The 72,089-nt window shown below is 43.1% G+C and overlaps 1 protein-coding gene across 3 annotated transcripts; it reads right to left on the reverse strand.

Moving 5' to 3' along the window:
- Positions 1 to 2,864: 2,864 nt before the first annotated feature.
- LOC123492042 (V-set and transmembrane domain-containing protein 2-like protein) lies at positions 2,865 to 35,955 on the reverse strand. 3 transcript variants are annotated; one of them, XM_045223754.1, is made up of 4 exons: positions 35,633 to 35,955; positions 7,075 to 7,241; positions 5,290 to 5,331; positions 2,865 to 3,534 (listed from the first exon to the last, which is right to left on the reverse strand). In XM_045223754.1, the coding sequence occupies exons 1-4, from the start codon at positions 35,748 to 35,750 to the stop codon at positions 3,220 to 3,222; spliced, it is 642 nt and encodes a 213-aa protein (XP_045079689.1). In that variant the 5' UTR covers positions 35,751 to 35,955; the 3' UTR covers positions 2,865 to 3,219. The 3 variants fall into 3 exon arrangements, with proteins under 3 accessions (XP_045079689.1, XP_045079691.1, XP_045079690.1); XM_045223756.1 differs by lacking the exon at positions 35,633 to 35,955 and adding an exon at positions 26,953 to 27,039; XM_045223755.1 differs by lacking the exon at positions 35,633 to 35,955 and adding an exon at positions 7,388 to 7,677.
- Positions 35,956 to 72,089: the final 36,134 nt, after the last annotated feature.

A 72,089-nucleotide genomic window follows, 5' to 3' on the forward strand; every position in this document is an offset into this window, starting at 1 on the left:
GCTGCTGGTGCACTCTGGGAAGTGTAGTTCTTTGACTCACTCCTGAGATTCAGCTCAACACCAACCATCTGAAAAGACTTGAACTGCCTCACATCCATGCGTGAAATACCTCACATACATAAGCAAAGGCAATATGGTTCACCTTTATCTAAGAGCTTTTACTGTAACTTCACAGTGGATCATTTCAGCAGTACCTCATACCATAACCTTTTCTAAGTTAGGAAGACAGAGTGTTGACTGCATGGTTCATGGTGCAACCTTGTGTTACTGTGGTCCGTGAATGTAACATCACTCCACTTAAAACCGCACAAGACTCGTTATTGAGAAAGTATTTTTCAAAGGGATAAGAAGTCTCAGATATGTGTAATGGTTGGTTAGGGTCCTGTTTTTTTTTTATGGTCGATATGGTCAGCAGGTGATAGGATGTGTAACACGGACCTCTATTGTTTAAACTAGGAAGTGCAATTAAGCAGGCTGAGGAGCACTGGTAATTGTAATTCATTGTTAGAACTGTGTGTGGCAGTAGAGCACCGCACCCCGATCAGTGTTTACAAATAGAGGGTAAGAAGAGAGAATAGTGAAAAAGGGGGACGTGTAACATTTCGTATTCCTTTGTTGTGTTCCCAAACCAACATATACCAACTGAAGGGACCAAATAAAAAAATGACAATTTTGGGGAAATTTAAAGAAGAAAAATATGACAGGAATTGTTCCATATATTTCCTAATATATTTCACAACGGCAGCATAACCTTGAGGATGTTGCATTCCACATCCCAGCTCTCCATTTAAATGTTCAGAGAGTATATAATGGTCACCTTACCTTCCAATGATATGTAATTAATGGTTTTACTTTTCTTAAACATAGAACTGTCCTTCAGTGTATAGCGACAACTTCATTCTACTCCAAATGTGTAATTCAAACAACTTACCAGCTAAGAAACTTTGAAGAGAAGCGTAAAAAACAATCAATTGATTCACACCTCATATTTGAATGCACTATCTGTAAGTCGCTCTGGGTAAGAGTGTGTGCTAATTGACTAAAAGGTACATTTTTAATGCTTGTACAGTTAATATATTATTCACAGGTATATATTAAACAAAACCCTGAATAACCCGTCTGTTTATCTTGGAAATACTAACAGGTGGTACATAGTCTGTCATAAAAGCTCAAAACACTCCAATAATGAAGCTGTGTCCTTACTCTGAAACAAGCTTCTATTCTCCTTACATGTAATTCATGACAACTATATCTGACAGATGCTTCAAAAAGTGCTTGCTGGTGTATTCCTGATCACAGCAAAGCATATGTAGAAGAATAGAAGCTCCATGGCCCTGTTGTGCATTTAAAACCTCCCTTTCCTTCGCACATTTCAAACAGCGCACTCCGCCTATTGAGAATCAACTGTTTCATCAACCATCAAGTTCAAATGTTTTGATTTCTGTGAATTACTTTTTTTGTCTGACAAGAGATCACGCAGACATAACAGTACTTTAACTGAAACAATTAAAAACGATAATTCTAAAGACCAACGGTTTCCCCATCAAAATAATGTATTTAACAGAATAGATATCAAACAGCAGCACATGGATTGAAGAAGAAACACAGTCAAGAAGACGAACATGAAAAAAGTAAACAAAATAAACATACCTTAACTGTCATTTTAACTCTATTGATTAAATAATTGCACAAAAAAGCCCAACACTAGTTGGTAATACAATGACAAAAAAAGCAAGGATTAACATACTCTGGGGAGGTTTCTCTGACACAGATTAAGCCTAGTCCAGAACCAAAAATCATTCTCAATTGGGAATTTCCATTGAAAGTGCCTTTTCGTCCAGGACAGGCTTAATCTGGGTCCAGAAAACCAACCCATTATGTGCTATATGATTCATTTGGTTACTTAGCACTGAATAAATTGTGTTGTGCTGATAGGAAAAGTGTGTGTGTGTTGTTGTGTGAAGACAATATTATACAGTTTATTCCAAGTGATGAAAGCATACATGTATGTTCGGGTTTCCGTTGGACATTCTAGAAGTGGTTTAAAAAGTTACACCATTTCGATACAGATTTCTCTAACAAAACATCAAAGCAAAATGTAAGTACAAACCAAAAAACAACTATCCAAAGTCCTTTTACAGACCTTTTTTTTTGGTATACATTTCCATGAAACACCATTGAGGAATGAGGCATTTCAATGTATACATCACTGAGAGCAAAATCTCTCTATCAACTCAATCAAATCAAATAAACGTATCATGGGGTGTCTTTCTCTCCTTGTCTCCTTTACTCTATACCTACAGATAGGGAAAAACCTGGATTGGTTCCTACTCTATTGCCTTGTCCCTTTCCAGTCATTTCATATCAGTGCTTATGAAGGGAAGGAGACAAGGGAAGGAAGCTATTTTAGACTTTTGAGACACAGGCCTTACCTCCATCCTCTCCTCTCCCCCCAACAACACCCTCATCTTCGCCCATCGCAATCCCAGAGTCAGAAATCATGGACAAAGCATTTAAAGGTCCAATGAAACCATTTTTATCTCAATATCAAATCATTTCTGATTAACAATTAAGTACCTTACTGTGATAGTTTCCAAATACAATTGTCAAAAATTAAAAAAAATAACTTCTTAACAAAGAGCAATTAAAAAAATTTTTTTTTTGCTAGGACTGTCTGGGAGTGGTCTGAGTGGGGAGGGGAAAACTAGCTGGCAGAGAGGTTTGAAACTATCTTTCTTATTTGTCCATTATGATTTCACCAGGCAGGCCAAACTCCATCCCACCAAAACAGGCTGAAATTTCAGGCGGTATTTTCAAACAGCTTTTACGCTAAATGGGCATTATCATCATTTTAACAATTTCACAGTATTATTCCATCCTCATAGTGTGGAAATATATATAAAACACAGGAAAAGGGCATGTTTTTGACTGCACTGGGGCTTTAACGAAAGCGACGCGAAATAACATTACATTGAGAACCAAGATAACGTACGATCATGCCCCCTGGTGGTCTCTGACAATCCTAATCCAAACAAGCATAAACAAATAGAAGACAAATAAACAAGCCAAACAAATCGATTCATAAATGAACACATAAATTAAGCAAAAAGAGTCCTGTTTTTGTCCAGGCCTCTCTGTGGGTGTTAACACAATCATCCTTCTTATGATAATTGGGAACATGCACTCCTGTTCTTCCCATCTGGACACAATAACCAGACTCTAGAGGACACAGCTCTCAGTGCAGTCCGTAGTGCTGTCATCGGCCGAACGCCTCTTCAGTTCCCGGCCCTCTTTTTGGTGTAGGTCCGCCTGGCTCCCCTGTCCCCTGTGCCGAGGCTCCTGATGCTGGGTGTCTGCCGACGCGTGGCCCAGGCTTCGTTCAGCCTCTACCTGGAGGTAGGCCCGGACGCGGTGGTGTTGCGCCACGCTGCCGCTGAAGTCAATGACGCGGCACTCGTAAGTGCCCTCGTCCGACCGCTTGATGCTGGAGAGGCGAAGCTTGTGGGAGATGTTGCTCCCGGCCACTTTTACCACCTGTGGCAGAAGATAATGTACAGTGAGGAAAAAAAGTATTTAGTCAGCCACCAATTGTGCAAGTTCTCCCACTTAAAAAGATGAGAGAGGCCTGTAATTTTCATCATAGGTACATGTCAACTATGAAAGACAAAATGAGAAAAAAAATCCAGAAAATCACATTGTAGCATTTTTAATGAATTTATTTGCAAATTATGGTGGAAAATAAGTATTTGGTCAATAACAAAAGTTTCTCAATACTTTGTTATATACCCTTTGTTGGCAATGACACAGGTCAAACGTTTTCTGTAAGTCTTCACAAGGTTTTCACACACTGTTGCTGGTATTTTGGCCCATTCCTCCATGCAGATCTCCTCTAGAGCAGTGATGTTTTGGGGCTGTCGCTGGGCAACACAGACTTTCAACTCCCTCCAAAGATTTTCTATGGGGTTGAGATCTGGAGACTGGCTAGGCCACTCCAGGACCTTGAAATGCTTCTTACGAAGCCACTCCTTCGTTGCCCGGGTGGTGTGTTTGGGATCATTGTCATGCTGAAAGACCCAGCAATGTTTCATCTTCAATGCCCTTGCTGATGGAAGGAGGTTTTCACTCAAAATCTCACGATACATGGCCCCATTCATTCTTTCCTTTACACGGATCAGTCGTCCTGTTCCCTTTGCAGAAAAACAGCCCCAAAGCATGATGTTTCCACCCCCATGCTTCACAGTAGGTATGGTGTTCTTTGGATGCACCTCAGCATTCTTTGTCCTCCAAACACGACGAGTTGAGTTTTTACCAAAAAGTTCTATTTTGGTTTCATCTGACCATATGACATTCTCCCAATCCTCTTCTGGATCATCCACATGCACTCTAGCAAACTTCAGACGGGCCTGGACATGTACTGGCTTAAGCAGGGGGACACGTCTGGCACTGCAGGATTTGAGTCCCTGGCGGCGTAGTGTGTTACTGATGGTAGGCTTTGTTATTTTGGTCCCAGCTCTCTGCAGGTCATTCACTATGTCCCTCCGTGTGGTTCTGGGATTTTTGCTCACGGTTCTTGTGATCATTTTGACCCCACGGGGTGAGAACTTGCGTGGAGCCCCAGATCGAGGGAGATTATCAGTGGTCTTGTATGTCTTCCATTTCCTAATAATTGCTCCCACAGTTGATTTCTTCAAACCAAGCTGCTTACCTATTGCAGATTCAGTCTTCCCAGCCTGGTGCAGGTCTACAATTTTGTTGCTGGTGTCCTTTGACAGCTCTTTGGTCTTGGCCATAGTGGAGTTTCGAGTGTGACTGTTTGAGGTTGTGGACAGGTGTCTTTTATACTGATAACAAGTTCAGACAGGTGCCATTAATACAGGTAACGAGTGGAGGACAGAGGAGCCTCTTAAAGAAGAAGTTACAGGTCTGTGAGAGCCAGAAATCTTGCTTGTTTGTAGGTGACCAAATACTTATTTTCCACCATAATTTGCAAATAAATTCATAAAAAATCCTACAATGTGATTTTCCTGATTTTTTTTTCTCATTTTGTCTGTCATAGTTGAGGTGTACCTATGATGAAAATTACAGGCCTCTCTCATCTTTTTAAGTGGGAGAACTTGCACAATTGGTGGCTGACTAAATACTTTTTTTCCCCCACTGTATTTGTAAATCATAAGCGTATTAATCATATTCCTCAGTATCAATAGTATGTAAGTTGACAATGAGTTAATCATGTTTAGCAACACCAATTTAGTTTCCAGTGCAGTACTGTACACTGATGTGTCTACTCACACTTATTTTGGTGGCATCTTTAGACATCTCCATGGGAACCACCTATAAGGAATTGATGGAAAGAAGTCAGGCATATGGCTGAAATAACATTAGCAAGTGACATACAGTATCAGTATAGATAAGAATCAAATATTACTTGAAATATGTCGACACACTTTCAAATATGTTACACGTCCGATCATCAACAAATGAAAATGTGTTAAAGTCCACCACCTGAAAATGGGATGTAGTTCTGTGTACATATTTTAGCTTTCACACATCAGCAATTCAAAACCTTTAGCACTGTGATCAAATAAACAATTTCCTATCCACACTGGGCAGTCTAATATATTGGTTGTTGTTGCACTGGGTAGCCTAATATCTTGGTTGTTGTTATGTCACTGGGTAGACTAATATATTGGTTGTTGTTATGTCATAGCATGAGGAGGGGTGTTGTACAAAACAGCAATTGGATCGTCTCTAACCAATCAGATTATCAAAACCAATGACACATTTTCAAACCGCTGCTTTACATACGTGTGTTCTGGCTCTGGCCTAACCCATCCGGAGCAAGGAGTTGGAAAGACAGGCAAGTTATGTCACTGGGTAGCCTAATATCTTGGTTGATGTTCTGTTATTGGGTAGCTAATTACATTTACATTTTAGTCATTTAGCAGACGCTCTTATCCAGAGCAACTTACATGAGCAATTAGGGTTAAGTGCCTTGCTTAACGGCACATCAAAATATTTTTCACCTAGTCGGCTCGGCGATTAGAACCAGCGACCTTTCGGTTACTGGCACAACGCTCTTACCCACTAAGCTACCTGCCGCCCAGGTATCTTGGTTGTTATGTCACTGGATAGCCTTATATCTTGATTGTTATGTCACTGGGTAGCCTAATAGCTTGGTTGTTTTTATGTCACAGGGTAGCCTAAGATCTTGTTTTTTGTTATGTCACTGGGTAGCCTAATATCTTGGTTGCTGTTGCACTGGGTAGCCTAATTTCTTGGTTGTTGTTGTTTCCACTAGCTAGCTATTTCGGGGTGTCGTGTGAAGAAGACATCTGGGAAAGTTGGGGAGGGGAAGGAATTATTTTGGGGCATAGGTATGCATTATGCATCGAACAGAGATGTGGAAAATCTAATTCTTCCTTAGTGCCAATTATAGTGTCTAGCACCACAGCAGGAGCTCGAGTTTCCCTTAGTTAGAGAAGTCAACCTGCTCCCACAGTGCTAGAAAAATGCTAATCAGCAATTATCTATTCTTTCCCGTGCCAAGGGCTACAGCTAATGTATTTCCTCTGCCTGCTGTATTGTAGGCTAATGTGGATTCAGTCGATTCAGTTCTGTCCACAGTAATGTACATTATCTCTTTGTATGGCAATAGTGCGTTAACAAAGTCTATGTGGGCTTAATTAATGTTTTTTGCATGATGATGATAATCAGATACAGGGTTCCTCTTTTAAGAAACAAGCACATAAGTCAAGTGAATATTGCATTGACCTGTAAGGGAGGAGGTTATACACATGCCGACACGCGTATCTCAAGTTAGGATTTAGGGCTCCATTTGTAACCTTTCAACAGACAAACCAGGGTTGACAGTTACTAATCTCTTAGTGGGTGGGTCTATATTGTTTCATTGTGCTCATGAAGTCCTGAGCAAACACAAACACTGCTACTCTAAGTCGAACAGAATCACAGACAGTTACTCGGATTCAATAACTCATAGGTGTCACCCCTGGCCAATAACATTATCCCTTAAATAACATTCTCCCTGCGACCATAACGTTTCTCTCAGCGGCTCACCTGATTGGTGGTCCAGGCGGGTTTCTCTGACCAGTCTCTGTGGTTCTTCATGTACCACCACTGGATCTCCAAGGAGTAGGAGGGGCCCGCCCCCCGGAACGAACAGGCCATCTCCACGTCCTGACCACTCTGCGTCGTGATGTCATGAGGAACCTCCGTGAAGACAGCTGAGTGGAGAGAGAGAGAGAGCATAGGGAAGAGTATTTATACACCTGAAAAGTGACCGACCAATCAAGCAGTCAAGCAATCAATGAAACAAATTACTCTAACATCTGTAAAATCTGTAACTTTCCTTCCCAGTGAAGAAACCCACCCCCAAAGTGTCCAAACAAGTGCAGGGGTACCACTGGAAATAAAGGTTATAGATCACAGGTTAAAAATCCTAATTTTCTCCAGCGACGGCCTCTGTCTGTTAAATGTTGCCAAACATTTTGCTACAAAAAATGAAAAAGAGTGTTTCTTATTGGACAAGTCCAGGTAGTCCCTTCATATTTCAGTCAATTTTCTTCGATTTGGTGCCTAATGAATAGGACCCAGCACTGCTGACTCAGACAACGTCATGTGTGGGCTTTTTTTTTTGTTTTCCTAATCCTTCAGAGGGCTAAAGTAGCCTGGGACATTTCTCAAATGAAGACATCACTCCCCCATATCCCTTATATATCCCCACACATCTAGCTATTAGGCTAAATCCTCTTACCAGTTCCGTTTAAAACACATTGCTAATTCAAGAGACTAATCCTCCTTTATAACTTCACCACCACAGAGACTTCCTCCACCGAGAGCTTCAGTCTTATAGACAAGTCTATGGAAGATAAAGTAGTCAAGGGTATTTTGTTTAAGCGATGTGCTGTTGTTTAAGATGCACCATCTGCCGACTATTACGAGGATAAAACTTCAGCAAGAAACAACAGGCGGATCAAGATAATTAAGTTGAAGGGCACTTTGGGGATCTTAGGGAGGATTTTCTTGTATGCTGTTGGGAGATGTGTCTTGAAGAAAGGGAGATATGTTTTGTGTGTCTTAGTTCATTCGTTTAGACATTGGAAATATATCAGACAAATTTAACTTTACCGGATAATCTAATTACATTTTTGAATCATGCTTCTTATGGATGTTGTCCTTCAGGTAATGAGAAGCATGAGTACAAAATGTATCATAATAAATAACTACTTCAATTGATATGGATGGTAAGATTGTGAGATGTGTCTTATCTAAAAGATATACTCCTGTGGAAAAGGATGATCGTAGTGTTGTAGGTAACAATGTGTGGTGAAACTAGATGTGTGTTCAGTACATTCAGTTCCTGATCTACAAAGTGTAGAAGCTGAGCCTGAGGTCATATGGTTGTAGACTCATCACACCCCATTGAGTCTCACATTTTAGACTGTAAAGGTCTCTCTCTATATTTTGCTCTCTCTCCTTCTCTTCCACCATATTGATTGTATATGACTATGTACTTACAGTGATGAATTATTGTGGGAGTGAGTGTTAGGCCTACTGCTGCTAGGTAGCTCTCTCTCTGCTCTCCCCCTCCCCTCTGTCTGTCCTTGATTGCAGGAGTGAAGTCTGGTGTGTGGGAGTCAGGGTTCCAGCTGCAGCTCATTCACCATAATCACCTCAGCCTTAAAGACCCGGTCAAACTTGCCACTCATCGTCAGATCATAGTCAAGACGACCATGTTAGTTTCGCTGTTGACTCAACCTGCTTGTTTTCGCCTTTGTGTTTTTGGCCTGTTCTAGTTACTTTTCTCCTGTGCCACAGATTATTGGAACCTGACTCCTGCCTCCGCTTCACTCCTGCCACCACCATCCTGCTTTCCACTACCGGACCTCCCTTTTGGACTCACCACGGACACTAGGACGTTACGGTACCACTCCTGCTCTGAACCTGGATCTGTTACCCTCCCTGTAAACCTGGACTTGCTCTTCCCCTATTATTGGAAACCTGGACAAATTGAACTTTGCAAATAAACCTGTTAAAACCTTCTCTGGCTCGGTGTAGTTGTCTGCATTTGGGTTCAAATCCAGTTAAATCATGACAGTATGATCTGACCAACATGAACCCAGCAGACAGTAGCTCGGATACCACCCCAGAGTGCACTCAAATTCGGACTGCCATAGCCAATCAGGGCATTTTACTTGGCCAACATGATACCCTGTTTAAGACTATATCCGAGAACAGTCAGGTGCTGCTTTATCAGGTTAAATTACTCACCAATCAAGTGTCTGCCCTTACTACCCAAGTTAATAATGCACCCCTCGTTCATGGCATACAAACTGCTCCTTCTCATGCTCCGCCTGTTTTTCCGGCTCCTCCAGCCCAGATCAGAGAGCCTTTTGTTCCTGCTCCAGAGCGCTATGACGGGAACATGGGAACCTGTGGTGATTTTTTGACTCAATGCTCGTTGGTGTTTGAACAACAGCCCCTCACCTACGCCTCAGAAAGAGCCCGTATTGCCTACCTTATCAACTCTACTAGCGGTTCCGCTCGTTCCTGGGGATCCGCGGTCTGGGAGAGTCAGTCGGACATTTGCAACGCTTACGTTGCCTTCACCACTGAGATGAGGAAGGTTTTCGACCACCCCGTACGGGGCAAGGAGGCTGCTAAACGTTTGTTTTCTCTTCGGCAGGGGTCTCACAGTGTGGCGGAGATGGCAGTGGAGTTTCGGACTTTAGCGGCAGTGAGTGGTTGGAATGACGAGGCATTACAAGGAGTGTTCATTAATGCTTTGGCTGAGACCTTGAAAGATGAATTGGTGTCATATGATGAATCGCCTACGCTGGATAATCTTATTTCACTCACCATCAGGTTGGATAATCGGATTCGGGAGCGCCGCCGGGAGAAGAGTGGTAGTTCCAAGCAACCTGTCTGTCGTCAACCAACTCCTCCCCGCCTCTTCCCTACGGAGAAGGCCGAGTCTTCCCAAGTCGATACTAGGAGCACTGAACCCGAAGCCATGAAGGTGGGTCGTGCACGGTTGTCCTCAGAGGAGCGTGCACGTCGTATTCAGGCTCGGGTCTGCCTGTATTGTGGAGAAGCTGGTCATTTCGTTCCTTCCTGCCCAGTTCGTCCGGGAAAAGGGCCGGCTCATCATTAATGGGAGAAGTTTTGGTGAGCCGAGCAGCGGATTCTTCCTCTTCTCCCCGCATTCTGCTCAGGCATCCCTCCAGTGGCAGTCCCAGAATTTCCCTGTTAGTGCGCTGGTTGATCCTGGTGCCGATGAAAGCTTTTTGGATCGAGAGTTGGCTCAACAAATGGATTTAGAGACTGTACCTATGGACCGTCCGCTGCAGGCTAAGGGTCTAAATGGACAATTGTTGACCCGAATTACTCATCAGACTGTGCCTGTTTGTCTCAGAGTGTCGGGTAATCATCAGGAGAACATTCCGTTTCACATCATTGACTGCCCACAGACCCCCCTGGTCCTTGGTATCCCCTGGCTCATAAGACACAATCCACACATTGATTGGGTGACAGGTAGAATTGTTTCATGGAGCACATTTTGTCATGTGAGTTGTTTGTGTTCTGCTCAGACCCCTGCCAGCACTGTGCCTCAACCTCCACTGGAGTCCATGGATCTCTCTGCTGTTCCTGACGTGTATCATGACCTGGCATCCGTTTTCTGCAAACACAGAGCTACTTCTCTTCCTCCTCACCGTCCTTACGACTGCGCCATTGACCTCCAGCCAGGAGCCCCTCTCCCCAACAGTCACCTGTACAATCTCTCCCGCCCGGAGACGGAGGCTATGGAGAACTACATTCGGGACTCCTTGGCGGCAGGTATTATTCGTCCTTCCTCGTCACCTGTAGGAGCGGGATTCTTTTTTGTTGGAAAGAAGGATAAGACCCTCAGACCCTGTATTGATTTCCGTGGACATAACAACATCACCATTAAGAACAAATATTCTCTGCCTTTAATTAATTCTGCTTTTCCCCTCCTTCATGGTGCAACTATCTTTACCAAACTGGATCTACGAAATGCGTATCACCTGGTGCGCATTCGTAAAGGTGATGAATGGAAGACTGCCTTCAACACACCCTTGGGACATTTTGAGTATCTGGTTATGCCTTTTGGGTTGTCCAATGCCCCTACTGTTTTTCAGGCACTAGTGAATGATGTCCTTCGGGACATGTTGAATTGGTTTGTTTTTGTCTATCTGGATGATATCCTGATTTTCTCAGAGTCCTCCCAGGAACATGAACTGCATGTGCGCCAGGTGTTGCAAATGTTGTTGGAGAACAAACTATTTGTGAAGATGGAGAAATGTGAATTTCATGTGTCTGAGACCTCTTTTTTGGGTTACATAATAGCTCAGGGGGAGTTGCGGATGGACCCAGCTAAGATCTCTGCTGTCACGGACTGGCCAGCCCCCTCCACCCGCAAACAACTTCAACGATTCCTGGGGTTTGCGAACTTCTACAGGAGGTTCATCAAGGACTACAGCCGCATTGCGGCACCACTCACCGCTCTCACCTCCATCTCACTACCGTTCGCTTGGAATGAAGGGGCCGAATCAGCGTTCGAAGAACTGAAACATCGCTTCGCCTCGGCTCCCATTCTGATGCAGCCGGACCCCGACCGCCAGTTTGTCGTGGAGGTGGATGCATCCGACACTGGGGTAGGTGCGGTGTTGTCACAACGTTCTCCTGAAGATAACAAACTGCATCCCTGTGCTTTTCTTTCACGGAAACTTTCTCAGGCAGAGAGGAATTATGATGTTGGCAATCGTGAACTGCTCGCCGTTAAGCTGGCTCTCGAGGAGTGGCGGCATTGGTTGGAGGGGGCGGAACAACCCTTCATCGTTTGGACGGATCATAAAAATCTGGCATACATCCAGTCAGCGAAGCAGCTCAACCCCCGTCAAGCCAGGTGGGCACAATTTTTTGGGAGATTCAATTTTTCTCTGTCTTACCGTCCTGGGTCACGCAACGTCAAGCCTGACGCCCTGTCTCGTGTTCATTCGGCTGTTGATACTGGTAGTAACCCTGAACCCATCTTGCCTCCTATCTGCAGTATTGCGGCCATCACATGTGACATCGAAGGGATTGTTAGACAGGCTCAACATCATCAAGCTGACCCTGGGAGGGGTCCTCCTAACCGGTTGTTTGTCCCTGAGTCTGTTCGCTCCCAGGTACTTCAGTGGGCTCACTCGTCTCCCCTTACCTGTCACCCTGGAGTTACGCGGACCCTTGACTTTGTGCGACGGAAGTTCTGGTGGCCCAGGATGGAGGCGGACACTCGAGCCTTCATTGCTGCTTGTACGGTATGTGCACGAAGTAAGAACTCCACCCAGGCCAGCGCTGGTCATCTACGACCTCTGCCAATACACAGCCGGCCCTGGTCGCACATTGCTATGGATTTTGTCACTGGACTTCCCCCCTCGTCTGGAAAGACTGTCATTCTTACTGTGATTGATCGTTTTTCTAAGTTCGCTCATTTTTTGGCCCTACCTAAACTGCCCACTGCCAGAGAGACGGCTGATATTTTGGTTGAACATGTGTTCCGCTCTCATGGTCTACCCACTGATATTGTCTCTGACAGGGGTCCCCAGTTTGTCTCCCAGGTATGGAAAGCTTTCTGTAAAGCTTTGGGCATCACATCCAGCCTGTCCTCGGGATATCACCCCCAGACCAACGGGCAAGCCGAGAGAGCGAACCAGGAGATGGAGACCGCTCTCCGCTGTGTCACAGGGTCTAACCCTGGGTCATGGAGCTCCATGCTCCCCTGGGTGGAATATGCTCATAACACCTTGACTAACGCTTCCTCTGGTTTGTCTCCCTTTCTGTGTGCTCTGGGTTATCAACCTCCCCTGTTCCCTTCTCAAGAGAGGGAACTGGCGGTACCCTCGGTGCAGTCCCACATGCGCCGCTGCTTCAAGGTCTGGAGGAAGGCCAGGGTAGCTCTGTCCCGAGCTTCGTCGTACATGCAGAGGCAAGCCAACCGTCACCGGACACAGGCTCCGGGTTACTCTCCTGGTCAAGAGGTATGGCTTAAGTCACGTGATCTTCCATTGAAAGTGGAGTCTAAGAAGATGGCGCCGCGTTTTATAGGACCGTTCAAGATACTGTCTATTGTTAACCCCTGCGCGGTTAAGCTACAGCTTCCTGCCTCCCTACGGGTTCATTCCACTTTTCATGTTTCCCAGATTAAGCCTGTGTCGGTTAGCCCTCTGTGCCCGCCCTCTCGTCCCCCTCCTCCGCCCAGGATCGTGGGTGGGGGTCCTGTCTACACTGTCCGGCGACTTCTGGATGTTCGCCGCGGGTCGTGGTTTCCAGTACCTGGTGGATTGGGAGGGTTATGGTCCTGAGGAACGTTCCTGGGTGCCCAGGAGCTTCATTGTGGATCCTGCTCTGGTCCGTGAATTTCATAGGTTACATCCCGATAAACCCTGTCGGCCGCCAGGTGGCGTCCGTAGAGGGGGGGGTACTGTTAGGCCTACTGCTGCTAGGTAGCTCTCTCTCTGCTCTCCCCCTCCCCTCTGTCTGTCCTTGATTGCAGGAGTGAAGTCTGGTGTGCGGGAGTCAGGGTTCCAGCTGCAGCTCATTCACCATAATCACCTCAGCCTTAAAGACCCGGTCAAACTTGCCACTCATCGTCAGATCATAGTCAAGACGACCATGTTAGTTTCGCTGTTGACTCAACCTGCTTGTTTTCGCCTTTGTGTTTTTGGCCTGTTCTAGTTACTTTTCTCCTGTGCCACAGATTATTGGAACCTGACTCCTGCCTCCGCTTCACTCCTGCCACCACCATCCTGCTTTCCACTACCGGACCTCCCTTTTGGACTCACCACGGACACTAGGACGTTACGGTACCACTCCTGCTCTGAACCTGGATCTGTTACCCTCCCTGTAAACCTGGACTTGCTCTTCCCCTATTATTTGAAACCTGGACAAATTGAACTTTGCAAATAAACGTGTTAAAACCTTCTCTGGCTCGGTGTAGTTGTCTGCATTTGGGTTCAAATCCAGTTAAATCATGACAGTGAGTGCTTTGTCCTTGTATAAGTGGGTCTCTCCTATTTGTTCACTTTATATTCTTGCACAAATGTTGTTTCTCAGTAAACAGACCTTTGCTCTAAGAAAATAATATTTAGCAAAAGGACACAAAAGGAGAACAAAAGCAAAAGGTCCATAAGATAAAAGGTCCATAACCACTGATGCACTTCAAAAGACAAACACTTTAAGCCTGAGAGGAAAATATGAGTTCTGATTTCCCTGTCCGTCTGAGTCCATAAAACAGATGAGTGTGAGGGCGCCTCATTTCTGTGGGGTCCATCCCACCAAGATTGTGGGAAGATCTCAATTTCATACTCCTCCTCAATGTTCCCTCTAAAAAATGTTCCGCACTGAGCAAATTTCAGGTCTGCTGAGCGCACACTTGAACTTTGTGAAAATTCTGTGCGACTTCTGGCGTGCGTTTATTGTGAACACTGAAGCTGTACCCGCTTTAAGTTACCATTATAACAGTGGCCAAGTAGGCTACTGTGGCTATTTGATCATAATGTAGGCCTATCCGAGTGGCCTACCATAAAAAATAATGGAGAAGATGCATCCCATAACATTTTAACATGGAAATAGCTGTTCTATCATTCAGCCTACAGTAGCAGCCAATGTGTGGTGTTCAATGTAGGTCTACATTCCATGAGACCTTTGAAAAAAACATGTAGGGATTGACATTAAACTGTTCATCCACTTGTCCTTCAGACAAGGAGGTGACTGAAAATTTTGTGTTGTTTGATGCAAGAAACCATTTCACAAAATAAAATGCATTATTATTCCCATACCATTACTACAGAGAAACAGACAAATTATGCTACACTCTGCCTATCGGCTACATAGCTTATTCAAGCCTTTCTCAAAATACAACACTGCCCCTTTAAGACAGAAAATAAGCTCATTACCTGACTTGCTTTCAAAGATGGCTAAAAAAGCATGTGTTTTGTGCTCTTGTAGGAAGCAACCCCTCCCCCATTACTGACTAGACGTTAGCTATATCTGGGCTAATAACTCACTAACTAGCAAAGAATATGAACAAATGTGCACATGTTGCATTGAAAGTGGCTAATATTGCATCGATTCGATCACAATTCCCACAGTAGAGGAGTATGCAATTGAGATCTTCCCCTTGACGTCAAACCAAACCCTCATGCGTTTATGAAAGAGAAGTGAAGTTTGAACTGTGAAATTATGTTAGCCTGCTGCCGTTAGCTAAGTGGTGTTAGCTAAGTTGCTTGCTAATTAGTATTAGATGAGTTTGCTAATTGGCGCTAGCCATTCAAAAGTATTGCATTACCCATGCAATATGAACACTACAGATGCTAGTATTATGAAGCTGTAATGACGGTATTTTTTTGTTGCATATATTTTCTGTTCAAACTCAGATTTTGGAGTGCACTTCCCCATTAAAATGCCAGACTCATTTTACATTTACAGACTCAAACTGTATATTTAAAGGTGATTAGAGGGGTGGTAAATCAGGACAGCTGTATTCTCATCCTCATAAATTATCCTCCTTCTGAGAGCCCCTGCTGATCAAATAGACTAGAATATTTAGGCAGAGAGAAGAGAGAGAAGAGAGAGAAGAGAGAGAAGAGAGAGAAGAGAGAGAAGAGAGAGAATAGAGAGAAGAGAGAGAAGAGAAAGGCCCAAATGTGTAATTGATATTCCATCAGGCCTGTGGATCTGTGGCACAGCTGGGAGGGAGTTAAAGAAAGAAGGAAAGAGAAAGAGGGGGGTTGAGGACTGACTGACTGAGCTCCCATGAGTCGTGCCCTGGATGCTCCGCTGCTCACGGCCAGGCAGTGTCCTCATTTGTGAGGAAAGAGAGAGGGAAAGGGACAGAGGGAGAGGAGAGAGGAGAGAGGGAAAGATGAGATGCACCCAACAACACTTATGGAGGGCATTGTACAGAACGACTGTATAAAACTGGGTGAAAACTGCTCACACATGAATAAGGGGTGCCTACACACACTGGAAATTCTCCAAAGGGTGTATTACACAGAACAGAAAGTGACACTATCATTCACGATCCTCGTCTTTTGAATCATGTGCAGGCAGGCACCTTCCTTTTGAAAACTTGTTTAGTGGGACATCCAAATTCATGTGTAGCCTAAACCCAAAATAGGAACAGTGCTTGTGGTAGTCTACTGACAAGAGCGTTTGTTACACAATACAGACATTTGTAGGCTTAGCATATCCATCTAACTAACTGGCTAGAAGCTAAACATTAACACAAATAAACAGGTGAAGGATGGTGGTTGATCGAAAGAGAAGATGAACAATAATGATCATAGTGAAGTTAAGACAGACACAGTGTATGACACATTTTTAAACAACGAACTACATCTTTGGTTCATGATCACTTTCATATGAGCAGAGAAAGAAAGGCAGTGAATGTAGTTTTGATCGGATTTCGGAAATCAGATAGAATTAAATGCATAGAAATAGAATGAATAGAACGGACGTATCATTGACTTGAATGGCGACGCCCGTTCTATTCACTATATTTCTATGCATTTAATCCTATCCGATTACCGAAATCCGATCAGATCACTTTTGAAAAACTGGGCCCTGAAGCTATAGCCTAACAGATAAAACCTTAAAGCAAAGTCATCTCAAGGACAGCACTATGCATGGAGCCCTGTGTGAGGCTTATATTTGGGATTCCACACCGTAGTAGGATGGTCTTATAAGATCCTAAACTTTCAATTCCCCTAGCCCAAAAGAGATGTACTAAAAAGACTAATTCTGCAGACTCAAGCTTTTTCTCTCTATTTCCCCTCCCTCTCGCTCGCTTGCTATCTTTCACTCTCTCATTCTGTGTATCCCTTTCTTGTTCCTTCTCTCTCTCTCTCTCTCTCTCTCTCTCTCTCTCTCTCTCTCTCTCTCTCTCTCTCTCTCTCTCTCTCTCTCTCTCTCTCTCTCTCTCTCCCTCCCTACCCTACAGTTTCAAACTCACACAGAGTTGCTGTCTTCCTCTCAAACAAACCCTCATCGTTCTCTCTCTTGGTTCCCTTCACATTGTGAGCTGTTGCCTCTTCTCAATGTCTCTCTCTCTCTCTCTCATTCTCCTTCCTCCCATTCTATACCCCCTCACTCCCTCTCCATCATCGCTCTCTCTATATCACCCTCCCACACACACCTCTCTCTCTCTCTCCCTCTCTCTCTGTACAGAGAGTGTACAGCCCCTGTTCCTGCTGTCCTGTCTGGCGTACGGTGATGCTCTCGCACTACCAGTGGCACACTAAAGCTGGGTTTCCCAAACTCCATCCACGTTTTGGTTTTTGCCCCTGCACTACACAGCTGTATATGTGTGTGACTGCAATGTGTGTGTGTTCGGAGGGTTTGTTGATGTGTGTGTGTTTGTATGCATGCGTGCATGTGTCTGCGTTTGTGTAGGTGTGTGTCAGCGCAAAGTGGGAAGGAAGTCTCTAGGTAGAAATGCCAACCATGATGTCCTTTGATACTGCGAGAGAGGACGGATGCATGCAGCCATGGCCCTGCCAATTTACACCCACTCCTCTTCCCACCGACCCCTATGACTCTGTACTCGCTAATCCCACAACACGCTCCCTCTCCACAACACCCCCAGCCCCACACACAATCCTGGTTTCAGGAAGCTGGATACAGATGTATCCAAGCACAGAGAATTAGAGCCATTTCAAAGATCAAAGATGAAAACAAGAATTGTATCCTCTGTGCAGAGAAAGGAAGGCAGACAGGGACAGAGTACATCTGAGAAAAAATTACACGGAAGAGTGATTCTCTATGCAATGACTGCATGCAAGGAAAACAGTGTATTCTTTTGCAAAAACAACATGGTTATGTTCTTAATTAGAGTCGTTGTTTTTCTTAATCATGTAGTGGTAGAGAGTGTTGTCATGTGGTATTATTTTAATTTAGCGAATTCGCTGTTTCTTAGTGTTGTTCGTGCTTGTTTATGCCTGTTTTAGAAACTTGCAAATACCTGGGTTTCATATCACTATAATTCAAAATGTAAATACAGAGTAAGAAAGAGAACTAGATAGATCTATAGTCTCCAGTTAGAAAGACAGACAGATACACATGGCGATGATAGACAGACAGACCGATAGAAATATAGATAGGTCTCAGTGGCTGGCAATAGACCTGGCTCAAAGTAGTATTTGTTTTCTTTCAGTTACTACTGTATATGTGCACTTGTGTGGGCAGGGCTTGCACACTTGGGACTATTTCATTGGTTTAATTGCACCAGGCAAGCTAAATCAAGGGCACCTAAAGTGTTTGGAGACAATAAATACTATTTTGACCCAGGTCTAGTTTTGAAACCTAGCCTAAATACAAACAGAAAAGGTATCTTTATGTACAATCTGTCTGTCATAGTAGGGTTAGGGTTAGTTTCATTCTACTCCATCATGTAAGTACAAATACTACCCAATAGGAACAGATGATGCCAAACACTTTGCTATTAATGCATGAACCACGCGTGTATCTGTAAAGAGAATGTCTAGACCTACAAGGACAATGGCGTATTTAAGATGCAACACTTTTTGTCACTGTTTTGTCCTATATCAGGGGTTTCCCAAACTCAATCCTTGTTTTTTTACTATTGTGCAGGAAACCAGGAGACCAGAGGAGGTTATTAGTGAGTTCATCATACTGGCCACTAAGGCTGACTGAGATAAGTGGTAGAGGTTATTAGTGCTGTCGTCAACTGATCAGAGATCAGATACTGGCCACTACGGCTGACTGAGATAAGTGGTAGAGGTTATTAGTGCTGTCGTCAACTGATCAGAGATCAGATATTAGCCAGAGAGGCTAACGCTAACCATGAGGCCAGATATAGGTGCTCTGGTGTTAGATTAATTAGCATTAGCCTGCCACAATCCACTCGTTCCTACTAATGGGAGCGAGGTGGCCTTAATTAACACTCCTACTGTGAGGGGTCAGAGCAGAGGAAATGAGGAAGGAGTTACATATCCTTTAAGCCCTGTTTTGTGATCAATTTTGTTATTGTATTTCATAGCAATGTAAAACCCCATGCAGGGGGATCCAATCTAAAAAGTAAACAGGGTTGGGCCTGGTTAGTACTTGGATGGGAGACACATGTTGTTATTGTTTATTTAAGGCTCTTTATAGTAGCTTATTTCCAACCTAATACTTTTCAATCAGCATAGCACTGCCTACACACCCACACATAAATACATATAAGTCATTTAGCAGACGCTCTTAACCAGAGCGACTTACAGTTAGTGAGTGCATACATTTTTTATACTGGCCTCCCGTGGGAATCGAACCCACAACCCTGGCATTGCAAGCGCCATGCTTTACCAACTGAGCTACAGGAGGCCTACCCACAAACTCACTCACTCACACACATCTCCACCCACTCACCCACCCACTCACCCAGCCACCCACTCACTCACCCACTCACTCACTCACTCACTCACTCACTCACTCACTCACTCACTCACTCACTCACTCACTCACTCACTCACTCACTCACTCACTCACTCGCTCACTCACTCACTCACTCACCCACCCACTCACATCAACACTTCTTCATGCTGAGCACACACTTGCATCTATCTACAACACATGCCCAAATCATCACCACTAGCAAATCATGCTCGGACAAGAAGCTCTGCCTCGCTCTCTCTCTCCCAGTCTCCTTGCCTTATCGACCAGACAGTTGTCAAATTGCCTTGCAGCTCAGTATGCAGGCTTCTCTTCCAGCCGCCTATGAAACATGACTTGTAGACAAACAGGCTATATCCCAGGGTGCTTTGTGCCGACATCAGGTCCTGACAGGCCTGCTCAGCAAACATCTGACAGGTTTGTGACTTAAATCAAATTATTGTGGTGGGAAAATCATTCCGCTAAATTTAGCTGAACGTTAAAACAACATGACGCATACATCCAGCCTGCTTCAATGGCCACACGCCGCTGAGAACGAGCACAGAAAACAAGCGACAACATTTGAATTTCAATACTATTGAAGGAAGGTCTGCACTCATGAATTTGAGATGAAAAAAACCCCACCTTTGTGGTATTTCGTAAAATCCAGAAAATAATCCAAGGAGAGTGGAGCATTTTCTAACTTGACCCATTATTTTTTTAGTTAACTTGAAAATTGCTACACTCGGCCTAGCTAGCCAACAACTTTACATTTGCTAGATGGTGCAGACCCCATCATGAAACTCATAAAGGCAGCGGTGTCATAATTCTCCCCTCAGCTGTGGCAGACGATGCTCGTTTGAAGATGCAGCACATGCATGATGCACGTGCGATGATAGAAATGTGGTTGTGACACACAGAGACTGCCGGCTGCTGTCGACTGAAGCCTCATTAACAATGAAAAGGGGAGAAGTAATGAAATAAAGCGGAAAGTGACGGTAAATAAATACACAAACAAATGAATATATATATAGCACAATCTCGAGAGACCCCACTCCGTATATTCGCTTCCTCCTCCCAGTGAGTCCAACATGAAATGAGATAGATAAATTCAGCTAGTGATCTGTCAATCTCTCTCTCTCTCTCTCTCTCTTTCTCTCTCCCTCATCTTTCTCTCTCTCTCTCTTTCTCTGTCAGACTCTCCAAAGGGAATTGAATGTGTTAGGCCGAATCACAGCAGTCTAATTAGCATGGGCAATAGCCGCATGGCTAATAAGTGTCTCACCACAGCAACGAGAGAGTGTGTGTGTGTGTGTTGTTCGGTCGTGTGGGAGTCTGGAACCGAGAATCAGATGAATTGTTAAAGTTCATCACTCATTCTCTCTATCCATTCCCCGTTCTGCTTCCTTTCTCACACTTGTTTTCTGTCTAAATGCCTAAATAGTCCTCCGCAGCCAACAGAGAGTAGTGATTGTAGTCACTGGGTCGTTCCCATCTCTTTGCCTTTGTGTGTAGTTACTGTTCTTGCAACTTTGTAACTGAACTGCCATATCATGGAAATTAGTACATTTAGGAATGTAGTTTTAGGAACTTGAAAAATCTCTGAAGCATAATTTGCATGCAGGTCCTGTAGTAATATGACATAATAAGTAATGACTTATTACAGAGGTAGTTAACATATTATGCTAACTACCACTGTAATAAGTCATGACTTATTATGTCTTGTCAGTCTTATACCTGCAGAGAGTGATTTAGGAGCACCATCATCCCACACTTAAACATACTAAGAGGCTGTGGGTGATACACAGTGTAAGGTATTTGATGTAAGAGCAGTGTCTGGAAACAGTGGGGGAATCCGTCTCGCCGTTAAGTGAAAAAAATATATATATTGAAATGTACCACCCTGAGGTGACAGACTGCAATATCAAAGGGTCATTGACTCATCGCTTTGAGTCACGTCCAGAGTGGGAGAGACAGAAAATAGATACATGAAGCTATAAGAAAAGGGATATAGACTGAGTATACAAAACATTCGGAACACCTTCCTAAAATTAAGTTGCACCCTCTTTTGCCCTCAGAACAGCCTCAATTTGTCTGGGCATGGACTCTACAAGGTGCCGAAAGCGTTCCACAGGGATGCTGGCCCATGTTGACTCCAATGCTTCCCACAGTTGTGTCAAGTTGGCTGGATGTCCTTTGGCTGGTGGACCATTCTTGATACACACAGGAAACTGTTGAGCGAGCAGCGTTGCAGTTCTTGACACAAACCGTTGCACTTGGCACCTACTACCATACCCCGTTCAAAGGCACTTCAATATTTTGTCTTGCCCATTCACCCTCTGAATGGCACACATACACAATCCATGTCTCAATTGTCTCAAAGCTTAAAAATCCTTCTTTAACCTGTCTCCTCCCCTTCATCTACACTGATTGAAGTGGATTCAACACGTGACATCAATAAGGGATCATAGTTTTTACCTGGATTCACCTGGTCAGTCTATGTCATGGAAAGAGCAGGTGTTCCTAATGTTTTGTACCCTCAGTGTATATACCAGTTTTCCAGCACAAAGAAACCCCATGTAACCCTGCACCAAGGTGAATGCATGTAGCCCTTGAGTAACACCCCTTGGAAATGAAAAATGTGCATTTAAGTGATTAATGAGTTAGGGCAGTCAGAAGGGAATAGTTGCTGTAACAAGCTGTTGCTTCTTGTAGATGGGTAATTTATCATATTCAGTGTAGTGTAGTGTAATGTTGTGAGGTAAAATTAACATACACTGAGTTTACAAATCATTAGGAACACCTTCCTAATATTGAGTTGCACCCCCTTTTGTCCTCAGAACAGCCAACATTCGTCAGGGCATGGACTGTACAAGGTGTCGGAAGTGTTCCACAGGGATGTTGGCCCATGTTGACTCCAATACTTCCCACAGTTGTGTCAAGTTGGCTTGATGTCCTTTAGGTGGTGGACTATTCTTGATAAACACGGGAAACTGTTAAGCATGAAAAACCCAGCAGTGTTGCAGTTCTTGACACACTCAAACCGGTGTGCCTGGTACCTTCTACCATACCACGTTCAAAGGCACTTCAATATTTTGTCAATAAGGGATCATAGCTTTCACCTGGATTCGCCTGGTCAGTCTATGTCATGGAAAGAGCAGGTGTTCCTAATGTTTTGTATTCACAGCGTACATTATAATGTCTATAAACACTTCAAGTAGATAACGTTCTTTAAATGCATTTGTTGTTGTTAAACACTTCATCATACAAGAAAGACCAAGAGAAAAACTCCCCAAAAGTATGTTATCAACTTGTTATTGTCAATAAACCGTTGGATATTTGAAAAATCTTGATATCACCCTTCTTTAATGCGTCAAGGGATTTCCCTACAGTTACCGTCGGCCGCTCATAACCAAAATATGAGAAAACGTCATAGTACTGATAAACAAAAATCTAGTCTGGGAATTCGCTGCGAAGCCAATAACTGCCAAGGCAGCTTAGGGTCACCGTCGGGTCGAGCTGGCAGAACCTCCTTGGGGAAATAATGGCTTGTTGTGAGACCTTCAGCCTCCATTCAAGCTGGAAGGTAAAACAATAAAATAAGAATGAGCCGGTAATCAACCCAGGAGCTGCCTGCCTGTAGTTGCTGATATTCGGGGCTCAGGAGTGAATTTTTCATAGCCCTGGGGACAGGTGGCTCAGAGGCTATTTCCTCCCTCCTTGCAGTATGTGTGTGTCATGCTCAGATGGAGCCGTCTGTGTTGACAAGAGTGGCTGGGAGCTATACTGCAGCTCCACAACACTTTCCTCCATCAGAAGACCCTGGGGAACAAAGCTCTTCATCTCAACACTCTGCCCCTGAGAGGGTTTTTCTGGTACACCTTTTGAGGAGCTGTAATGGTTGTGCAGTGCAGAATGGCTATACTTCTAGTAATGGACTTAGCATCTAAGTGATGTCTGTCTCTATATAATTTCCATTGCCTAACCTCACATGGTTGTTGAACTCAATTAGGGTTTGCTGTTCAGGAGTTATTCACAACTTGGATGCCAAGCCCCATGTACAGTGGCTTGCGAAAGTATTCACCTCCCTTGGCATTTATCCTAGCTATTTTGTTGCCTTACAACCTGGAATGAAAATGGATTTTTTTTAGGTTTGTATAATTTCATTTACAAAACATGCCTACCACTTTGAAGATGCAAAATAATTTTTATTTTGAAACAAACAAGAAATAAGACAAAACAACAGAAAACATGAGTGTGCATAACTATTCACCCCCCCCAAAAAAAAAGAGTCAATACTTTGTAGAGCCACGTTTTGCAGCAATTACAGCTGCAAGTCTCTTGGGGTATGTTTCTATAAGCTTGGCACATCTAGCCACTGGGATTTTTGTCCATTCTTCAAGGCAAAACTGCTCCAGCTACATCAAGTTGGATGGGTTCCGTTGGTGTACAGCAATCTTTAAGTCATACCACTTATTTTCCATTGGATTGAGGTCTGGGCTTTGTCTAGGCCATTTCAAGACATTTTAATGTTTCCCCTTTAACCACTCGAGTGTTGCATTAGCAGTATGCTTAGGGTCATTGTCCTGCTGGAAGGTGAACCTCCATCCCAGTCTCAAATCTCTGGAAGACTGAAACAGGTTTCCCTCAAGAATTTCCCTGTATTTAGCGCCATCCATCATTCCTTCAATTCTGAACAGTTTTCCAGTCCATACCGATGAAAAACATCCCCACAGCATTATGCCTGCCACCACCATGCTTCACTGTGGGGATGGTGTTCTCGGGGTGATGAGAGGTGTTGGGTTTGCGCCAGACATAGCATTTTCCTTGATGGCCAAAAAGCTCAATTTTAGTCTCATCTGACCAGAGTACCTTCTTCCATATGTTTGGGGAGTCTCCCACATGCCTTTTGGCGAACACCAAATGTGTTTGCTTATTTTATTTCTTTAAACAATGGCTTTTTTTCTGGCCACTCTTCCGTAAAGCCCAGCTCTGTGGAGTGTATGGCTTAAAGTGGTCCTATGGACAGATTCTCCAATCTTTGCTGTGGAGCTTTGCAGCTCCTTCAGGGTTCTCTTTAGTCTCTTTGTTGCCTCTCTGATTAATGCCCTCCTTGCCTGGTCCGTGAGTTTTGGTGGGCGGCCCTCTCTTGGCAGGTTTGTTGTGATGCCATATTCTTTCAATTTTTTAATAATGGATTTAATGGTGCTCCGTGGGATGTTCAAAGTTTCTGATATTTTTTTATAACCCAACCCTGATCTGTACTTCTCCACAACTTTGTCCCTGACCTGTTTGGAGAGCTCCTTGGTCTTTATGGTGCCGCTTGCTTGGTGGTGCCCCTTGCTTAGTGGTGTTGCAGCCTTTCAGAACAGGTGTATATATACTGAGATCATGTGACACTTAGATTGCACACATGTGGACTTTATTTAACTAATTATGTGACTTCTGAAGGTAATTGTTTGCACCAGATCTTATTTAGGTGCTTCATTGCAAAGGGGGTGAATACATATGCACGCACCACTTTTCCATTATTAATTTTTTATAGAATGATTTGAAACAAGTTATTTTTTTCATTTCACTTCACTAATTTTGACTATTTTGTGTATGTCCATTACTTGAAATCCAAATAAAAATCCATTTAAATTACAGGTTGTAATGCAACAAAATAGGAAATACGCCAAGGGGGATGAATACTTTTGCAAGGCACTGTACCTGCAGTAAATAACATGCACAGATATCAGAGAGTCAAATGTGAAGAATTCCATCTCATGGAACTACTGTAGTTTATACAACTAGCTCTTTACCAGATGCACATGAAGGCTTTGAAATAATGGAGTCTTCAAAATCCCTGTTTGAGTGAGTGATTCACCAGTTTTGCACAGCGAAGGTGAAGCTTTCTACAGCAACAGTGTGTATGAGAATAGATAAGACCTTGCACAAAGCTCAATCCCCCAGGCTCCCTGCTAAGTGTCATGTTATGTGGACCTATTCTACAAAATGTTACACCGCCTGTGATCTTGATTTGCCGAAGACTCCTTCCAACAGATCAAAGGCTCAGAGCATTTCTTTTGATTTTCCCCGCCATCATTCCAGTACCATGTCTAGCCCCTACAACTCCTCAGGAACCATAATGTTGCTACATCACATTCAATTGATAACATGGTAGAGAAGCACCTGCCTATTTCAGAATCTTTGTATTGGTCCCACAATACTTGGTATCAGTGCTGTAAAGTACCTAAGTAAAAAATACTTTAAAATACTACTTAAGTCGTTTTTTGGGGTATCTGTACTTTACTTTACTATTTACATTTTTGACAACTTTTACTTTTACTTCACTACATTCCTAAAGAAAATGATGTACTTTTTACTCCATACATTTTGAATGCTTAGCAGGACAGGAAAATTGTCTAATTCACACACTTATCAAGAGAACATCCCTGGTCATCCCTACTGCCTCTGATCTGGCGGACTCACTAAACACACATGCTTAATTTGTAATGATGTCTGAGTGTTGAAGTGTACCCCTGGCAATCCATAAATTTAAAAAACAAGAAAATGGCGCCATCTGGTTTGCTTAATATAAGGAATGTGAAATGATTATACTTTTACTTTTACTTTTGATACTTAAGTATATTTTAGCAATTACATTTACTTTTGATACTTAAGTATATTTAAAACCAAATACTTTTAGACTTTTACTCAAGTAGTATTTTACTGGGTGACTTTCACTTTTACTTGAGTCATTTTCTATTAAGGTATCTTTACTTTTACTCAAGTATGACAATTGGGTACTTTTTCCACCACTGCTTGGATGACCAACTACCATATTGAAATGTAAGGTTTGTTTTTGTATTTCCAAACTCCTAAATGTTGATTTAATGTGACAAAATGTGACATTGGTGATGTAGACTTCTTCCTGGTGTCAGACTAAAACTTCGATAGTAAATATTTCACAACTTTTAAGTAATGTTCTAAAAACAGTATATTTCTTCCACAGAAAGTTATCTATAATACCAGGGTTTCTGTTAGCCGGTAATAGCTGGCTTTTGGCCATATAAAAAAAAATGAAAAGCTGATGAATAAAATTGTCCGGGAGAAGAATAAATAAATCCCATTGCGAAATAATGCTTTTTAGCCTATTCACTGATCGAAATACCAGTGAATGGAAATACATTTGACTGGTCATTCTTACTGGTCTATAGGCTAATTTACATAATTTATTGAAATTAAATTGGCGTGTGTGTACAGTATATTCGTTATGTATCTTATTTATCACGTGTCCAGCATACAGATACAGAGCCTTTGAGCCGAAATTCTGTCAGACAGCGCGAAAGCTGCTGCTACAGCATCTCAAACAGCAAATGGTTAGGCAATGGAAAGCAGGCTTCATCAGCCTGCCGCACAACACTTTGCAATGAGCTGGAGGCAGTCTGCATTTTGAAAACATATACTTAATTGTTTGAAACCTGAATGTTTTACTACATATTATGAGGCATGTCTTACCTTGCTTCAAAGTTGCCTAGCCAAAATCAGATCATATCCGTGGAGGCAATTATTTTATATAAACTTGTCCAGTAGCAAAAGGCACAATCCTAGTAATATTGGCAACACATGCTAGTTGTCGCATATTAGGTCTCCCCTCCCCTCTTTCTAAATTTTATAATGGATATTTTAATCTCTGTCAAGTGAAACCGCTGGTATGTGCTGTCCTCCTTTGACAACGATGTATCCGGCTAATTGCATTAGGGAACGAACATTCGCGCGTAGCTTACTGCCTTGTATGCATTACTGCGCATATAATGTGAATAAATAATAGTTTATCAACATTTTAAGCTAAAGGTTCTGATCTGTTGCATCAGACTCATTGCTTTTTAACATTTATTTAGGCAGCCTAGGAATACTGGTATCGTCCCACAACTGTCCCAGAGTCTTTTGAAATAGGCAATTTTTTTCTCGACAATCTGACCAATAGAATAGGTCACCTTTTCTACTATGGAGAATAGTAGATTGACAGCAAATTATTTTGCTGTTCGTTACTTGTCTTGTTGCCTGAGGAAAAGTACATGTGGACAGTTATTCTAAAATCTTCAAAGTGCGCATCAGAATTCGGCATGAAGGACCGCATATCGTTGCTTCCTCGACTTGCATGTTCTGTTAATAGGAATTACCATAATCTAAAGGTGATTTCTGTCATTCTGAGCCCTAATCAGGTTATGCACCCAATCCATATGGGTCCGGTAAATTTCTCAAATGCTGCCGGTCAAATGTCTGGCACCACATTTTTCTATGAGAAAACTTATATCATACAGTCATATACACTACCAGTCAAAAGTTTGGACACACCTACTCATTCAAGGGTTTTTCTTTATTTTATTATTTTTTACATTGTAGAATAATAGTGAAGACATCAAAACTATGAAATAAACATATGGAATCATGTAGTAACCAAAAAAGTGTATATAATATATTTTATATTTGAGATTCTTCAAATAGCCACCCTTTGCCTTGATGACAGCTTTGCACACACTTGGCATTCTCTCAACCAGCTTCATGAGGTAGTCACCTGGAATTCATTTCAATTTACAGGTATGCCTTCATAAAAGTCAATTTGTGGAATATTCCTTCTTAATGTGTTTGAGACAATTATGGCAAGAACAGCTCAAATAAGCAAAGAGAAAGAACAGTCCATCATTACTTTAAGACATGAAGGTCAGTCAATACGGAACATTTCAAGAACTTTGAAAGTTTCTTCAAGTGCAGTTGCAAAACCCATCAAGCGCTATGATGAAACTGGCTCTCATGAGGACCGCCACAGGAATGGAAGACCCAGCGTTACCTCTGCTGCAGAGGATAAGTTCATTAGAGTTACCAGCCTCAGAAATTGCAGCCCAAATGACACATCTCAACATCAACTGTTCAGAGGAGACTGTGTGAATCAGACCTTCATGGTCGAATTGCTGCAAATAAACCACTTCTAAAGGACACCAATAATAAGAAGACACTTGCTTGGGCCAAGAAACACGAGCAATGGACATGAGACCGGTGGAAATTTGTCCTTTGGTCTGCAATCCAAATTTGAGATTTTTGGTTCGAACCGCTGTGTCTTTGTGAGACGCGGTGTGGGTGAACAGATGATCTCCGCATGTGTATTTCACACCGTAAAGCATGGAGGAGGAGGTGTTATGGCTACCACAGCATTCTGCAGTGATACACCATCCCATCTGGTTTGGGCTTAGTGGGACTATCATTTGTTTTTCAACAGGACATTGACCCAACACACCTCCAGGCTGTGTAAGGGCAATTTTACCAAGAAGGAGAGTGATTGAGTGCTGCATCTGATGACCTGGCCTCCACCCAATTGAGATGGTTTAGGATGAGTCGGACCGCAGAGTGAAGGAAAAGCAGCCAGCAAGTACTCAGCTTATGTGGGAACTCCTTCAAGACTGTTGGAAAAGCATTCCAGGTGAAGCTGGTTGAGAGAATGCCAAGAGTGTGCAAAGCTGTCATCAAGGCAAAGGGTGGCTATTTGAAGAATCTCAAATATAAAATATATTTTGATTTGTTAAACACTTTTTTGGTTACTACATGATTCCATATGTGTTATTTCATAGTTTTGATGTCTTCACTATTATTCTACAATGTAGAAAATAGTAAAAATAAAGAAAAACCCTTGAATGAGTAGGTGTGTCCAAACTTTTGACTGGTACTGTAGTCTTATAGAACTATTTGTGTGTAGAATTATTGTGGATTGACCCTTTTAGGTTCAATCTTAAATACAAAGCGGAGCTCTCCTTTCCCCAGTGTGCTACCCAGCCAAAACACCCTTCTATACATCACTTCCTGTCAGTCCTCTCCACTCACCCACCAGGTGTCTGCCATCACCCTCTGCTGTGACAGTGTGAGTGTCCAATCTGTTGGCCCCTCCCTCACATCCAGAGGATATTCAATTAAAGCCAATGCAAACTGCGTAATGAATTCATACAGTACGCGCAGACTGTAAATTTAGTGTAAACACCGATTACATGGTGAAACCATGGTGGTCCTGTGTGGCTCAGTTGGTAGAGCATGTCGCTTGCAACACCAGGGTTGTGAGTTTGATTCACATGTGGGACCAGTAAGAAAATCTATGCACTCACTACTCTGGTCAGGTTGTATAGGCCTACATATGTTTTTTTTAGATGCCTTAGCGACCTGGGGCATACATCTACGGTATATGTCTACATTTTTGCAGTGGCAGCCATGATTTAGCAGTGGTAAATGCAAATAGGGAAAACACTGCTTCCAGGTACACATGGAGATACACTCAACATTGTTTTCTACCCCCTTTCCTCTTGCTTGTCTCTCTCTGTACAACCTTCCGAGACCTGACACTGTGAGATTGGCAGGGTTGAGGCAGACCCAGACACACATGTCAAAGGAACCAGGTGTTGTTAGACCTGACCACTTCACCTTGCCTTCCGATGCCAGACAATGTTCCACCTAGCTGCACAGGTGTTAGACCTACAGACCTGTACATGGGCTGAGCAGGGGACCATGCAGGGGCCACGAAGCCTCGGATGAATGCACTTATCTGGGGCTGTGCCTGGGCCAAATCTAACAAGCGCTCTCTGGAACACTGCATGGGCTGCTGTGTTCTACATGAAGGCACAACTCCCAAGTATCTGTGGAAAATATCAACCCACCAGTGTTTGGTCTGATAAAAAAAACTCCCATGGGGATTACTTAACCTCAAAGGGATGCAGCTCTACTTTCTGTTGAAAGAGCCATTCTCCTCCAAGAGGGAAACAAAAGGCAATTTTTCCAGGTCGCCAAACAGAGAACATCTAATGAAGATAGTTAATTAGATCTGAGTCATAGCTACCCCCTTTTATGAAATTTCCCCCCTGAGCCATTCTTTTTTGTGGATGGTAAGACGTAGACTGGGGAGAGAACATCGCAGTTAAACTCCATTTTAATTAATTCCCTCAGGGAGTGATGCATGCTAATAGATTTTTCTACCCGTCCAAGATAGTCAATCCATCCAGCGCCAGTATACGTCACACTCATTCTTATTGATTTGGCTAAAGCTAACATGCTAAGGAGAGAGAGCTCCTGGGACCGGCTGGGGATGCAAAATGATAAAGTGTTTATCGCACACAATCAAATTAAATCGTATAGCAGCCTGCAGATAGAGACAACCTCCTGGAGAAACCTCTTTGTGACAGGGAAAATGGCAAAAATGCCGTGCCACAAATACGAATTAGTAAGCTTCTACTGAACTCCATTTTATCTGAGTACACTACATGAACAAAAGTATATGGACACCTTCTCGTTGAACATCTCATTCCAAAATCATGGGCATTAAAATGGAGTTGATCTCCCCTTTGCTGCTATAACAGCCTCCACTCTTCTGGGAAGGCTTTCCACTAGATGTTGGAACATTGCTGCGGGGACTTGCTTCCATTCAGCCACAAGAGCATTAGTGAGGTCGGGCACTGATGTTGGGTGAATAGGCCTGGCTCGCAGTCGGCCTTCAAGTTCATCCCAAAGGTGTTCGATGGGGCTGAGGTCAAGGCTCTGTGCAGGCCAGTCAAGTTCTTCCACACCAATCTCGACAAACCATTTCTGTATGGACCTCGCTTTGTGCACAGGGGCAGGAAAGGGCCATCCCCAAACTGTTGCCACAAAGTTGGAAGCACAGAATCGTCTAGAATGTAATTGTATGCTGTAGCATTAAGATTTCCCTTCACTGAAACTAAGGTGCCTAGCTCGAACCATGAATAACAGCCCCAGACCATTATTCCTCCTACACCAAACTTTACAGTTGGCACTATGCATGGGGGCAGGTAGCGTTTTCCTGGCATCCGGCAAACACAGATTCATCCGTCGGACTGCCAGATGGTGAAGCGTGATTCATCACTCCAGAGAACGCGTTTCCACTGCTCCAGAGTCCAATGGCGGAGAGCTTTACACCACTCCAGCCAACTCATGGCATTGCGCATGGTGATCTTAGGCTTGTGTGCCACTACTCCGCCATGGAAACCCATTTCATGAAGCTCCCGACGAACAGTTATTGTGCTGACGTTGCTTCCAGAGGCAGTTTGGAACTCGGTAGTGAGTGTTGCAACCGAGGACAGACGATTTTTGCACGCTACGAGCTTCAGCACTCTGCGGTCCCGTTCTGTGTGCTTGTCTGGCCTACCACTTCGCGGCTGAGCCGTTGTTGCTCCTAGACGTTTCCACTTCACAATAACAGCACTTACAGTTGACCGGGGTAGCTCTAGCAGGGCAGAAATTTGACGAACTGACTTGTTGGAAAGGTGGCATCCTATGACTGTACCACGTTGAAAGTCACTGAGCTCTTCAGTAAGGCCATTCTACTACCAGTGTTTGTCTAAGGAGATTGCATGGCGGTGTGCTCAATTTTATACACCTGTCAGCAACGGGTGTGACTGAAATTTGAAGGGGTGTCCAGATACTGTTGTATATATAGTGAATGTTTAAACATGCTGGTAATACTGCTGATAGAGGAATACATCAACAGATCAGAAAAGTCCATCAATCTTGATAATAGAGATTGGTTTATTCATTTGTTTCTTACCAACTTTTTCTCTATTTTAACAGTGCAAGAAGGAGCAGCGGTCAGTTGTGAGTGAATGTATAAGTGTCTCTCTATGTTTTTAGAGTATGCAGTATGATGGACTGACTGGTGCCTATTCTAACCTAACTCCAGGATTTCAGGGTAGTGGCCCATGAACATTTTGAAAAAATGTTTTGTAGATAACATGGATCAAGTTTGATTTATAAAGATTTAAAACTATTGCTTTCTATAAATAATGGTGCCAATGTGTGACATTGGGATCAACATTTCAAAATGTTTTTAAACAAAAATAAAAATGATTTTTATGCAGTTCCACATGTGCACTTAGAGGAATAAAAGTGAATATATGCAAATTGGCCCATAACTCCACCTGTACAACAACATAGGCCTAGTACTATACATCCCTTAAGCAGGGTTCATACAGACATTGGCAAGTCAAATTCAAGGACTTTCTGGGACTTTTTCAAACACTTTATTGTAATTTTCAAGGACCTCAATGTTATAAAATGTTATAATTTATATAATTGTACATATAGGGCCTAATATAGAACGCCCCCCAAAAGCAAATAAGTAATAATAATAAAAAAAATTGGCCTTGCCAATGCATTGATATTCAAAATATTATAACATTCGAATATATGTGTGAATAATGTGGACATTGCCTGACTAAATAGATTGGATGCCTGCATGGCAATTTTTCTGTAGCCTACAGTATGTGGCCAATGCAGTCACACATAATAAATACATGAATAGCGGTAGCATTAATCTCATCATTTGAATCTCACCATTGCTGTTTTTATAATGAGAAAGTGACCAAAAAACAGGTTCCTTTTTTAATGGAAGGATTTGTATGGCCAAGTTGAAGCCAACATTCGATGTTGTCATCCTCATAATAACTGCATGTGATTTTACTGGAACTGAGCAGGACAACACCCTTTAATTGAAACGGCGGGAAACAAACAAAAGTGGCCACATCTCTCACAAAAACTGATCAAAAATGAAATCACAGATAATTATAAGGGAACAGGATAACTTATAAATTGGCTACAATGATTACAAATACTTTTCAAGCACCAAATTGAGGAAATGTCTGATTTTCAAGGTAGGCCTATTCCAGTACTTGAATTTCTAAATTCAAGTACAAGTAGGTATACTACTACCCTTGTATTGTTTAAAATTGCAGGTATAACATGGAAAACTAAATATATTTGTCATGTTATATCATTACCAGATCATATTGTGAATAAGCCCACCAGGCTATGTAATTTGTTGTCATTATATCCATAATAATTAATAGCAATAGTGTTGGGTGTTGCGCAATAGTCTATCCTACACAATTGTGTATAGTAGACTCGGTGTCCAATCCGAGGCACAAAAACATGTGAAAACATGAACACATTACCTTGATGGCTTTCTCTGTTAAATCTTACAAGACCTTGCTGTAAATCAAGCAGACAGCAACAGATGATCAACCTCAATTCACAAGGGATATTAGATCCAATGTACAACTATCTTCACGGGCATAACGAATGTGACCCTAAAATATTCTGGACATTCCTCAGGAACACCTTTATTCCAGCACTTGGGCTTTTGTTGCATTACATGCGCTATCACAACAGCTGTTCGTCACTTGACTGTCTTTCGGAAAATTCCTTCCTGGATCAGATGATGATGTGTGAAAATATAATGGTGTATTATTTTTTTATTTATTTATAGTCATTTAGCAGACGCTCTTATCCAGAGCGACTTACATGTGTATGTAACTAATCAGCTGGACACCAAATGTGCATCCAACAAGTATTATGCATAATTATTGAAGAACCACGTTAATGGCAGTATCGATTTATCTTTTAAGTATCAAGGTAAGGTGACTCTTTCTGTTAGAAGCATTTGATTTTGCAATCGCATTTATTACTTTGGATTTGTGTGCCCATGAAAACAGTTTTCACACTGTAACATAAGGTGACACAAAATGTTATATAGTTACACTGCGTTTCTGAGATCTCTATACAAAAAACTGTCCAACAGCTAGATCCAGGATTTTTACAGGGTTCAAGATCAACGTCTAATTTAACTGATTAATACTTAATAAATGACATAACAGCAACTTACACAGACATAAATACAATGACAGAAAAGTAATGTTTTATGTCACACAAATTTGGACAAATCCATCAAGACACCAACCCTGATAAAGGGTTAAACATAGGTTTTAAATCAACTTGTGAATTGTATTGAATATAGCTATCATCCCCCCTTATATCTTAATGTATTGACATGGGGAAAAAATGCAAACGATTACCAATGACTTATCAACAGTTGTAACAAGTTGTCCAGCATTGGACATCCTCACTAGTACCCTAGTTTATAGAAAGACCCACATTCATTGTCTTTTAGCAGGTCCTGGCTATCAATAAAATGTCAACACATGGTGAAAAGAGATTGCACACTGCGCTCATATGTGATTGAAGTTCACCCTTTATTCCCATAGTAATTTATTCCCATAGTGAATAAATACATTTAAAAAAATAAAATAAAAAAAACTTCCCAAGAAAGTTGCAGAGTAACCCTCAACATATCGTACCTAGTGTGCTCATACCTGCCATATCTGGGTCTGAACCACCTAACATATCTGGGTCTGAACCACCTAACATAGCTGGGTCTGAACCACCTAACATAGCTGGGTCTGAACCACCTAACATAGCTGGGTCTGAACCACCTAACATAGCTGGGTCTGAACCACCTAACATAGCTGGGTCTGAACCACCTAACATAGCTGGGTCTGAACCACCTAACATATCTGGGTTTCATATCACCTGCCACCAATCTACAACTCCCCTCAAAAAATGTTCTCCTGCCACCAATGTACACCCCTGGCATCCTCGATTTCACAGCAGGCAAATGAAGGTTGACCTCCAGTGTCTCTAGACAATCAATGTACTGTATATCCTCCAACAAACATAAAATGACATGGTTGATTTATAGCTTTGGGACATGAACATTGATTTTCCTCTTGTCTGTATTGTTCTGTCAGTAAATTATCCCAAGATGCACTGCTACCCAACTGGTAATACCATTTACAAAAGCCAACAGCAATTGTTCAAAAGAGTTGAGCCAAATAAAGCATTGTCAGATATGATCTAGTTTGAAGTGCCCCTCACAAAATGGGCTTTTGAGTTCATAAAATGGTATTGTACTGTAGGATAAATGTAACGATTGTTCCAGGTTGATGTCAACTCTTTCACCTTTTCAGTACTAAAACTTGCCATATAAAGGATTATTGCATTAATTACACATAATTAATTTATAATAATAACAAAGCAATGTTCCCAGAGACAGGCTTAACAGTGCAGGGAAGTTATCTTAAAAGCCAATTTCATTAAAAAAATAAGTTAATATTGCTGAGCTTGTATTTCATTAATGAATCGTGTTTTTTAAATATTCTACTGATATTCATTATTGTAGGGACAAAATTATCTTCTGTCATAACTTCATATTCGAAACAATAGCTGCAGGTATCATCTCGACATCAGTCAACCCTGCCCAATCACTCTAGTCGTGGATAATGTATAGGATACATAATTACGGCGACAATAAACCTACCATTTCCAGATATATGATTGTCCACATCCGCGGGCACAGCCGGTTTGGAAGCGGCGTTAAATTGGCTATAGAGTCCCATATAATGTAAAATCCCTATTATCATTCGAAACGATCCCATTGCTTTTGTTCTTGTTTCAAGTGGTGTACGAAAATCTCATATTAGGCGGAGCACGTTCACTAAATATGATCCAATCCGTCCTGGATGACAGTCCCCTCCGAAATGCAAAATAACCCCTGGACAAAAAGTGCGCTTTGACGCGCAAGGTGTAGACTGAATTATAAGCACTGTTGGTTCCCTGTGCTTCGGCAAGCAAGCATCTCCATCTGAGGCGGACGGAGAAAGGCATGGACATAAGTGCAGCGGCTTGCTGAGAAAGTAAATTAGGCGGAGGGATCTAGAATAATGATACTGTTATAAACTTTTATAATAAGTTCTATTTAGGTATCAGCCTGTTTTAACATCTTCTTTTCTGAATACTCATCATAAAAAATATATGTTCAATAGTCAAATCTCCTGTACTGTATTCTTACCTGTTTATACATATTTTTGAATTGAGTAGCTATTCAACTCAATATTAGGAAGGTGTTCCTTATGTTTTGTACACTCAGTGTATATGTGCTTATATGTGATGGTTTTATTCTCAGCCATACTGCAAGCGGTTTGATTCCATAGAAATGTGGGTTACTGTCCTTTTCTGAACCACTGGAAGAATACGTCAACTAACCTGCTGCAATCATAATTTCCACAGGGCATTACAGCATTATTAACCTAGGACTCGGTGCTACAGCTGTTAGCCTAGCAGCGCATGTCCTCCTATGGGTATCGTATTGGCATTCAGAGAGTTTGCATGCTCTTAATGGACATCAAGATTAAAATGATGCCCTGGAATTTTTATGGTCAAGCTGGCTGGCTACTACTAATAGTGTGGTTGAACACCCGTACAGGGCATTAATAAAACTACACGAGCCTCGTTCATCATACTGAATGATCTACATCTGGCAACGCTAGCCTCTATACATGTGAATCAGCGTTCTGCCCTGCTATAGAGGCAATCCTTTCTGGTGTAGAAAATGCTTGTTTTTGCTGGTTACTATAGGCCTACTGTGCTGCCTGGAATGTGTGTGAAAGGTTTACAAATCTACAGTATGGCTGACAGAACTGCTCAAGGTCTCACTAAGCTACAAGCTAACAAAGTATTTGTTCGGACCTTCTGACTCTCTGGTTACAGTCACACACAACACAAGATTGAGCTTCGAGTGTAGGCCTACTTACAGTACAATTGGAATTCATCGAATGGCCCAACTCTCACTGCAACAGGAGTGACCTTGGATAACATAGTCTCCTCACAAGTGGCCCACCCTCTTCATTCCATCTCGCATGACCTGTGCTATCTGTGAAAGCTTTAAAGCACATTGCGAAGAGAAATGTTCCTTGAGTTTTGTCCAGTTTCAGTATAAGAATTCACTGAGGAGGTCTATACTGAAAAAAGGGAAATGAGTGTGTCCTCAATGTATGTATTGTTTTGGATTTGTTTTATTAAACATTATGCTTTAGTGGTTTCAACCTATTTCTTGTGGATTCGCTCAACCTAAATAAATGTACATTACCCTCAATCTAATATTTCTGTTTCAATGGAAGCATAGAAATTGTTTTTTCTCCTCACGCGTAAAAATGCGCAGTCTGCACAGACATCTGACGTCATGACGCAACGTTCAGCGGTAACTTTTCCACCTGCAAATCCTCTTGTTCTTACATTTACATTTACATTTACGTCATTTAGCAGACACTCTTATCCAGAGCGACTTACAAATTGGTGCATTCATCTTATAGCCAGTGGGATAAGCACTTTACAATGTTTTTTTTTGTGTTTTTTTTTGGGGGATCCTATCCAGGTATTCCAAGATGGGGCATGTCTCCGGAAGGTGGTGAGTGACTCCGCTGTCCTGGCGTCGTGAGGGTGCTTGTTCCATCATTGGGGTGCCAGAGCAGCGAACAGTTTTGACTGGGCTGAACGGGAACTGTGCTTCCGCAGAGGTAGGGGAGCCAGCAGGCCAGAGGTGGATGAACGCAATGCCCTCGTTTGGGTGTAGGGACTGATCAGAGCCTGAAGGTACGGAGGTGCCGTTCCCCTAACAGCTCCGTAGGCAAGCACCATGGTCTTGTAGCAAATGCGAGCTTCAACTGGAAGCCAGTGGAGTGTGCGGAGGAGCGGGGTGACGTGAGAGAACTTGGGAAGGTTGAACACCAGACGGGCTGCGGCATTCTGAGTTGTAGGGGTTTAATGGCACAGGCAGGGAGCCCAGCCAACAGCGAGTTGCAGTAATCCAGACGGGAGATGACAAGTGCCTGGATTAGGACCTGTGCCGCTTCCTGTGTAAGCAGGGTCGTACTCTCCGAATGTTGTAGAGCATGAACCTACAGGATCGGGTCACCGCCTTGATGTTAGCGGAGAACGACAGGGTGTTGTCCAGGGTCACGCCAAGGCTCTTCGCACTCTGTGAGGAGGACACAACGGAGTTGTCAACCGTGATGGTGAGATCATGGAACGGGCAGTCCTTCCCCGGGAGGAAGAGCAGCTCCGTCTTGCCAAGGTTCAGCTTGAGGTGGTGATCCGTCATCCACACTGATATGTCTGCCAGACATGCAGAGATGCGATTCGCCACCTGGTTATCAGAAGGGGGAAAGGAGAAGATTAGTTGTGTGTCGTCTGCGTAGCAATGATAGGAGAGGCCATGTGAGGATATGACAGAGCCAAGTGACTTGGTGTATAGCGAGAATAAGAGAGGGCCTAGAACTGAGCCCTGGGTGACACCAGTGGTGAGAGCACGTGGTGCGGAGACAGATTCTCGCCACGCCACTTGGTAGGAGCGACCGGTCAGGTAGGACGCAATCCAAGAGTGAGCCGCGCCGGAGATGCCCAGCTCGGAGAGGGTGGAGAGGAGGATCTGATGGTTCACAGTATCAAAGGCAGCAGACAGGTCTAGAAGGACAAGAGCAGCGGAGAGAGAGTTAGCTTTAGCAGTGCGGAGAGCCTCCGTGACAGAGAGAAGAGCAGTCTCAGTTGAATGACCAGTCTTGAAACCTGACTGGTTTGGATCAAGAAGGTCATTCTGAGAGAGATAGCAAGAGAGTTGGCTAAAGACGGCACCCTCAATAGTTTTGGAGAGAAAAGAAAGAAGGGATACTGGTCTGTAGTTGTTGACATCAGATGTATCGAGTGTCGGTTTTTTGAGAAGGGGTGCAACTCTCGCTCTCTTGAAGACGGAAGGGACATAGCCAGCGGTCAAGGATGAGTTGATCAGCGAGGTGAGGTAAGGGAGAGGGTCACTGGAGATGGTCTGGAGAAGAGAGGAGGGGATAGGGTCAAGCGGGCAGGTTTTTGGGCAGCCGGCCGTCACAAGTCGCAAGATTTTATCTGGAGAGAGAGGGGAGAAAGAAGTCAAAGCATAGGGTAGGGCATTGTGAGCAGGACCAGCAGTGTCATTTGACTTAACAAACGAGGATCGGATGTCGTCAACCTTCTTTTCAAAATGTTTGACGAAGTCATCCACAGAGAGGGGGGGGGTGATTCAGCAGGGAGGAGAAGGTGGCAAAGTGCTTCCTAGGGTTAGAGGCAGATGCTTGGAATTTAGAGTGGTATAAAGTGGCCTTAGCAGCAGAAACAGATGAAGAAAATGTAGAGAGGAGGGAGTGAAAAGATGCCAGGTCCGCAGGGAGTCTAGTTTTCCTCCATTTCCGCTCGGCTGCCCGGAGCCCTGTTCTGTGAGCTCGCAATGAGTCATCAAGCCACGGAGCTGGAGGGGAGGACCGAGATGGCCGGGAGGATAGGGGACATAGAGAGTCAAATAATGCAGAAAGGGAGGAGAGGAGGGTTGAGGAGGCAGAATCAGGAGATTGGAGGGAGAAGAATTGAGCAGAGGGAAGAGATGATAGGATGGAAGAGGAGAGAGTAGCGGGAGAGAGAGAGTGAAGGTTGCGATGGCGCATTACCATCTGAGTAGGGGCAGAGTGAGTAGTGTTGGAGGAGAGCGAGAGAGAAAAGGATACAAAGTAGTGGTCGGAGACATGGAGTGGAGTTGCAGTGAGATTAGTAGAAGAACAGCATCTAGTAAAGATGAGGTCAAGCGTATTGCCTGCCTTGTGAGTAGGGGGGACGGTGAGAGGGTGAGGTCAAAAGAGGAGAGGAGTGGAAAGAAGGAGGCAGAAAGAAATTAGTCAAAGGTAGACGTAGGGAGGTTGAAGTCCCCCAGAACTGTGAGGGGTGAGCCATCCTCAGGAAATGAACTTATCAAGGCGTCAAGCTCAGTGATGAACTCTCCAAGGGAACCTGGAGGGCGATAAATGACAAGGATGTTAAGCTTAAATGGGCTAGTGACTGTGACAGCATGGAATTCAAATGAGGAGATAGACAGATGTGTCAGGGGAAAAATAGAGAATGTCCACTTGGGAGAGATGAGGATTCCTGTGCCACCACCCCGCTGACCAGATGCTCTCGGGGTATGCGAGAACACATGGTCAGACGAGGAGAGAGCAGTAGGAGTAGCAGTGTTTTCAGTGGTAATCCATGTTTCTGTCAGCGCCAAGAAGTCGAGGGACTGGAGGGTAGCATAGGCTGAGATGAACTCTGCCTTGTTGGCAGCAGAACGGCAGTTCCAGAGGCTGCCTGAGACCTGGAACTCCACGTGGGTGGTGCGTGCAGGGACCACCAGGTTGGAGAGGCAGCAGCCACGCGGTGTGAGGCGTTTGTATAGCCTGTGAGGAGAGGAGAGAACAGGGATAGACAGAGGCATAGTTGACAGGCTGCAGAAAATGGCTACAATAATGCAAAGGAGATCGGAATGAAATGAACTAAAGATCTGGGAAAGGAGAGAGCGGGGCCTCCCTCACCACAACACCCAAATATAACTCTCCCAACTTCCACCTCAGAAATTATAATTGTTGTAAACTACAGCAGTTCAATGTTTTCTAGGAATAGACTAACTTAGTTTATTCAGCTAGCTAACTTGGTACAGTATTCTTCCGTGAAAATCGTCCAGGGCACCTAGTCATAAGACGCCACAGCCAGCTAGCATGCCGGACTCCAACAACACGGTTTAGCACCAATACTCGGCCACAACAAACCACCAGTGTGTCAACACGCCAAGCAGATCGTTCGTGTCCGTGTCTAACGTTGTGGGTTAGTCCCGACAGCTTGAGCGAGTCCGTCGTCAAGCACTGTTATACACGGTAGGTTGAGTCATGAAATTAATTTTCGTAAGCAATATGTTGTTGGTGGTGTGTTTGATAATTGTATAATTGACCATTTGGCGGCGTTTGAGATTTATACAACTTGTTGTGGACGTAATGTGTTACGAAAGTCATTGGTAACTTAGCTAGCTAGCTAATGGTAGTCACTTTTACCAGCTAGCTAGCAAGCTTGTGTCTTGTTTTGTAAGGGTAACATTAGTTCTGACATTGTCAACTAACTCAATGTATTTTCTCCCGGTTCATTTAGTTTAAAAAAAAACTATTGGATACATTTGTTCAATGCTGACATTGTGTCTTGGGATGGTGGCTAGCTACTTCTAACGGTGAGCTATTATTATTAGTAAGGTTATTTTCTTTCCTTGTCATAGTAATTGTGTTAGCTATAATGCTACTACTCGCTAACATGCAAACTTAGCTAGCCAACCACGTGCAATGCTAGCTAATGTTGAACAGTACCAGGTAATCACTTCTGAACATTCTGAACATTTAACTGGTCTCAACATTGAAAGGAACTTTGTTTAAGTGAATTCACTCAACACCTGAAGGTTGGAATTATTTATTTTACTGCTGCTAGTAAGTTATTCAAATAGAATAGAGACTGGTATAAGGTTCATGTTAATATTGTTGGGTGTCACAATATTCAACAAAATTGTTTGTGATAGTCAGCAAATTACAAATGTAGCACTAATACAACTAGCCTTATGTGTCACAGTCCATTCTCTGCATCACAGTCAAATTATAATCCTAATTTAGAGGTTTGCTAGATTGGCATTTTGAATTTCTCCCAGAGGTAACGCTATTTAGACAGGCCTAATGTGCCTAGTAAAGTCTGTGTCTTTTGTTTTTCCAGAGTTGCAATGAATGTGGAAATGCAAAGATTGCTGGAGGTCTTTTTCAAGAAGATCAGAACTGCTCAAGCATTATAAACTTAGTCATAGGCATTATGGATGGGGTCATTCATACCCATGTACTTACTTGGATTGCATATGCACATTTAAGACTTGGAATGCTTTACTGAGCCATCTGTCAAGAAATCACCCTGCTCCGCAATCCTCACTAACCAAAGCTATATCTACGTTCAGGTGCAATATATGTGGTCATAATCAACTTTCTACAGAAAGAGAATATTTTCAACTTATTTTCCAACATCTGAAAAATCATCAGACTCTAATTTGTATGTTTCAGGATTGTGCATACAAAACCAATATTTATGAGAATTTCAAAAGTCATAAAAACAGAAAACACTTCAATGCTGTGAATGACTTTAAACCTGGGATTGTAAGTTGTTCTGGTGAAGAATCATTTGACAGTGTTCCTTCTCACATTTCAAATTGGGAGAATATATCTTGTAATGAAGTGAATGTGGACCCCAGATTTGAGAATGAATGTTCTGAAGATTTAGCAAAATACATTGAGCTTAAAATTGCTTCAGTCCTTCTAAAGTTAAAAAACACTTTTCTTGTATCAAGTGCTGCCATAGATCAGCTCCTGCAGGAGTTACAATATTTGATCAGTTCTGTAACTTTGCCTATTACACAGAAGACTATAAACAAAATACATACTACAGGATAACTGTTGCCAAGTCGACCAATCAGTTGTTCAAGAGCTAGCCAGTGCACTGTGCAAGTCAAACCCCATTCAAAAAGCGATATAGGACCCAGAGGTTCACTCTCCACTGCTTGGAGGCGAAAGGGTTACTTTAAGAGACACTTTAATGTCTTGACTCAAAAAATAAAAATTCCTTCCAATATATTCCTATTTTAAAGTCCTTACAGCAGATTCTTAATTGTCCAACTATTCTAGATCAGGCTGGCCATTTTAATACCATAGATCTACAGACACCCAGCTCTGAGCAGGTATACACATCCCTCTTTGATGGTGTCTTTTTCAAAGAAAATGAATTGCTATCCAAACAGGACAGTATCTCATTGATATTATATATTGACAAATTTTGACATTTGCAATTCCCTCGGTACATCTAGAAAGAAACATAAAATCTGTGACGTTTATTGGATTTTGGGTAATTTGCAGCCAGGTTGTCAGTCCACTTTGATGTCTATATATTTGGCTGCTTTAATCAAAAGTAATGATGTGAAGTGCTATGGTTATTAAAAAGTTTTAGAACCTCTGATTAGTGATCTTGTACATTTAAAACAGAATGGGGTCTTTGTCTCGAAGTTGGGCAGAACAGTGAAAGGCACAGTTTAGTGTGTTGTTGCAGATAATCTTGGTGCACACGGTATTGCAGGATTTGTTGAGAATTTTACAGGGGCGTACACCTGTAGATTTTGCACTGCAGAGAAGTTAGAAGTGGAGCTATCTGTCTAAGAACTAACGAAATGAATGCAGGTCACCTGAGGGTGCTTGAGAAAAAGCAACTGTCCAACTATTACGGTGTGAAAACAAAAACTGTGTTTTGTCAAAGCACCTCTCCTATTTTGATGTGACCACTGGTTTTCCTCCAGATATTGTTCATGATCTCTTTGAAGGCATTGTCCCTTTTGAGATTGCACTGTACCTCAATGTATGCATCACAAAAAAGTACTTCACTTCATCCACTTTGAATAAGGCAATAATAACTTTTCCTTTTAATTGGACTGACAAAACCAATCGGCCTCATCCTGTGCCACTTACCTTTGGCTCAAGAAAAACGGTTGGAGGAAATGCCCATGAGAACTGGAGTCTGATGAGATTTCTTTCTTTTTTTATTGGGCAGAGCGTTCCCTTTGAGGAACCAGCTTGGCAAATCTTAACAGACCTAAAGGACATAGTGGACCTTGTAGTTACACCTATTCATACTGAGGAATCCATTGCGTTGACTTTAAAATCTCAGAACACAGAATGAGATTTAAAGAGGTTTTCCCTTACTCTGACCTTAAGCCTAAACACAATTTCTTAAGTTTGGACCACTAGTTGGACTATGGACAATGCGTTTTGAAGCCAAACATAGCTTTTTAAAATAAAGTTGTAAGACACACCAGCTGCTTCAAAAATTTGCTCCTTTCGGTCTCAGAGAGACATCAGTATCAGTATGTAGCCTTCCCAAACCTTTGTTGGAAGTGACACAATTTTCAACTATTCACATTGATATTCTAAAAGAGGAAATCTCAAATGCTTTGAGACGGAACTACTCAAATGTGGACATAGTATGACTAGCTATAATGTGACACACAATGGAGTTAACTACAGGGATGGCATGATCTTGGTACATGGCTCACTCGGGGGACTGCCAGAGTTTAATGATATTGTTAACATCATAATATTGCAGGAGAAGTTGATCTTCATTGTCAGGAGGCTTGGCGGGTGGTATATTGAACACTACAGTTCTTTAATTTGACTTCTACCTCTGAACTCATGGATTTGGGGACAGTAAAGGTGATTCAGCAGCACACTAACCCAACTTTGACCAGTACCCCTGATGGGACTGCATCTCACTCAACCTCACAGGGCTCTGATGTCAGCATTTCCATAGTATCAGATGACACTGTGATCCTGTCATCCTCTGAGTCTGTGTTGTCCCGAACAGAACAGTGGCCAAAGGACTTTCCGATTCGACGCTTCTCGTACGGCACTGAGATCCAACTCGAGAGGGCAAATACTGAATACCAGGTTAGCCAAGCAATGCTGACTGTCAGCTCGAAGATGAAGTCCGATATACTGCATAAACTAGCAGAGGAAATCTTCAAATACAAGGCCTACCCAGAATAATTAGTGTTCTGTTTCTATTTCAGAGGCCTTAATCAGTAAGCATCCTTGTTTGAAAGAGCCTGGCTCCTTCAATGGCTGCTACGGCTGGAAACAAAGTCTGACACACAAAATGGGAAACTACAGGACTCAGCTCAAATCAGACGGGTGTCCTGAGCTCTCAGTTAACTCAATGAAATCCAAAGCAGCTGAAGATGCTTTCCCTGCTAAAAAGGTGTAGAAGCTAAAACGAGCTGAGGCTAACTTCTACCCATCCTTGCCAATTGGTGATTCTCCCGAAAGCCTTGAAAAAGAGAGACTTTAACTTCTTAAAGAGATTAGAAAAAGGAACAATGAGAGGACAGTCGCAGACAAAATGGCTCAGACTTTTGTTTACAGACGTCAGGAGGTGGTGAACAAGGAACCCAGGATTGCGGACGTCAAGGCCAGATGGCCTGCTCTGTTCCAACAGAAAGAAGTAAAATGAGAGGATGTAGAAGCTGAAGTGACTGGTTTTAGGTACAGCTATGATACCTTGGTCACATTTGGGAAGGTTGAGAGAAGATATATGATGTAGGTGATATTTATTGACACGTGGAGGTTGTTTTAGTGATCCCCTGCCCTGCTGTCTTATGTTTCAGATCAATGCTGAGTTCTTGAGGCTCACGACTGTTCCCCTGGAATCAAAGTTCATGGCCCAGTTAGACATGCTTTCAACTCAGCTGTTTAGAGTAATCCGAGCCAAAGGAGGAGCAAATCAGGAAAAGACCACTGAAATCAAACAGATTTTGGATCAGGTGCATCTATCACATTTGTGTGTGTTTGTATCTACAAGAGAGTTAAACGTGATTCATTAAGAGAGAGAGATGTAGCGGGTGAACTTCAGGTGAGTGGGAATATGAAAATTGATCACGATTGTGTTTTTCCAGATGGAGGACACTAATATTAGAAGAGAGTCCTGAAGGTCCTCATCATCTACCTGGGAGAAGATGAGAAGGACCTGATCAAGGAATTCTTGGTACTTAGTTTCTGTCAGCATGTCCTGTACTAATTATATACACTGCTCAAAAAAATAAAGGGAACACTTAAACAACACAATGTAACTCCAAGTCAATCACACTTCTGTGAAATCAAACTGTCCACTTAGGAAGCAACACTGATTGACAATAAATGTCACATTCTGTTGTGCAAATGGAATAGACAACAGGTGGAATTTATAGGCAATTAGCAAGACACCCCCAATAAAGAAGTGGTTCTGCAGGTGGTGACCACAGACCACTTCTCAGTTCCTATGCTTCCTGGCTGATGTTTTGGTCACTTTTGAATGCTGGTGGTGCTTTCACTCTAGTGGTAGCATGAGACGGAGTCTACAACCCACACAAGTGGCTCAGGTAGTGCAGCTCATCCAGGATGGCACATCAATGCGAGCTGTGGCAAAAAGGTTTGCTGTGTCTGTCAGCGTAGTGTCCAGAGCATGGAGGCGCTACCAGGAGACAGGCCAGTACACCAGGAGACGTGGAGGAGGCCGTAGGAGGGCAACAACCCAGCAGCAGGACCGCTACCTCCGCCTTTGTGCAAGGAGGAGCAGGAGGAGCACTGCCAGAGCCCTGCAAAATTACCTCCAGCAGGCCACAAATGTGCATGTGTCTGCTCAAACGGTCAGAAACAGACTCCATGAGGGTGGTATGAGGGCCCAACGTCCACAGGTGGGGGTTGTGCTTACAGCCCAACACCGTGCAGGACGTTTGGCATTCGCCAGAGAACACCAAGATTGGCAAATTCGCCACTGGCGCCCTGTGCTCTTCACAGATGAAAGCAGGTTCACACTGAGCACATGTGACAGACGTGACAGAGTCTGGAGACGCCGTGGAGAATGTTCTGCTGCCTGCAACATCCTCCAGCATGACCGGTTTGGCGGTGGGTCAGTCATGGTGTGGGGTGGCATTTCTTTGGGGGGCCGCACAGCCCTCCATGTGCTCGCCAGAGGTAGCCTGACTGCCATTAGGTACTGAGATGAGATCATCAGACCCCTTGTGAGACCATATGCTGGTGCGGTTGGCCCTGGGTTCCTCCTAATACAAGACAATGCTAGACCTCATGTGGCTGGAGTGTGTCAGCAGTTCCTGCAAGAGGAAGGCATTGATGCTATAGACTGGCCCGCCCATTCCCCAGACCTGAATCCAATTGAGCACATCTGGGACATCATGTCTCGCTCCATGCACCAATGCCACGTTGCACCACAGACTGTCCAGGAGTTGGCGGATGCTTTAGTCCAGGTCTGGGAGGAGATCCCTCAGGAGACCATCCGCCACCTCATCAGGAGCATGCCCAGGAGTTGTAGGGAGGTCATACAGGCACGTGGAGGCCACACACACTACTGAGCCTCATTTTGACTTGTTTTTAGGACATTACATCAAAGTTGGATCAGCCTGTAGTGTGGTTTTCCACTTTAATTTTGAGGATGACTCCAAATCCAGACCTCCATGGGTTGATACATTTGATTTCCATTGATCATTTTTGTGTGATTTTGTTGTCAGCACATTCAACTATGTAAAGAAAAAAGTATTTAATAAGATTATTTCATTCATTCAGATCTAGGATGTGTTGTTTAAGTGTTCCCTTTATTTTTTTGAGCAGTGTATTTTAGATTACAGAAACAGCTGAGTGAATGGTGTCCTTTTAACATTTAATTTTTTCTTTGTGTTATGTTGCATTCTGTAGGACATCCAGGCTGATAAGGCTCAGAGGGATTTGGAGCAGCTCACCATGGCAGTGTTTGTCATTCGTAAGGAAGGTGAAGGACTCCTGCATCCACCAGAAGACATTGGCATAGTCATCGAAGGAGTGGAGGTGGTGAATGAACGGAGTTCAATCGCATCTGCTTGTGCCTTACTTTTGGGTTTGATGTATGTACTCAACTTGGTTTATCCAAAGCCACTCCGTTTAACTTTTGAAGTGTTACAGAAAGTCCTAATGCAGCTTGATCGACACAAGATGTCTCCAAAAGTGCAGAATCTTTGTTGCAAACTGCAAGGCTCACAGTAATTAACACCAATGTGTTGATAGTGTTTCTCTTCTGGTTTATGTTGTTTACAGATTTGATACTTAACTTGATTTTGGTTACAGATTTGAGTTCATTTAAGTGTGTGCAAGGAAGTTCCAGGTATCTCCTAACATAAATAAACCATTCAAAGTTAAAATATACAGTGGGGAGAACAAGTATTTGATACACTGCCGATTTTTAAGGTTTTCATACTTACAAAGCATGTAGGTCTGTAATTTTTATCATAGGTACACTTCAACTATGAGAGACGGAATCTAAAACAAAAATCCAGAAAATCACATTGTATGATTTTTAAGTAATTGATTTGCATTTTATTGCATGACATAAGTATTTGATACATCAGAAAAGCAGAACTTAATATTTGGTACAGAAACCTTTGTTTGCAATTACAGAGATCATACGTTTCCTGTTGGTCTTGACCAGGTTTGCACACACTGCAGCAGGGATTTTGGCCCACTCCTCCATACAGACCTTTTCTAGATCCTTCAGGTTTCGGGGCTGTCGCTGTTTGATTGAGTGTGTGGACAGGTGTCTTTTATACAGGTAACGAGTTCAAACAGGTGCAGTTAATACAGGTAATGAGTGGAGAACAGGAGAGCTTCTTAAAGAAAAACTAACAGTTCTGTGAGAGACGGAATTCTTACTGGTTGGTAGGTGATCAAATACTTATGTCATGCAATAAAATGCTAATTAATTACTTAAAAATCATACAATGTGATTTTCTGGATTTTTGTTTTAGATTCCGTATCTCACAGTTGAAGTGTACCTATGATAAAAATTACAGACCTCTACATGCTTTGTAAGTAGGAAAACCTGCAAAATCGGCAGTGTATCAAGTACTTGTTCTCCCCACTGTACCTCTAAATAGTTTGGTTTATTCATACAGGTTGCCAGAAAGACCACTTTGATTTTATACTATGGGGATAAAGTTGTTTACATAAGGAGTTGTCTTTCTTGAGCCTACACTTATAGGCGAAGTTCATCAAAACTTTTTTGAAGTGTTAATTTAAATCCTAATGCAGTTTGATCAACATGATGTCTGTCAAAGTGCAGAATCTTTGTTGCAAACCGCAAAGATCACAATAACCAAGACTATGATGTTATTGCTCGAGTCCTAAAATTGTATGTTTTTACGATTTGATTTTGGTTACAGATTTGAACTCATTTGAGTGTGTGTGCAAGGAAGCTCCGGGTAGCTCTTAACAAAAAGCAACCATCATGGACCCTAACAGCTGAACATTAAATGTCAGGTGAGAGTATTGTATCTTCAAATATCAGGAAATTAAATTTAGAATGTTTTTTTCAATGTTAATGAATGGTCACATATTAATTAGGTTTTATTTTAGTGTCACGAGCTGATGTGGAAGTGGTGTTGGAGTCAGGCGCAGGACACAGAAGCTTAGTCAAACCGACTTTAATTGTCAAATACGACAATACAAAATAACGGGCCTCAAAACAACGGAGGCGAGCGATTATGCATACAGTGCGTAAATACACTAAATACAAGAGAGCACAAACAAATCACCAACGGACAGGCGGACAACAACACACAACTGCAAACAAAACCAAAGGAAACTTATAGGTGACATAATCAATACATAATACGAAAAAGGTGCACCAACAAGACAAAACCAAACAAACATAGAGAACATCAAGCGGTAACAGCTAGTACTCCGGGGACGACGAACGCTGAAGCCTGCCCGAACAAGGAGGAGGAGCAGTCTCGGCGGAATTCGTGACAGTACCCCCCCCTTGACGCGCGGCTCCAGCCGTGCGCCGACCCCGGCCTCGGGGACGGCCAGGAGGACGTGGAGCAGGGCGCGTAGGATGACTACGGTGGAACTCAGTCAGGAGGGATGGATCTAAAATGTCCCTCCTAGGCACCCAGCACCGTTCCTCCGGACCATACCCCTCCCACTCCACGAGATATTGTAGACCCCCCATCCGACGTCTCGAATCCACGATGGACCGGACTGAGTACGCCGGAGCCCCCTCGATATCCAGTGGGGGCGGAGGGGTCTCTCTTATCTCACTCTCCTGGAGTGGACCAGCTACCACCGGCCTGAGGAGAGACACATGGAACGAGGGGTTAATGTGATAGTCATTAGGCAGTTGCAACTTGTAACACACCTCGTTCAATCTCCTCAGGACTTTAAATGGCCCCACAAACCGCCGGCCAAGCTTCCGGCAGGGCAGGCGAAGTGGCAGGTTTCGAGTCGAGAGCCAGACTCGATCTCCAGGGGTGTATACTGGACCCTCACTGCGGTGGAGATCGGCGCTCGCCTTCTGCCTGCGGATGGCCCGCTGCAGATGTACGTGTGCAGCGTTCCACGTCTCCTCCGAGCGCCGAAACCACTCATCCACCGCAGGAGCCTCGATCTGGCTCTGATGCCATGGTGCCAGAACCGGCTGATACCCTAACACGCACTGAAAAGGGGTCCGGTTAGTAGAGGAGTGGCGAAGAGAGTTCTGAGCCATCTCTGCCCAGGGGATATACCCCGACCACTCCTCCGGCCGGCCCTGGCAGTAGGATCTCAGAAACCTACCCACATCCTGGTTCACTCTCTCCACCTGCCCGTTACTCTCAGGGTGGTAACCCGAGGTAAGGCTAACCGAGACCCCCAAGCGTTCCATGAACGCCCTCCAGACTCTAGAGGTGAATTGGGGACCCCGATCAGACACTACAGTGAGGGAAAAAAGTATTTGATCCCCTGCTGATTTTGTACGTTTGCCCACTGACAAAGAAATGATCAGTCTATAATTTTAATGGTAGGTTTATTTGAACAGTGAGAGACAGAATAACAACAAAAAAATCCTGAAAAACGCATGTCAAAAATGTTATAAATTGATTTGCATTTTAATGAGGGAAATAAGTATTTGACCCCCTCTCAATCAGAAAGATTTCTGGCTCCCAGGTGTCTTTTATACAGGTAACGAGCTGAGATTAGGAGCACACTCTTAAATGGAGTGCTCCTAATCTCAGCGTGTTACCTGTATAAAAGACACCTGTCCACAGAAGCAATCAATCAATCAGATTCCAAACTCTCCACCATGGCCAAGACCAAATAGCTCTCCAAGGATGTCAGGGACAAGATTGTAGACCTACACAAGGCTGGAATGGGCTACAAGACCATCGCCAAGCAGCTTGGTGAGAAGGTGACAACAATTGGTGCGATTATTCGCAAATGGAAGAAACACAAAATACCTGTCAATCTCCCTCGGCCTGGGGCTCCATGCAAGATCTCACCTCGTGGAGTTGCAATGATCATGAGAACTGTGAGGAATCAGCCCAGAACTACACGGGAGGATCTTGTCAATGATCTCAAGGCAGATGGGACCATAGTCACCAAGAAAACAATTGGTAACACACTACGCCGTGAAGGACTGAAATCCTGCAGCGCCCGCAAGGTACCCCTGCTCAAGAAAGCACATATACATGCCCGTCTGAAGTTTGCCAATTAACATCTGAATGATTCAGAGGAGAACTGGGTGAAAGTGTTGTGGTCAGATGAGACCAAAATTGAGCTCTTTGGCATCAACTCAACTTGCCGTCTTTGGAGGAGGAGGAATGCTGCCTATGACCCCAAGAACACCATCCCCAACGTCAAACATGGAGGTGGAAACATTATGCTTTGGGGGTGTTTTTCTGCTAAGGGGACAGGACAACTTCACCGCATCAAAGGGACAATGGACGGGGCCATGTACCATCAAATCTTGGGTGAGAACCTCCTTCCCTCAGCCAGGGCATTGAGGATCGTAGATGGGTATTCCAGCATGACAATGACCCAAAACACACGGCCAAGGCAACAAAGGAGTGGCTCAAGAAGTAGCACATTAAGGTCCTGGAGTGGCCTAGCCAGTCTCCAGACCTTAATCCCATAGAAAATCTGTGGAGGGAGCTGAAGGTTCGAGTTCCAAACGTCAGCCTCGAAACCTTAATGACTTGGAGAAGATCTGCAAAGAGGAGTGGGACAAAATCCCTCCTGAGATGTGTGCAAACCTGGTGGCCAAATACAAGAAACATCTGACCTCTGTGATTGCCAACAAGGGTTTTGCCATCAAGTACTAAGTCATGTTTTACAGAGGGGTCAAATACTTATTTCCCTCATTAAAATGCAAATCAATTTATAACATTTTTGACATGCGTTTTTCAAGATTTTGTTGTTGTTATTCTGTCTCACTGTTCAAATAAACCTACCATTAAAATTATAGACTGATCATGTCTTTGTCAGTGGGCAAACATACAAAATCAGCAGGGGATCAAATACTTTTTTCCCTCACTGTATATCCTCGGGAACCCCGTAGTGCCGGAAGACGTGTGTGAACAAAGCCTCAGCGGTCTGTAGGGCAGTAGGGAGACCCGGCATTGGAATGAGACGACAGGCCTTAGAGAACCGATCCACAACGACCAGAATAGTGGTATTCCCTTGAGAGGGGGGAAGGTCCGTGACAAAGTCCACCGAGAGGTGAGACCACGGCCGTTGTGGAACGGGCAGGGGTTGTAACTTCCCCCTGGGCAGGTGTCTAGGCGCCTTACACTGAGCGCACACCGAGCAGGAGGAGACATAAACCCTCACGTCCCTAGCCAAAGTTGGCCACCAGTACTTAACACTAAGGCAGTGCACTGTCCGGCCAATACCTGGATGTCCAGAGGAGGGTGACGTATGAGCCCAATAAATGAGACGATCACGGACCTCGAGCGGCATGTACGTCCGACCCACTGGACACTCTGGGGGGTAGGTTCGGTGCGTAACGCCCGCTCAATTTCCGCATCGACCTCCCATACCACCGGTGCCACCAGACAAGACTCCGGCAGTATGGGAGTGGGCTCAATGGACCTCTCCTCTGTGTCACACCGCCGGGACAGGGCGTCTGCCTTACCGTTCTGGGACCCTGGGATGTAAGTGATCTTAAAAACGAACCAGGTCAGAAACATGTTCCACCTAGCCTGACGAGGGTTCAATCTCCTAGCTGCCCGGATGTACTCCAGGTTACGATGGTCAGTCAGAATGAGAAAAGGGTGTTGAGCCCCCTCAAGCCAATGCCTCCACACCTTTAGGGCTTGAACCACGGCTAACAGCTCCCTGTCCCCTACGTCATAATTACGTTCCGCCGAGCTGAGCTTTTTAGAATAAAAAGCGCAGGGACGGAGCTTAGGAGGCGTGCCGGAGCGTTGTGACAGTACTGCCCCAATACCGGCCTCTGACGCGTCCACCTCTACCTGGAACGCTAAAGCGGGGTCGGGGTGCGCCAGCACCGGAGCCGAAGTGAACAGGTCCTTCAGTTTACAAAACGCCCTGTCCGCTTCAGCCGACCACTGCAAACGCACCGGGCCCCCCTTCAGCAGGGAAGTAATGGGAGCTGCCACCTGTCCAAAACCCCGGATAAACCTCTGGTAGTAATTGGCAAAACCCCAAAACTGCTGCACCTCTTTAACAGTGGTTGGGGTTTGCCAGTTACGCACGGCTGACACACGGTCAATCTCCATATTCACCCCTGACGCGGACAACCGATGACCCAAGAAGGAGATGGACTCCTGGAAAAACAGACATTTCTCTGCCTTGACATACAAGTAATGCTCCAACAGCCTACCCAACACTCGGCGCAACAGGGCTACATGCTCGGCTCTTGTAGCAGAGTACACTAGGATGTCGTCAATGTACACTACCACTCCCTGCCCATGCAGGTCCCGGAAGATCTCGTCCACAAATGATTGGAAGACTGAAGGAGCATTCATTAACCCGTATGGCATGACAAGATACTCATAATGACCTGAGGTGGTACTAAATGCCGTCTTCCATTCATCTCCCTCCCTAATGCGCACCAAGTTATAAGCGCTCCTGAGATTTTTGTGAAGAAACGCGCTCCGCGTAACGATTCAGTCATACTCGCAATCAGAGGAAGAGGGTAACTGTATTTCACAGTGATCTGATTGAGACTACGGTAATCAATACACGGGCGCAACCCTCCATCCTTCTTCTTCACAAAAAAGAAACTCGAGGACGCAGGGGAAGTGGAGGGCCGTATGTATCCTTGTCTCAGGGACTCAGCTATGTATGTCTCCATAGCCGCCGTCTCCTCTTGAGACAGAAGATACACATGGCTCCGCGGGAGTGCCGCACCTGTCTGGAGGTTTATCGCACAATCTCCCTGTCTATGAGGTGGCAATCGCGTCACCCTCGTCTTGCTGAACACGAGTGCCAAATCCTCATCCGCATTTGGTTCGGACTCTCCACCGTGGTCGCCCCAACGGAAACACCTAAACATCGCCCAACACACTGGCCAGACCATTCCTTGAGAGCCCTCTGTTGCCACGAAATGGTGGGGTCATGGGTGATTAACCAAGGAAGCCCCAGCACCATGGGATACGCAGGAGAGTCAATTAGGTACAACTGAATAATCTCCTCATGACCCCCCTGCGTCTTCATCTTTAGTGGCGCTGTGACCTCCCTAATCAACCCAGATCCCAACGGGCGGCTATCTAGGGCATGGACAGGAAAGGGTGCATCGACGGGCAGGAGGGGAATCCCTAACTTAGAACAACATTTCCGATCAATAAAATTCCCAGCTGCGCCTGAATCGACTAGCGCCTTGTGCTGGGAATGAGATGCAACCTGAGGAAATACCACAGGTATACACAAGTGAACAACACAGAGCTCTGGGTGAGTGGGGCGCCTACTCACCTGAAATGACTTTCCAGTGCGCAATCTGTTGCCCCGATTCCCTGGAGACCCTCCCCAGCACCTAGCCGCAGTGTGTCCTCCACGGCCACAGCTGGTGCAGGGGACGGCCCCCCTCGGGTTCTCTCTCCTTCTCTCTCTAGCGCCAGCACCCCCGAGCTCCATAGGGCTCGGCTCGGAGGTGCTGGGGGACGGAATGGACGACCCCAACTCGGGACGTCCGCGGGTGACCAGCAGGGTATCCAGACGGATGGACATGTCCACTAGCTGGTCGAAGGACAGATTGGTGTCCCTGCAGGCCAGCTCTCGACGAACGTCCTCACGCAGGCTACACCGATATTGGTCGATGAGGGCCCTCTCATTCCACCCCGCTTCCGCCGCTAGAGTCCGGAAATCCAGGGCGAACTCCTGTGCGCTCCTCTTCCCCTGTCGGAGGTGGAACAGACGCTCCCCCGCCGCTTTACCCTCAGGAGGGTGATCGAAAACAGCCCTGAAGCGGCGGGAGAACTCCGCGTAGCTGATGGTGGCGGCGTCTATTCCCCTCCATTCGGCGTTGGCCCACTCCAACGCCTTGCCAGAGAGACAGGAGATGAGGGCGGAAACGCTCTCGTATCCCGAGGGCGCCGGGTGTATGGTGGCCAGGTAGAGTTCCACCTGCAGGAGGAACCCCTGACACCCGGCTGCGGTGCCATCATACGCCCTCGGGAGCGAGAGCCGAACTCCACTGGATTCCGGAGCTGGTCTGGTGGGGCTGGCCGATGGTGGTGGTAATGTAGGAGGAGGTGTGGGCACGCCTCCCCTTTCCCATCGGCGCAGGGTGTTCATCACCTCCTGCATGGCGGAGCCGAGTTGCTGGATCCTGGCGTCCTGGCAGCTGACCCGATCCTCCAGCGACTCGGTCGCCGCCGCTGCTCCTGCTGACTCCATAGTATGGTGTGTTGTTCTGTCACGAGCTGATGTGGATGTGGTGTTGGAGTCAGGCGCAGGACACTGAAGCTTAGTTAAACCGACTTTACTTGTCAAACACGACAACACAAAATAACAGGCCTCAAAACAACGGAGGCGAGCAATTACGCATACAGTGCGTAAATACACTAAATACAAGAGAGCACTAACAAATCACCAACGGACAGGCGGACAACAACACACAACTGCAAACAAAACCAAAGGAAACTTATAGGTGACATAATCAATACATAATACGAAACAGGTGCACCAACAAGACAAAACCAAACAAACATAGAGAACATCAAGCGGTAGCAGCTAGTACTCCGGGGACGACGAACGCCGAAGCCTGCCCGAACAAAGAGGAGGAGCAGTCTCGGCGGAATTCGTGACATTTAGATAAGTGTCTTTACTCCTAGAGCTGTGAAATTTTACGAGGTTCGAAAAGAGTTGTCCTGCCTTTCAATTTATATGTAAAAAATATATCTTCACATTTGGAGTTACAAGGGTTTCACCCGACAGCAACGATATGCTCTGTCTTGGAAAATATTGTTAAATGTACAACAGCACTCAACTTACCATGTGTATGGTAGCTTCTACAGTTTTATTGAAGTTCAAATACTGTACCTGGAAAAAATTCTGTTTATCAATGCAGGTTGCAAATGCACTTATTTGTAAAGGAATTCTGTCGCAAATATTGAACGTTTAATAAGAGGAAGTGTTACATTTGTTTACATATTGTATATGTGTTTGCACTGTGTTCAAAAGCATTTTATTGGTCTAATAAATGTGAGACTTGAAGAAATTCTATGTTTTGAGTCATACTTGTTTGTAAACCAACCTAATATTTTGTTTAGCAGGAAATTGGTTCTACTACATGTTACCAATTGAAGTAACACAGTTGCGTTCCTCCAATCCATGGATTTGCTTTCATCCAACTTGATTGTTTTGGTTGGAATGGAATAGTATTTTAGTTTTTGGTAAAGTAAATAATCAAGTTTATTGAATATGCAAATGTAGGTTGAGTTACAGAATAATTAGGTTGCACTGAGGTAAATTATTGACTTAATTGTAATCAAATGATACAAGTAGCATTGACCTAATAATTTATTTCAATCCAAAGTATATATTTGTCTTGAAAAATCTATACTTATTTGCGTGTTACCACTTGAAGTAACTCATTCAAGTTTATCCAATGATTCACTTTTTTCAGTGTAGTTCAAAGCATTTCAGTGATCAACAGGGTCGTGGTCAATAGGCAGGCACGAAAACAGAAAAATAGCTCTCTTATTGGACAAGATGACAATGTGTCTGGGTATCAGAGGAGGCTGGTGGGAGGAGCTATAGGAGGACAGGTTCATTGTAATGGCTGGAATGAAATTAATGGAACGGAGTCAAACATGTGGTTTCCATATGTTTGATGTGTTTGAAACCGTTTCAATTATTCCATTTCCAGCCATCACAATGAGTCCATCCTCCTATATCTCCTCCCACTAGCCTCCTCTGCTGCTTATTACCAGTTGTTCTGTGCGAGGAATGAACATTCTCTTTTAAAAAGTTCAACAAATTCAACAAACCGACCTGCTAGTAGGCCTAACAAGACTTTAAACTTAGTGTTTACACTTTTCTAAGTATACTACAGATGATCAAATGAACAGTTAATAACTAATAATGAGACTAATAGCCAGCTATGTGTCTGGTTCTTCAAGAGAGTGTAATCTAGCCTCACTAACATTTACATTTTAGTCATTTAGCAGACGCTCTTATCCAGAGCGACTTACAGTTAGTGAGCGCATACATTTTCATACACTTAATATGCAGACCTCGCACTCATTTGTTTTGCTTGAGAGGGTACTTAATTACCATTAGCAGTAAGGGGGACTATTTCTCCTGTTGACAAAGCTCCACAATGTTCCACTCGGGGGCAGACTGCTAGGAACATTGCTGTAGAGTTCCTGAAAATGCTGCAGAAGATGATTAATCATTTTACCAATCCAATTTCCTATATTGAACTTCCGATTTCATAAGAGATTGAACTTTAGAGAGCAATATGAAGATATTACTATCGACGAGAGTGATGGGTCTTTTTTTCTATTCAACATTTAGCTTTATCAAATGAAGTTTTTCGGTTTGAATATCATCTATTTACAGTTTTTTTCGATTGCTAACAAGCATTGTTCAATATTGCGGATACATGTGCAAAACTCTAAATACAGTTATCACAACAACACTATGTGGCAACCTGTGGATCATTTGTCATTGCTTTGACACACAATGCATTCACTGACAACATCTTTCAAATTACATAAATACTTGTCTCATAAAAACACATTTACCAACAAAACAGACCATTTTGCAAATGTTAAGATACCTTTATCAAAACTGTTAAACTCAAGTTCAGAAGCTACTGAAAATTGAATTAGACTGCAATTTTTTACATTGCTACAGTAAAAGTAAAATAATAATAATAATAACTCTTAATTATTCACAGCTGATTTTGATTCTACATTACGTAACTGAAGACCTAGCCAGGTGTTTTCCATTTTTATGTCATTACCATCTCTACAAAAGGGGACATCCTTGGAATATATTTTACATAAACATGGACTCAGCCAGAGATCGGGTAGTGTCTTACAGAGGTGGAAGAGTTGTCGGGAGAGGCAGAGGATTACGTATCCGTGGTGGAAGACGACTGAGGGGAAGACCCAGAGTTGTAGTGTCAGATGGGATTAGGGCTACAATCATTGATCATGTTGTCAATCATGGTCTATCAATGAGAGATGCTGGTCTCAGAGTGCAGCCAGATTTGCAACGCTCAACTGTGTCATCTATTATAAGAACCTTCCAGCAAACTAACAGGTAAGATATGCATTCTGCATGGGCATCAAACTGTACTGAATAGTACTGTAGAGTAGTAAATCGAGCAAAAGCTCTCCGAACCACTTGTGTGTAATTCTATTTCTGTTTTAGGACCCAACGGTTACCAAATGGAAGGGGGAGAGGTCGGATTTTCTCTGCTCAGCGGGAAGCTGTAATTGTTGACATGGTCATTAGCAACAATGCCATAAAACTCAGAGAAAGTCAAGAGAGAGTGTTGGCAGACAAGAATACATTTCAAAATGTTGAAAGTGTAAGCACGACAACCATTGCTAGAGTCTTGACAAAGCATCATATCAGCATGAAGCAGGTGTACAAACAAAGTCAACACAGTAGCCATTGCTAGCCAGCCAACACTACCAGCAGGCTGTGGTAGCTAAATACAATATCTTTGTGCTAGCTACCCAACGTTTAATCGTTGCTGCGTTATGAAAGGTAAGCTTGGCTTCATATATGGTGTTGAGTTAAGCTTAAACCATGTATTTAGATTGTAGGTAGGTATTGTAGTTTGGTATTATAGGTAGCTTACTCAGGTAGTTATTGAAGGTTATTGTATGTAATTATTGTAGGTAAGGACTGTATTCGGCGGACTCCGGCGAAGCACGAGGCTAGCCTACCCACTACTTGGACCAACAAAGCTAGCTAGCTAGCGGGTAGCTACTGGTAACTTTTTGCAACTATGGTTAATTGTTTCCAATGTTATTTCATGCTTAAGAGCACCTGTGATTGAGCCAGCTAGCTGCTACCATTCAGCTGTTTTTCTAACCTCATCCGAGGCATTAACGTTAGGTGGTTGGTAGCTGCTGTACTTAATTACAGCTACTGATAACAGTCTGCTGTAGTTTACAACAATTCTAATTTCTAAAGTGGAAGTTGGGAGAGTTTTACTCGGTGGTTCAGTGAAACAATTATAGTTTCTGAGGTGGAAGTTGGGAGAGTTATATATATATTTTTTTTTGGTGAGGGAGGGCTGCTCTCTCCTTTCCCTGATGTTTAGTTCATTTCATCCCGATCTCCTCTGCATTATTGTAGCCATCTGCTGCAGCCTGTCAACTATGCCTCTGCCTATCCCTGTTCTCTCCTCTCCGCACAGGCTACACAAACGCCTCACACCGCATGGCTACTGCCTCTCTAACCTGGTGGTCCCTGCACGCACCACACACCTGGAGTTCCAGGTCTCAGGCAGCCTCTGGAACTGCCGTTCTGCCGCCAACAAGGCTGACTTCATCCCAGCCTATGCCACCCTCCAGTCCCTCGACTTCCTGGCACTGACGGAAACATGGATTACCACTGAAAACACTGCTACTCCTACTGCTCTCTCCTCGTCTGACCATGTGTTCTCGCATACCCCGAGAGCATCTGGTCAGAGGGGTGGTGGCACAGGAATCCTCATCTCTCCCAAGTGGTCATTCTCAATTTTTCCCCGAACCCATCTGTCTATCTCCTCATTTGAATTCCACGCTGTCACAGTCACTAGCCCATTTAAGCTTAATATCCATGTCATCTATCGCCCTCCAGGTTCCCTTGGAGAGTTCATCAATGAGCTTGACGCCTTGATAAGTTCCTTTCCTGAGGATGGCTCACCCTTCACAGTCTTGGGGGATTTCAACCTCCCCACGTCTACATTTGACTCATTTCTCTCTGCCTCCTTCTTTCCACTCCTCTCCTCTTTTGACCTCACCCTCTCACCATCCCCCCCACTCACAAGGCAGGCAATACGCTTGACTTCATCTTTACTAGATGTTGCTCTTCTACTAATCTCACTGCAACTCCCCTCCATGTCTCCGACCACTACTTTGTATCCTTTTCTCTCTCGCTCTCCTCCAACACTACTCACTCTGCCCCTACACAGATGGTAACGCGCCGCCGCAACCTTCGCTCTCTCTCTCCCACTACTCTCTCCTCTTCCATCCTATCATCTCTTCCCTCTGCTCAATCCTTCTCCCTCCAATCTCCTGATTCTGCCTCCTCAACCCTCCTCTCCTCCCTTTCTGCATCCTTTGACTCCCTGTGTCCCCTATCCTCCCGGCCGGCTCGGTCCTCCCCTCCAGCTCTGTGGCTTGATGACTCATTGCGAGCTCACAGAACAGAGCTCCGGGCAGCTGAGCGGAAATGGAAGAAAACTAAACTCCCTGCCGACCTGGCATCTTTTCACTCCCTCCTCTCTACATTTTCTTCATCTGTTTCTGCTGCTAAGGCCACTTTCTACCACTCTAAATTCCAAGCATCTGCCTCTAACCCTAGGAAGCTCTTTGCCACATTCTCCTCCCTGCTGAATCCTCCTCCCCCCCCTCCTCTCTCTGTGGATGACTTCGTCAACCACTTTGAAAAGAAGGTTGACGACATCCGATCCTCGTTTGTTAAGTCTAATGACACTGCTGGTCCTGCTCACACTGCCCTACCCTATGCTTTGACTTCTTTCTCCCCTCTCTCTCCAGATAAAATCTTGCGACTAGTGACTGCAGGCCGCCCAACAACCTGCCCGCTTGACCCCATCCCCTCCTCTCTTCTCCAGACCATCTCCCCTACCTCACCTCGCTGATCAACTCATCCTTGACCGCTGGCCATGTCCCTTCCGTCTTCAAGAGAGCGAGAGTTGCACCCCTTCTCAAAAAAACAACACTCGATCCCACTGATGTCAACAACTACAGACCAGTATCCCTTCTTTCTTTTCTTTCCAAAACTATTGAGCGTGCCGTCTTTAGCCAACTCTCTTGCTATCTCTCTCAGAATGACCTTCTTGATCCAAACCAGTCAGGTTTCAGGACTGGTCATTCAACTGAGACTGCTCTTCTCTCTGTCACGGAGGCTCTCCGCACTGCTAAAGCTAACTCTCTCTCCTCTGCTCTTGTCTTTCTAGACCTGTCTGCTGCCTTTGATACAGTGAACCATCAGATCCTCCTCTCCACCCTCTCCGAGCTGGGCATCTCCGGCGCGGCTCACTCCTGGATTGCGTCCTACCTGACCGGTCGCTCCTACCAAGTGACGTGGCGAGAAGCTGTCTCCGCACCACGTGCTCTCACCACTGGTGTCCCCCAGGGCTCAGTTCTAGGCCCTCTCCTTTTCTCCCTATACACCAAGTCACTTGGCTCTGTCATATCCTCACATGGCCTCTCCTATCATTGCTACGCTGACGATACACAACTAATCTTCTCCTTTCCCCCTTCTGATAACCAGGTGGCGAATCGCATCTCTGCATGTCTGGCCGACATATCAGTATGGATGACGGATCACCACCTCAAGCTGAACCCTGGCAAGACGGAGCTGCTCTTCCTCCCGGGAAGGACTGCCCGTTCCATGATCTCGTCATCACGGTTGACAACTCCGTTGTGTCCTCCTCCCAGAGTGCGAAGAGCCTTGGCGTGACCCTGGACAACACCCTGTCGTTCTCCGCCAACATCAAGGCGGTGACCCGATCCTGCAGGTTCATGCTCTACAACATTCGGAGAGTACGACCCTGCCTTACACAGGAAGCGGCACAGGTCCTAATCCAGGCACTTGTCATCTCCCGTCTGGATTACTGCAACTCGCTGTTGGCTGGGCTCCCTGCCTGTGCCATTAAACCCCTACAACTCATCCAGAATGCCGCAGCCCGTCTGGTGTTCAACCTTCCCAAGTTCTCTCACGTCACCCCCTCCTCCGCACACTCCACTGGCTTCCAGTTGAAGCTCGCATCCGTTACAAGACCATGGTGCTTGCCTATGGAGCAGTGAGGGGAACGGCACCTCCGTACCTTCAGGCTCTGATCAGTCCCTACACCCAGGCGAGGGCATTGCGTTCATCCACCTCTGGCCTGCTGGCTCCCCTTCCTCTGCGGAAGCATAGTTCCCGCTCAGCCCAGTCAAAGCTGTTCGCTGCTCTGGCACCCCAATGGTGGAACAAGCTCCCTCACGACGCCAGGACAGCGGAGTCACTCACCACCTTCCGGAGACATTTGAAACCCCACCTCTTTAAGGAACACCTGGGATAGGATAAAGTAATCCTCCTACCACCCCCCCAAAAAAAAAGTATAATTGTAAAGTGGTTATCCCACTGGCTATAGGGTGAATGCACCAATTTGTAGTCGCTCTGGATAAGAGCGTCTGCTAAATGACGTAAATGTGCCCTTGAGCAAGGCACTTAACCCTAATTGCTCATGTAAGTCGCTCTGGATAAGAGCGTCTGCTAAATGACTAAAATGTAATGTAAATGTACACTGTTCCCTTTGAGAGGAACTCTGATCGTGTCAAGGAACTCCGGTACCAATATGTCCAGGTAAGATGTCTATATCCTGTAATACAGTACTGTTTTTACTGTAAACAAAACCCACCAGAGCACTGCACACTCAGCAGTGATTTCAGATACATTATACTGTAATGTAAACAACTGTTATAGAATAACTGTTATGTTGCCCTGTGGATTTACAATATTTTAGAGTGCCATGGAGCTTGAAGCCAGGCCAACACCCCACATGTTCGTCTTTGTGGATGAGGCTGGTTTTAACATGGCCAAAACACGACGACGTGGAAGGAATGTGATTGGGAAAAGAGCAACAGTGAATGTCCCGGGCCAGAGGGGTGCCAACATCACAATGTGTGCCGCAATATCCTCTGAAGGATTGCTGTTACATAAACCACTAATTGGGCCATACAACACAGAGCGCCTCATTTCATTAATGGATGACCTCTATGGAAGGCTTTTGCCAGGTAAAGAAAGAGGGCAAGTCAGAAGAAATATGGAAACCTTGGGTGATTGTATGGGACAATGTGACATTTCACCACTCCCATGCAGTCACAGAGTGGTTTGCAGCCCATCCACATGACCAAATGTCACTCTTGGATGCAATGAATGCAGGATGCCTGGATATCTCTGCAGAAGATTGCCAGGGATGGATCAGGCATGCAAGGTTGACTAGCATTGTTATATATCTGTTTCATTTGGACAATATGCTATGCATATTCATAGTGTGTATACACTTTTTGTTTGTTTAACAGTACTGGAATTATTTATTTTTGTGTATTTTAGAATTACTCTGCAAAAAGCAAAATACAGTAATTTGCAAAAATACAGTAAATTGTATTGAAGCATATTGCAGCCTTTCTGCTTTATTTCTATACATATCTTGCAGGACATTCTATACAGTATAGGTTTGCCACTCTTCTTTTGTAAAAATGACTGTTGGGTAATAAAAAATAAAAAAAGATATTAAAGACAAATTGACACATTTTCTATGATACTATGAATGACAAAGTGTGCATGTCGTGAGAGACTGTTAGCTTTCATTTGGTAGAAAGATTTGCTTTTGAGACACGTAGGATGTGCATTGCCAAATTGCATGTTGTTTTGATAACTGTATTTAGAGTTTTGCACATGTATCCGCAGTATTGAACAATGCTTGTTAGCAATCGAAAAAAACTTTAAGTATTAAACATACAGCAGTCCATGTTCTATCAAACCTGAAACTATGTTTTTTCTCTCAATAAGACATACAGAAGGATTGAACATCTCCTTTGAAAGGAAGTCAGAAATCCTTTCAAGGCCTTAAAAAGCAGTTAACCTTTAGGATCTCGTAGAAACTCTCCCATTTTGACTTTGTGTCAGGTGCGAAACCGTCTCATACTCCATGTCTTTTCTTCTCCCCAGGAGCTCCACTCTTCTGCTCTCTCCCTGGACTTGTCAGCTCCAGGCTGCAGCCGGGGGAGCTGTGGGGTGAAAGTGAAGCTAATGTATGCAGACTTGAGTCGCTGAGAAGGACGTCACCTGCCTGGCAGCCCTGAACTCCACACCTCCCGGTGCTAAGTGCTTGAGACAGCCCATCCAGAGATTGTGTTTGTGTGCGTGCGCGTGTGCAAAGAACTGGAACAATTCCAAAGCTCTAGCTTTTCCATTGTCTTTCAACTCAGAATTTATTGAGTTTCTGACACTACTATAACTTTACATTTTTAACCTGATGCATTGGATACAATGTTTATTTTACAGGATATTTATTGCATTTATGAGGCTAGTTTACATTCTAGGCCAGTACACCATCAACAGTCACACAATGGTTATTCTCTTGAAACGACAATCAAGGCCTCTCAACCATGCCAATTTATCAAGATTACATAGCAGGCTGGCTTTCATAACTATGATTATAGTCAACTTGGTTACTGATTTAACAATAAAGCTAAGAGTCTTTAATTGAAGCAGTAACAAAGTATCACCCTGCCTCTGTTTTGGTAAAATGCTAAGAGAAGGGCCTGGAGAAATGTAACTACTCTCAAATCCATAGACAGAGCTATGGATGCAAGGACTGACCATCCATGATATCAACATTATAGTTTTAACCATGTTTTCAGGCTGTAGAGTGTTTGTTTATGTCACGTGTTGCCCGCCCTTGTTTTAACCCCTTGGTGTACAAGCCTTTCTTGTGCGAATATGTTGTTTAAATTTGGTTTGCAGTGATCTTTATTAAAGGATATTTTGTACCTTATTTTATTCTGGTTTTACATGGTTTGCAGTGACCTTTATTTAAGGATATTGTGTACCTTATTTTATTCTGGTTTTCTATGTTTTGCAGAGACCTTTATTTAAGGATATTGGGTACCTTATTTTATTCTGGTTGTCTATGGTTTGCAGTGACCTTCATTTAAGGATATTGTGTACCTTGTTTTATTTTGGCTTTCTATGGTTTGCAGTGACCTTTATTTAAGGATATTGTGTACCTTGTTTTATTCTGGCTTTCTATGGTTTGCAGTGACCTTTATTTAAGGATATTGTTTACCTTGTTTTATACTGCTTTTCTATGGTTTGCAATGATGTTCATTGAAGGACATTGTGTACCTTATTTCATTCTGATTTTATATGGTTTGCAGTGACCTATATTTAAGGATATTGTGTACCTTATGTTATACTGGTTTTCTATGGTTTGCAGTGACCTTCATTTAAGGATATTGTGTACCTTATTTTATTCTGGTTTTCTATGGTTTGCAGTTACCTTTTTTAAGGATATTGTGTACCTCATTTTATTCTGTTTTTTTATGGTTTGCAGTGACCTTTATTTAAGGATCTTGTGTACCTTATTTTATTTTGGTTATCTATGGTTTACAGTGACCTTTATTTAAGGATATGTTGTACCTTATGTTATACTCTTTTTCTATGGTTTGCAGTGACCTTTATTTAAAGATATTGTGTACCTTATTTAATTCTGGTTTTCTATGCCTGCAGTGACCTTTATTTAAGGATATTGTGTACCTTATTTTATACTGGTTTTCTATAGTTTGCAGTGATCTTTATTTAAGGATATTGAGTACCTTATTTTATTCTGGTTTTCTATGGTTTGCAGTGACCTTTATTTAAGGATATTGTGTACCTTATTTTATACTGGTTTCTATGGTTTGCAGTGACGTTTATTTAAGGATATTGTTTACCTTGTTTTATACTGCTTTTATATGGTTTGCAGTGATCTTTATTTAAGGATATTGTGTACCTTATTTATACTGGTTTTCTATAGTTTGCAGTGACCTTTATTTAAGGAAATGCTGTACCTAATTTTTTTCTGGTTTTCTATGGTTTGCAGTGACCTTTATTTAAGGAAATTACGTACCTTATTTTATTCTGGTTTTCTATGGTTTGAAGTTACCTTTATTTCAGGAGATTGTGTACCTTATTTTATTCTGGTTTTTAATGGTTTGCAGTGACCTGTATTTCAGGATATTGTGTACCTTATTTATACTGGTTTTCTATAGTTTTCAGTGACCTTTATTTAAGGAAATGTTGTACCTAATTTTATACTGGTTTTCTATGGTTTGCAGTGACCTTTATTTAAGGAAATTACATACCTTATTTTATTCTGGTTTTCTTTGGTTTGCAGTGACCTTTATTTAAAGATATTGCGACCTTATTTTATGGTGTTTTTTTATGGTTTCAGTGACTTTTACTAAAGGGTATTGTGTACCTTATTTTATTCTGGTTTTCTATAGTTTGCAGTGACCTTTATTTAAGTATATTGTGAACCTTATTTTATTCTGGTTTTTAATGGTTTGCAGTGACCTTTATTTAAGGATATTGTGTACCTTATTTTATACTGGTTTTATGTGGTTTGCAGTGACCTTTATTTAAGGAAATTGTTTACCTTATTTTATTCTGGTTTTCTATGGTTTGCAGTGACCTTTATTTAAAGACATTGTAAACGTTATTATATTCTATTTTTCTATGGTTTGCAGTGACCTTTATTTAAGGAAATTGTGTACCTTATTTTATTCTGGTTTTCTATGGTTTGCAGTGACCTTTATTTAAAGATATTGTGTACCTTATTCTATTCTGGTTTTTAATGGTTTGCAGTGACCTGTATTTCAGGATATTGCGTACCTTATTTTATGCTGTTTTTTTTATGGTTTCAGTGACCTTTATTAAAGGGTATTGTGTACTTTATTTTATTCTGGTTTTATATTATTTGCAGTGACCTTCATTTAAGGATATTGTGTACCTTATTTTATACTGTTTTTCTATGGTTTGCAGTGACCTTTATTTAAAGATATTGTGTACCTTATTTAATTCTGGTTTTCTATGCCTGCAGTGACCTTTATTTAAGGATATTGTGTACCTTATTTTATACTGGTTTTCTATAGTTTGCAGTGATCTTTATTTAAGGATATTGAGTACCTTATTTTATTCTGGTTTTCTATGGTTTGCAGTGACCTTTATTTAAGGATATTGTGTACCTTATTTTATACTGGTTTCTATGGTTTGCAGTGACGTTTATTTAAGGATATTGTTTACCTTGTTTAATACTGCTTTTATATGGTTTGCAGTGATCTTTATTTAAGGATATTGTGTACCTTATTTATACTGGTTTTCTATAGTTTGCAGTGACCTTTATTTAAGGAAATGCTGTACCTAATTTTTTTTCTGGTTTTCTATGGTTTGCAGTGACCTTTATTTAAGGAAATTACATACCTTATTTTATTCTGGTTTTCTATGGTTTGAAGTTACCTTTATTTCAGGAGATTGTGTACCTTATTTTATTCTGGTTTTTAATGGTTTGCAGTGACCTGTATTTCAGGATATTGTGTACCTTATTTATACTGGTTTTCTATAGTTTTCAGTGACCTTTATTTAAGGAAATGTTGTACCTAATTTTATACTGGTTTTCTATGGTTTGCAGTGACCTTTATTTAAGGAAATTACATACCTTATTTTATTCTGGTTTTCTTTGGTTTGCAGTGACCTTTATTTAAAGATATTGCGTACCTTATTTTATGGTGTTTTTTTATGGTTTCAGTGACTTTTACTAAAGGGTATTGTGTACCTTATTTTATTCTGGTTTTCTATAGTTTGCAGTGACCTTTATTTAAGTATATTGTGAACCTTATTTTATTCTGGTTTTTAATGGTTTGCAGTGACCTTTATTTAAGGATATTGTGTACCTTATTTTATACTGGTTTTATGTGGTTTGCAGTGACCTTTATTTAAGGAAATTGTTTACCTTATTTTATTCTGGTTTTCTATGGTTTGCAGTGACCTTTATTTAAAGACATTGTAAACGTTATTATATTCTATTTTTCTATGGTTTGCAGTGACCTTTATTTAAGGAAATTGTGTACCTTATTTTATTCTGGTTTTCTATGGTTTGCAGTGACCTTTATTTAAAGATATTGTGTACCTTATTCTATTCTGGTTTTTAATGGTTTGCAGTGACCTGTATTTCAGGATATTGCGTACCTTATTTTATGCTGTTTTTTAATGGTTTCAGTGACCTTTATTAAAGGGTATTGTGTACTTTATTTTATTCTGGTTTTATATTATTTGCAGTGACCTTCATTTAAGGATATTGTGTACCTTATTTTATACTGTTTTTCTATGGTTTGCAGTGACCTGTATTTCAGGATAATGTGTACCTTATTTTATTCTGGTTTTCTATGGTTTGCAGTGACCTTTATTTAAGGATGTTGTGTACCTTATTTTGTTCTGGTTTCTATGGTTTGCAGTGACCTTTATTTAAGGAAATTACATACCTTATTTTATTCTGGTTTTCTATGGTTTGAAGTTACCTTTATTTCAGGAGATTGCGTACCTTATTTTATTCTGGTTTTTAATGGTTTGCAGTGACCTGTATTTCAGGATATTGTGTACCTTATTTATACTGGTTTTCTATAGTTTTCAGTGACCTTTATTTAAGGAAATGTTGTACCTAATTTTATACTGGTTTTCTATGGTTTGCAGCGACCTTTATTTAAGGAAATTACATACCTTATTTTATTCTGGTTTTCTATGGTTTGCAGTGACCTTTATTTAAAGATATTGCGTACCTTATTTTATGGTGTTTTTTTATGGTTTCAGTGACTTTTATTAAAGGGTATTGTGTACCTTATTTTATTCTGGTTTTCTATGGTTTGCAGTGACCATTATTTAAGGATATTGTGAACCTTATTTTATACTGGTTTTCTATGATTTGCAGTGACCTTTTTTTAAGGAAATTGTTTACCATATTTTATTCTGGTTTTCTATGTTTGCAGTGACCTTTATTTAAAGATATTGTGTACCTTATTTTATACTTGTTTTCTATGGTTTGCAGTGACTTTTATTTAAGGATATTGTGTACCTTATTTTATACTGGTTTTCTATGGTTTGCAGTGACCTTTATTTTAGGAAATTGTGTACCTTATTTTATTCTGGTTTTCTATAGTTTGCAGTGACCTTTATTTAAGTATATTGTGAACCTTATTTTATTCTGGTTTTTAATGGTTTGCAGTGACCTGTATTTCAGGATATTGTGTACCTTAATTTATACTGGTTTTCTATGGTTTGCAGTGACCTTTATTTAAGGATATTGTGTACCTTATTTTGTTCTGGTTTTCTATGGTTTGCAGTGACCTTTATTTAAGGATATTGTGTACCTTATTTTATACTTGTTTTCCATGGTTTGCAGTGACCTATATTTTAGGAAATTGTGTACCTTATTTTATTCTGGTGTTCTATAGTTTGCAGTGATCTTTATTTAAGGATATTGTGAACCTTATTTTATACTGGTTTTATATGGTTTGCAGTGACCTTTATTTAAGGAAATTGTTTACCTTATTTTATTCTGGTTTTCTATGGTTTGCAGTTACCTTTATTTAAAGACATTGTAAACGTTATTATATTATATTTTTCTATGGTTTGCAGTGACCTTTATTTAAGGAAATTGTGTACCTTATTTTATTCTGGTTTTCTATGGTTTGCAGTGACCTTTATTTAAAGATATTGTGTACCTTATTCTATTCTGGTTTTTAATGGTTTGCAGTGACCTGTATTTCAGGATATTGCGTACCTTATTTTATGCTGTTTTTTTTATGGTTTCAGTGACCTTTATTAAAGGGTATTGTGTACTTTATTTTATTCTGGTTTTATATTATTTGCAGTGACCTTTATTTAAGGATATTGTGTACCTTATTTTATACTGTTTTTCTATGGTTTGCAGTGACCTGTATTTCAGGATAATGTGTACCTTATTTTATTCTGGTTTTCTATGGTTTGCAGTGACCTTTATTTAAGGATGTTGTGTACCTTATTTTGTTCTGGTTTTCTATGGTTTGCAGTGACCTTTATTTAAGGATATTGTGTACCTTATTTTATACTTGTTTTCTATGGTTTGCAGTGTCCTTTATTTAAGGAAATTGTGTACCTTATTCATTCTGGTTTTCTATGGTTTGCAGTGACCTGTATTTCAGGATAATGTGTACCTTATTTTATTCAGTTTTTCTATGGTTTGCAGTGACCTTTATTTAAGGATGTTGTGTACCTTATTTTGTTCTGGTTTTCTATGGTTTGCAGTGACCTTTATTTAAGGATATTGTGTACCTTATTTTATACTTGTTTTCTATGGTTTGCAGTGTCCTTTATTAAAGGATATTGTGTACCTTATTTTAGTCTGGTTTTACATTTACATTTACATTTACGTCATTTAGCAGACGCTCTTATCCAGAGCGACTTACAAATTGGTGCATTCACCCTATAGCCAGTGGGTTAACCACTTTACAATTATTATTATTATTATTTATTTTTTTAATGGGGGGGGTAGAAGGATTACTTTATCCTATCCCAGGTATTCCTTAAAGAGGTGGGGTTTCAAATGTCTCCGGAAGGTGTTGAGTGACTCCGCTGTCCTGGCGTCGTGAGGGAGCTTGTTCCACCATTGGGGTGCCAGAGCAGCGAACAGTTTTGACTGGGCTGAGCGGGAACTATGCTTCCGCAGGGGAAGGGGAGCCAGCAGGCCAGAGGTGGATGAACACAATGCCCTCGTTTGGGTGTAGGGACTGATCAGAGCCTGAAGGTACAGAGGTGCCGTTCCCCTCACAGCTCCATAGGCAAGCACCATGGTCTTGTAACAGATGCGAGCTTCAACTGGAAGCCAGTGGAGTGTGCGGAGGAGCGGGGTGACGTGAGAGAACTTGGGAAGGTTGAACACCAGACGGGCTGCGGCATTCTGGATGAGTTGTAGGGGTTTAATGGCACAGGCAGGGAGCCCAGCCAACAGCGAGTTGCAGTAATCCAGACGGGAGATGACAAGTGCCTGGATTAGGACCTGTGCCGCTTCCTGTGTAAGGCAGGGTCGTACTCTCCGAATGTTGTAGAGCATGAATCTGCAGGATCGGGTCACCGCCTTGATGTTAGCGGAGAACGACAGGGTGTTGTCCAGGGTCACGCCAAGGCTCTTCGCACTCTGGGAGGAGGACACAACGGAGTTGTCAACCGTGATGGCGAGATCATGGAACGGGCAGTCCTTCCCCGGGAGGAAGAGCAGCTCCGTCTTGCCAAGGTTCAGCTTGAGGTGGTGATCCGTCATCCATACTGATATGTCTGCCAGACATGCAGAGATGCGATTCGCCACCTGGTTATCAGAAGGGGGAAAGGAGAAGATTAGTTGTGTATCGTCAGCGTAGCAATGATAGGAGAGGCCATGTGAGGATATGACAGAGCCAAGTGACTTGGTGTATAGGGAGAATAGGAGAGGGCCTAGAACTGAGCCCTGGGGGACACCAGTGGTGAGAGCACGTGGTGCGGAGACAGCTTCTTGCCACGCCACTTGGTAGGAGCGACCGGTCAGGTAGGACGCAATCCAGGAGTGAGCCGCGCCGGAGATGCCCAGCTCGGAGAGGGTGGAGAGGAGGATCTGATGGTTCACAGTATCAAAGGCAGCAGACAGGTCTAGAAGGACAAGAGCAGAGGAGAGAGAGTTAGCTTTAGCAGTGCGGAGAGCCTCCGTGACACAGAGAAGAGCAGTCTCAGTTGAATGACCAGTCCTGAAACCTGACTGGTTTGGATCAAGAAGGTCATTCTGAGAGAGATAGCAAGAGAGTTGGCTAAAGACGGCACGCTCAATAGTTTTGGAAAGAAAAGAAAGAAGGGATACTGGTCTGTAGTTGTTGACATCAGTGGGATCGAGTGTTGGTTTTTTGAGAAGGGGTGCAACTCTCGCTCTCTTGAAGACGGAAGGGACATAGCCAGCGGTCAAGGATGAGTTGATCAGCGAGGTGAGGTAGGGGAGAAGGTCACCGGAGATGGTCTGGAGAAGAGAGGAGGGGATGGGGTCAAGCGGGCAGGTTGTTGGGCGGCCTGCAGTCACAAGTTGCAAGATTTTATCTGGAGAGAGAGGGGAGAAAGAAGTCAAAGCATAGGGTAGGGCAGTGTGAGCAGGACCAGCAGTGTCATTAGACTTAACAAACGAGGATCGGATGTCGTCAACCTTCTTTTCAAAGTGGTTGACGAAGTCATCCACAGAGAGAGAGGGGGGAGGAGGATTCAGCAGGGAGGAGAATGTGGCAAAGAGCTTCCTAGGGTTAGAGGCAGATGCTTGGAATTTAGAGTGGTAGAAAGTGGCCTTAGCAGCAGAAACAGATGAAGAAAATGTAGAGAGGAGGGAGTGAAAAGATGCCAGGTCGGCAGGGAGTTTAGTTTTCTTCCATTTCCGCTCCGCTGACCGGAGCTCTGTTCTGTGAGCTCGCAATGAGTCATCAAGCC

The sequence above is a fragment of the Coregonus clupeaformis genome, chromosome 12, assembly GCF_020615455.1.
Source record: "Coregonus clupeaformis isolate EN_2021a chromosome 12, ASM2061545v1, whole genome shotgun sequence".
In the NCBI taxonomy this organism is placed as follows: Eukaryota; Metazoa; Chordata; class Actinopteri; order Salmoniformes; family Salmonidae; genus Coregonus; species Coregonus clupeaformis.

What these genes read in the sequence shown, in the direction of transcription:
- LOC123492042 (XM_045223754.1), bottom strand. Translation starts at nt 35,750, where the DNA reads ATGGGATCGTTTCGAATGATAATAGGGATTTTACATTATATGGGACTC. An exon ending in CAATCATATATCTGGAAATG is followed by an intron (nt 7,242 to 35,632) that starts GTAGGTTTATTG and finishes CTCTCCACTCAG; the next exon opens with CTGTCTTCACGGAGGTTCCT. An exon ending in CCGCCTGGACCACCAATCAG is followed by an intron (nt 5,332 to 7,074) that starts GTGAGCCGCTGA and finishes AATTCCTTATAG; the next exon opens with GTGGTTCCCATGGAGATGTC.